The sequence below is a fragment of the Saimiri boliviensis genome, chromosome 11 (genome assembly GCF_048565385.1).
Source record: "Saimiri boliviensis isolate mSaiBol1 chromosome 11, mSaiBol1.pri, whole genome shotgun sequence".
Taxonomy (NCBI): Eukaryota; Metazoa; Chordata; class Mammalia; order Primates; family Cebidae; genus Saimiri; species Saimiri boliviensis.
The window spans coordinates 301,200-370,834 of NC_133459.1; the positions used below are offsets into that span (position 1 = coordinate 301,200).

General features: G+C 59.1%; 1 protein-coding gene across 4 annotated transcripts; it reads right to left on the reverse strand.

The window, feature by feature from the left end:
• Positions 1–1,792: 1,792 nt before the first annotated feature.
• Positions 1,793–36,314, reverse strand: C11H1orf159 (chromosome 11 C1orf159 homolog). Of its 4 annotated transcripts, XM_003939668.4 has the most exons (10): positions 36,260–36,314; positions 11,494–11,606; positions 10,688–10,785; positions 9,600–9,675; positions 7,017–7,112; positions 6,671–6,736; positions 5,249–5,383; positions 3,906–3,931; positions 3,785–3,815; positions 1,793–2,265 (listed from the first exon to the last, which is right to left on the reverse strand). In XM_003939668.4, the coding sequence occupies exons 3-10, from the start codon at positions 10,757–10,759 to the stop codon at positions 2,171–2,173; spliced, it is 597 nt and encodes a 198-aa protein (XP_003939717.2). In that variant the 5' UTR covers positions 10,760–10,785; positions 11,494–11,606; positions 36,260–36,314; the 3' UTR covers positions 1,793–2,170. The 4 variants fall into 4 exon arrangements, 3 of the variants coding, with proteins under 3 accessions (XP_003939717.2, XP_074236017.1, XP_074236016.1); XM_074379916.1 differs by having other exon boundaries at positions 6,671–7,237; XR_012512285.1 differs by lacking the exon at positions 1,793–2,265 and having other exon boundaries at positions 6,941–7,112.
• Positions 36,315–69,635: the final 33,321 nt, after the last annotated feature.

Consider the following 69,635-nt stretch of genomic DNA (forward strand, 5'->3'; position numbering starts at 1 on the left):
GACAGTGCCCGTCTGCCCGGCCCGGCCTCCAGAGCCTGCCTGCTGGACCTGCTGACCGTGCTGTTTCTGATTTGATCCTCCAAACCACACACCTGGCCTGGTGCAAATGCAGGAGTGCAGTTTCTGGGGTCACATGGACCCTCCCTCCGCCCCATCTGGGTCCGTCTCCTTCCCCACGTGAGGAGTCTGGGGGTCCCTGAATCTCAGGCGCGTGGCCCAGGGCCTCAGGTGGGTCCGTCAGTGCTGGGCTCAGTGGCCTTGTGCTGGCCGGTCCCCCTTTCTCCCCAGGACCAGGTGACCCACCCGGGCCCAGGGCAAAGTGGATGTTCCCCGGTGCCACCTGGCTGCAGACCTTGGGCCAGGTGTCCTCAGGGATGGGGACAGGGACACAGGTGTCTAAGGACATGGCTCTGCAGCAGTCACGTTCCTGCCGCAGTGACGGGGGCAGGCACGGCGCTCTGACATCCTAGTGCCAGGCCCTCTGCGCCTCGCCGGCCTGTCCTGCCCCAGCTCGGCCCTCTCTGGCGCGGCCCATCACTGTCAGCAAACGTTCCCACACGGCAGCCCCTCAAAGAGCTGAGGAGCGACTGCTGTGCTGGGCTCGGGGTGGCCGGGGCCCCCACTCCCCAAATGGCCCCAACTGCAGTCCTGGAGCCCCGGCCGGCACATCCACGCTCACCCATGCTCTCCCTAGCCTCAGGGCCGAGCTGGGGGGTCGGGGGCCACAGGTCCCACTGCACAGGCTGCAATTGGGTAATGGATCTGTGGGGGAGAATTGTGCAGGGGTGGGGGGGGTCACTCTGTGCTTGTGGCTCTCAGGGCCCCAACCAGGCAGCAGGTGGGGGCTCTGGACTCCCCTTCACCCCCCTCCTTGTCCCCAGCACATGGTGGCGGAGTGTGTGGGGCCAGCCTGGTGGGGGCTTTGTTCCTCCCCCTGCCCTTAGAGAACAGAGGATCCTTGGGGTGAGGCTGAATGAGAGAGCGGCTCAGAAAACAGCTTGCGTAAGGCTGACTTTATATCAGCACCCCGTGCCCCCACGTTCCTGCTGGCGAGGTCCCAGGGACCATGACGGCACCCACAGTGCACTTCGCAGGAAAAGCCTGGGGCCCTGGCGGCCAGGCCGCCCCTCAGAGGAGGACCCGACGCTAAAGCAGATGTGCTGGTCACTGCAGGGCATCCGAGACCCAGGACCAAGCCCGAGCCTGTTGAGCGCCTCTCTCCCAGGAACCCCGGGGTCACCTGCCACCAGCACAGCCCGAGAAGCAAAGGGGCAGCGCCAGGGCCTGGGAGGACCCCGGGACTCAGTGCCAGAACCTGGGGAGGGACCCCAGGACTCAGTGCCAGAGCCTGGGGAGGGACCCCGGGACTCAGCATATCAGAGGCTGGGGAGGGACCCCGGGACTCAGTGCCGGAGCCTGGGGGGCCAGGGGTTCACCAGCAGCGCCAGGGCAGCCTTGGCAGGTCCACGAGGCAGTGACCTGCGGGGGCCCCTGGGGTTGGATGCACCACTGGGCTTCAGTAGCTGCTGCCACCGGCCAGAGCCTGCCCTGTGTGGGCAGGGATCAGCCAGGCCCAGGGGTCTGAGCGGGGTCACCAAGCTCTGGAGGACTTTTCTGCACCATGAATTTCTGCTTAACTCGGAAATGGGTGACTGTGTGCCTGGGGACTTCGCCATGCAGGAGGGCACCCAAAGGCACCCTGGTCTCAAGCAGCTGGTTCCCAGGCTGCGTCCTCCCCACTGGCTGGGCCAGGGCTGGAACGGCCCGAGGACCAACCTCGCTGCCTCAGAGGGGTCTTGGGCCACCGGCTGCAGTGGTGCTGGAGTCCTGCCCCTCGTGGGCTCTGGAGGGCACAGCAGCAGAGCCAGCAGAGCCCCTGGCTCTCAGGCAGAGCGGCAGCTGCCCCCTGGGCCACCCCAGCTTTGGCTGCCTGAGCCAGGCCTGCATCTTGGCTGCAGGCGCCAGGGCCTCACTGCTTCTCCTGGGGGGACCTGCACCCCTCAAGGCCTCGATCTCAAGCTCTGAGGTCTCATGGATGCAGGCAGCTGTGGTGGGACGGAGGCCTCGGCGTCTGTCGCTGGGAGACGAGGGTTCAGAGCCAGGGCTGTGCCGGCCTCTCCTGGTGCCGGGCTCCTGCCGCCAAGCGCACGGCGTGGTCGCGGGCTCCTGGTCAGACGTTGCTGATACGGGCCTCCACCGAGAAGGCAGCGGGGTCCGTGGCCCTGTCCAGGGGCCGCTCCCGCCTGACGTAGCGCGGCTTCCGTACTGAAACGGGGTCAGAGACAGGCGGGGTCAGAGGGACCTGGACAGCGGGGACAGTGCAGGCCTCAGCCCTCACCGGAGGCTCTCAGGAGTGGCTCTAACCAGGCGGGAACCCCAATGTCCCTGCCCTAAGGTACCCTCAGAGCTCCTGCCTGGCTGCATCCTCTAATTTGCACCTGGGCACCGGGGCCTGGATGAGGGTCGGCCTACCCCTGAAGGCAGAGGTGTGGGCCCCACACCATCACACACTTCAGGGGCTGGGGGTGCCCCCAAAAGACAACCAGGCCCCGAAACCTCGAATGTGGCCTTATGAGCAGGGTCTTTGCAGGCGAGGTCACATCAGGACCTCAGGTGCGATCGCCCAGGGTTGTGGGGCAGGCCCTAAATGCACGGCCAGCGCCCTCCGGAGAGGGAGGCAGAGAGGAGAGGAGACGCCGTGGGACCACGGGGCAAAGACGGGCGACCAGGTCATACCCACAGACGCCTGAGCCGGCAGCGCTGGGGAGGCAGCAGGGTCCTCCCCGGGAGCCCCCGGAGGGGTGTGGCCGGCCGGCCAGTGGCTCTGGCATTCTGAACTCTGCCACCATCAGGTTGAAGGTCTGTTGAAGCTGCAGCCGCAGGATGCTCAGGCACCGTGAGGCCGGCTGGACATTTGCCGATGGGGCTGCTTGAGGGACGGGGCAGGTCCAACCTTGATCAAGGAACTGTCTGTCCCCTAAGGACACTGTCACCTGCCCCCGAGAGGCCTCTGCACACGGGGACGGAGCCGGGTAAGCCCTGTCAGTCTTGGAGCTGTGGGGCTGCGGTCACTCAGCCTCTGTGCCTGTGGCCTCGCCTATAAAATGGGTCTTAACCGGGCTGACCCCTGGGTGCGCCTGACCCAGTGTCGCTGAAGGGTGGCTGCTCTCAGTGGCTCAGGAGGGCCTGGCAGAGGCCGGCTGCACCTGTCCTCGGGGGGAGCTGTGACTTGGAGGAGGGGCAGGCATTGGGGGTCTGCCTGTGGTGGGTCCTCCTTTCCTGCAGACCCCACGTCTCAGAACAGGGAAGGGCATGGAAGTCACAGGGGTTCAAGGGGGGTGGGTGTGGGAAGAAAGAAGGCACAGTCTGTCCTGGCGTAACAGGTAAGTGATCACTTAGTTACGAATAGGTCTACACCGTAAAACTAAAGTTCCCACACTAAAGCGGATTAACAGAGAATAGTGATGTTGTAGGATCATGTAATTGATTATGGGACTGAACCCAGTATCTATTAGGTGTCACTGCGCTAAGTACTGTTATTTATTATGCCGGGACAGACTGTGCCTTCAGTCTCCTGCCTGGCGCCTGGGCACCCTTCTTCCCACAGGCGGGCAGGGGGTGCCGGCCAAATCCGGCCCTGGCCCTGCCTCGTGGGTGGGTCTCCTGGGGACCTGGGCAGGGGCGGCTGAGGTCCAGAGCCGGCGTGTTTGGGGACAGACCCTCAGAGCATCCGGGTTCTGGCCCAGGGACGGGAAGCCCCACAGCGCACGTGTTGCTGCGTTACCTGAGGGCGGTGGCGGGGGGATCATTGCAGCCTTGAAAAGGAGAGAAAGGCAGAGTGAGGACGCGGCCGGCACAGGCACCCGCAGCCGGGGATGCTCAGCCGGGCGGCACAGGTTACTTACGGCTTCGCCAGGCTGCAGGGCCGGGACTGTGGGGGAGAAAGCGGGGGTCACCTGGAGCCCAGGGGCTGCCTCAGCCTGGTCTCACGTCCAGGGGAAGCAGAGGCTCTCAGGGTCAGGCGGGTCCCACCCCCGCTCCCTGCTGCGCCGTCAGCCTGGCTGACCACCCTGCCACATTCTTCCAGGGCACTCAGGGGTGAGGGGCCTCCCTAGCGCCCCAGGTGAGACTCCCCTCCCTGGACCCACCTTCCCGCCTCAGCGAAGGGGACAAGCCACTCTCATGAGAAGTGTTTCTCTAGACTCCAGGCCCCAGGGGAAGTGCTCCCTCCCACCGTCCCAGGAGGAGCCTCAGGCACGAGGTGGCTTTCAGCCCCAGGGCATGGGCGTTTGCCTCTGTGGTCAGGGGGCCCTGGCATCACAGCCAACCTGGCTTCTCATTGTCCTGTGGCCACCAGGGCGCTCCAAGCCCTGAGCCGCCCCTGCTCCAGGGTGCCCATAGGCAGAGATACTGAGCAGGCCAGGACGTTGGGGGGCCTCTTGGTGCATGGCTACGGCCAGCCTCTGACTGGAGGCTGGGCCCTGGGAACCCAAGAGTGGCAGAGGCCCCAGCCTCCAACTCCCAGGACCCAGGAGACACAACAGCCCACGGAGGCAATCAGCGCTGGCTGAGGGGGTGGCCAGGGGTCTCACGGTAGCCAGTGGGGCAGCCTAGGAGCCTGGAGGAGGCCACAGCTCCAGCCATGACAGTATGGCTACGTGCTGACCTCGGGGTCCGACCTGCCGACTGGACCCTCCCTGGCAGGGACAATGAGGGCAGGTGCCAGGGACCCTGCTCAGAGCCCGCCCCCGCCTGAGGGCGCCGCAGTCACAATCCTGCTTCTCTGGTGGGAGGGGTCGTGTCCAGGCCAGGGGTGACCCTGGTAGGCGTGGCATAGACTGGGGTGTGGGCCCTGCACCAGCCTGACCAGCCCTGGCTCCAGGAGAGGGGAGGGAGGGGTCGTGGCTGCCAGAGGAGCCCACACGTCCAAGCTGCCGAGAGCCACCGGGCCCTGCTCCCCTTCCCTCGCGGTGCCGGAAGAGGGCTCCAGCGGAGGCTCCGAGCCCTGAGGAAGGCCCCTAGTGCTCTGTGCAGAGTCCACGCCGTCATGGAGGGACCCCTCAAATCCACACAAGGGTGTTTCTGGGAAGTGACTGCTGTTCTCACAATGGGACCCAAAAGCCCTGTGACAGGCCCTGCGCCCTCCCGGCCTCTCTCAGACCCAGACCCATCCCCACGGCCGGCCCTGCCCACCCTGCACCCTCCCGTGGGACGTGAGACGTGGGACATGTGCCGCTCCGTGAGATACCTTTGTTTCTTCGGTAGAAGACCCTGGGGAGTTTACTGGAGCGCTTGAGGTAGAAGAACCCAGCTACGGAGAGGATGAGGCCAGAGCTGATGAAGAAGGTTCCCAGGAAGAGGGAGGCAGCCACGCGGGGAGCCCCTGCAAACACACGTGGCTGAGCAGGACGCCGCCCCGGCCCTCACTGGCCCCCACAGCCCCAGCACACGGTAGGCTGGTAGGCTCCTGCTCCCCGAACACGCCCGAGCCTCATGGGACCGGCTTTGGGGGGTAGGCTGGTAGGCTCCTGCTCCCCGAACACGCCCGAGCCTCATGGGACCGGCTTTGGGGGCTGAGGGCCCCGCACGCAGACTTGGGTGGTCCCTGAAGGCTCTGCCACGCCTGGACATCTGGCCATGGGGTCTGGGAAAGTTATGACCTCCCTGGCCTCAGCTTCTTGCAGGAGTTTGGACATTGGGCGTGTTACAGGGGCCGGCCCCGGCCAGGCTCTGTGGAAACACCTCTCCGATTCTAGTTGCCCCGAAAGCTGGGGTTCCCAGGCTTGTTCCTTCCTTGGGGCTCAGCACAGCCCTGGGCCCCTGCATGGTGCAGAGCCTTGAGCTGGCAGCAGGTGCCCCTGCTGCCCACTTGTTGCCACTTGCCTGGGCCAGGGCAGGTGGGGCTGCTGGCCCAGGGCTCGGGACAGTTGGTGATGGCTGCTGGGTGTGCGGTGAGGTGCTGGGGAGGGGACTTCCCAACCTGAGACACAGGCATGTTTGCCAGGCTTGGGGGCCTTGTTTCTTCCCGCCCTGGCAGGGAGCCACAGAGGCCAAGAGCCCATCTAGGCCAACCCTACCCAAAAACACTGCCATGCAGGTCAGCAATGGGCCCAGGCCTGCTCCAGGCCCGAGTCCACGTTCTAAAGACGTGAGGGTTTTCTCTCTCAGGACACAGCCCTCTGCCCCGGCCCCAGGTCAGGCATGTCTTCTGCTGAAGGATGAGGGTCTGCAACTGCCTGGGTGGGTACCACGACCCGTGGCCCAGCCACACCCACACCTCAGGAAGAGGCGCTAGGCGTGGTTAGCAGAGACCTCAGAGCACCTGCTCCTCCTGGTTTCTGCGACTGTGGCCGCAGGCCGGAGTGATCTTGGGTGAGGCAGAGGCAGGACCAAGCCGAGTGTGAACCTGAGAGCGTGCGGTGTGGCCGTGAGCCGTGTGAACCGAGAGCCTCCCCTAACTACGGCCCTTTACAGACGTGGACAGCATGCTCCACGTGTGACATCCCCAACACACCCCCACGCCAGCCGACCCCAGCCTCGGGGCTGTCAGACCCCTCTGGTCCGGTTAGGCAGCGCAGGCCGACCCCGCGGTGGCCACGTCAGCAGTCAGGGTCTGTACTGGCGGTGGCTCCGACAGCCCCCAGCCTCCAGGACCCCCGCAGAGACTTACCGGGATGTGGCCGCCCGGGGGGCCCTGAGCTTCTGTTCATGGGGAACGGTGCAGCCCGGCCAGCGGCTATGGGAGAGCAGGGTTGTGGGAAGACTGCGTGCACGGAGCCCACAGGGGACCCCCATGCACACCCTGAAGTGAATCTCAGGCCAGAAAGGTGAAAGCGAGGGGCTGTCCGGGATGGGCCACAGGGCGCGGGAAGGCGGGGCGCCCGGGGCTGTTCCCCCAGCGCACAGCGGCTCTGAGGCAAGGTGGGGACAGGGACAGCACCTCCCCGGGTTTCTCCCCAAGCTGGAGCTGCGGCCCTGCTGCGAGAAGGGACCCGGGAACAGCCGGGCAGACGTACGGCTTCGACACTCGGAGCCGTTGTAGGCCGGGAGGGTTCCGTTCCCGCAGCGGACGCAGCTGGCGCTCCCGTCCGCGTTCCAGCGCCTGTAGCAGCCTGCGCAGGGCAGAGGACCAGGATCTCAGCCAAAGCAGAATCCCGGCGGCTCGTTCTCCTGGGAATAACTCTGTAACTTTCATCTGAAACACTGACGTGCTCTGGAGGTGCGCGGCGGGCTCGGGCTGCAGACAAGGACACCCCCGGCAAGCCTGGCAGGGCCCTGGGACACCGACCCAAAACTGCACTGCACCCTCCCGAGCCTGTGTGGGGGCCTGTGCTCTGCAGGCCTGGAAGACGGAGGCTAGCTTCCACCACCACCCAGTCCCGGCCCCACAGCCTCCCCCAGGACCCCCCACGGCCTCCCCAGGACCCCCACCTACAGCCCCCACCCCATGACCTCCTCCAGGACCCCCACGGCCTCCCCCAGGACCCCCCACAGCCTGCCCCAGGACCCCCACCTGCAGTGGCTGGAGCTGCTGCCTCGTGTGCTGTTCCCTCAGGCAGCCCAGGCGGGACGGGCCCACCCCCCAGCAGCACGGCCTCCTACCCCAAGCTGACCCTGACCCTTGGCCCACCTGCTACCCCCCACCTGCTTGTACCCTCCCCAGGTCTCTCTTGGGGGATCCTGGAGAACCAGGCCTCATTTCTATCCCAGTCCAATGCTGCCCCCCAAAGCCATACCCCTCCCTCCTGCTGGGCTTCACGGATAGCCCGTCCTGCCCACCAGCCAGGGCACCCCTAACCCTAACCCCCTGAGTTTCTAAACATCTCTAACATTCAGCCCTGAGCTGAGCGGACACACGCTGGGTACTGACTGTGGTGTGGCTGCCGGAGGGCCACGGGTGGACCACATGCCTCCACCCTTCAGCATGGATTCTGCTGGTGTTTAAGCCGAACACAAATAGGCCACGGCCACACGGAGACCGCAGTGGAGAGTGGGCCTGGGACCCGTGCTCTCCCTGCACTGGGGACGGCTCCTGGAACAGGCTCGTGCTGACCTCAGGGAGGCTCCCTCTGTCTACTTGAGAGCCTCTGCCCCGGAAGGCCAGGGAATGGGGACCACGGCAGGGAGCCCGACAGCAGCGTGGCCGCGTGGCCGCGTCCCCAGAAGTGCCCAAAGCCTCCCCCAGCAGAGTAGACCAAGCTTCTTTGAGAGCTGCCGCCGGCTGGGCCGCACACAGGAGAAGCGCGTCCAACGCCACAGGCCCGGCCCCTCCCCACACGCACCTGATGGCTCCCGCCCTGTGCCCGTGCGTGGGGCCACTTCGGCCTTGGACCTCACGACCCCTGGCCTGGCCCCTCCACGGGCACCATGATTGCTGCAAAGCTGCCTGCACGCACGCAGTGCCTGGGGTACAGAACCCCCCAGGAGACAGCACGGTCCCAGCACTCTAGCCGCCACAGCTTCCCCGCCAGAGGATGCGGGGCTCTGAGGTGCTCAGGTTCCTCCCAGCCCCTCTGTTCTCCCTTAGAGCAGCGCCCGCTTCCTCCTCCCTGCTCACACCTCAGATGTCACCACTGCCTTCCTGCGGCCTTCCCAGCCCCCACGCCTAGCCTCGGACGCCCACACCCCACCCTGGACCCTCAGGCCCAGCCCCGGAGCCCCACACCCACCCTCGGACCCTCAGGCCCAGCCTCGGACCCCCCACGCCAAGCCTCAGATGCCCACACCCACCCTCGGACCCTCAGGCCCAGCCTCGGACCCCCCACGCCAAGCCTCGGACCCCCACACCCACCCTCGGACCCCCACGCCCAGCCTCGGACCCTCAGGCCCAGCCTCACTGACTACTGCACCCTCCATCTTGGCCACGCTCTCCTTCCGAGGCCCCTGGGTCCCTAGGAGCACTCCTCTGGGTTCTTCCATCCCAGGAGGGCTGGGCCTCAGGATGGTGGTGCCAAGGCCCTTGGAGAGAACAGCCTGGGCATCTCAGCCCCAAGTCCACCACAGCCCCACCAGGAGCTGCCAAGGAGGGGCCCTCGCACTTCTCACTCCATCCTCCCCTCCCCTGGCTGCTTCACTGGCTGCCACCAGTCAGCTCCTTCCACAGCCTCCCAGAACCTCCCACGAATAGGGCCTGCCTGCAGCACACTGACACAGGCCCGGTGTCCTCTGGGGGTGGCGTCCTGTTGATGGGCATCCCCGGCTCCACCCACCAGGTGCCAGCAGCACCTCCGCCCAAGCAGAGACAGCCAAAACTGTCTTGGGCTTTGCCAGAGGCCCCTGGAGCCAGGACTCCCAGTGAGAATGGCTGATGTCACGGGCCGCTGCCCCAGACCCTTCACCCAGCACCTTTCTGAGCTCCGTTCGCCTTCTGCTCCCGCCCTCTGCAGGGTCAGCCTCCTCTCAGGGCTGCTGTTCCAGGCTGTGTGCCCGGGAGACTCAGGTGTCCTTCCCCAAGCTCCACAGCCCTCACCACCCTGTCCACCCCTCTGGCCCTGCAGCGCCTGTGAGCACTGTCCTTGTCCCTAGGGGAGGGACCTGGGCACACACACGACCGTGGCTCAGGGGCCAGTCTGGAATCTGCTAGGGACAAATCGGCTTACCTGGGCCACACAGGCTTGCGCCTGGACAGCTGGTGTTGACGCCCACCACATCCACGCAGCACTCGGGCAGCTGGGCCTGGAGGAGACATGGCAGTGAACTCCAGGACGCCCGCCAGGCAGGCTCATGCTGGAGCAGCACTCGTGATGCCCACAGTTCCAGTCCCTTCCGGAGTCAGCATGAGGTGGCCCTCTGTCCCCTGTGGGCCTGGGAGTGGGGCGGGGACTCACAGCCACACCGAACATCCCTGCGGGACCCAATGTAGGCCATCCCCAGGGAAAACCGGGGCCTGAAACAGAGTAAACCAGACCCAGGAGGTGCGCCATGCCCAGACCAAAGACCTCACACCCACGAGGCAGCACCCCAGGCCACAGCAGCACCCCCGACGTTCGGGTCAGTTCTCTGGACGCCTCTCCATCAGCAGTTTCCAGCTTGGCCCCACAGAGGAAGTGCCCGGGCCTGGCTGGTGTTTCAGGGACGAATTCACGTCCAGGTGTGCTGGGTACTGGCATGTACGGTGTGTTCGAGGCCCATTCCCTGACCACAGGCAGGCCGGACAGGCCTAGGGGGCTCTCAGTTTGTGTGTTGACCATAGCTGGGCTGTTTCTCATGATGTGAATGCAGTGAACGGTGAGGGCGTCCGGGGCGACTGAGAGAATCCACACTGCCAGGGAGGGGCCCAAGTGCAGCCCCTCAATTGCCCCAGCCAGGTCAGCAAGGGGGCGTCACCCCCCACCCACTCTGCCTCGGAGTCTGGAGCCTGTACCCTTGATCCGTGCTCCCTGATAGCAACTAAGGGTGTGCTGTGCCACTGCCACTGGCTGAGCTGCTCCCAGTGGGGCAAGGATGCCTCACCGTGGGGGCCCCACCTGAACCAGCCATTCCTGAGCAGGTGCTCACCCGGAGGCAGCTCAGGGCTCCCCTCTGACCCCAACAGGGGACCCAGTCAGCACCTCTGGGGCTGGGACATCAGCGACTTCTAAACCTCGAAGGGTCAGACCCCTCTAGGGGACGGGCCCACTGCCCTCCCCAGAGGCTCTGGCTTGACTTCCTGGTGTGAGCCACATGGACACGTGACGGGGGCACCTACCATGCTCTCCATGGACTTGCTGGCGACTCCCACCAGAAGGCCAGCCAGGAGGGCGAGGTGTGGCAGTGCCATGCTGAGAGCGGGAGGTGCGCAGTGACCTGCACCAGGGAGGAGGGCGGAGCCAGAATGGGGTGGGGCCGAGGCAGGGAGGGCGGAGCCAAAGGGGACGGCGCTGAGGTAGGGAGGGCGTGGTCAGATATGGGGTGGAGCCAAGGCACGAGGGCGGAGCCAAAGAGATGGGGTGGGGCCGAGGCAGGGAGGGTGGAGCCAAGGACAGTGGGGCTGAGGCAGGGAGGGCGGAGTCAAAGAGATGGGGTGGAGCCGAGGCAGGGAGGGTGGAGTCAAAAGGAATGGTGCTGATGTAGGGAGGGCGTGGCCAGTTATGGGGTGGGGCCAAGGCAGGAGGGTGGAGTCAAAGAGATGGGGTGGGGCCAAGACAGGGAGGGTGGGGCCTAGGCAGAGAGGGTGGAGGCAATGGAGATGGGCGGGGCTGTGGTGGGAGTGGCCTAATGGAGATAGGGTGGGTCTGAGGCAGGGAGGCTGGAGCCAAGTAGAGATTGGCAGGGCTGTGGTGGGGAGGGAGGGCCCAAATAGAAATAGGGTAGGCGGAGCCAAATGGAAGTGGGTAGGGCTGTAGCATGGGCCGGGCCGTGACAGATGGTTGAGGCAAATGCAGATGGGGCAGGGCCACAGCTGAGGTGCAGTCCTTGACAGGGAGGGCGGGGCCAAATGGAGGTGAGGCGAAAGAGTGAGGGGTTGGGGCCTTTGGAGGCACGGGTGGGACGAGGTGTTGGCGGGGGTCTTACCTGCCCCTCCAGGATGGGGGCTACCGACATCAGCCCCTTGCCTGCCGAGGTGGTCAGGGGTTAGCTCTGGGAGGTCATGGGCTCAGCTGAGCCCTGTAGACCTGGGCCCAGTCCTGCAGATGAAGGCGGCAGGTGAGCCAAGGTCAGGGGGAGGGCAACCCCTGTGGGCCATGGCCTACAGTGTGGGTCTGTGTCCAGTCCGGGCCCTCTGTCCACCCCCTTGCTGGACCCTGGCTGTCGAGCAGGGCATCCCGGAGGGGCCGTCACTGGGCTGCAAGGGGTTTCAGCACAGCTGCCTCCAGGACCATTTCCCTCAAGCTGGCTTCTTGCAGGTGACAGTGCCTGGGATCCAGGCCATCAGCCCAGCCTTTGCTCAGAGAGCAGGTCTGGAATGCAGTGGCCCAGGCTCCTCCTGCGCAAACCCCCTTCCCTACAAACCTCCTCTCCCCTACAAACCTCCTCTCCCCTGCAAACCTCCTCTCCCCTGCAAACCTCCTCTCCCCTGCAAACCTCCTTTCCTCTATAAACCCCCTCTCCCTTGCAAACCCTCTCTCCCCTGCATTTGCCAGCCACAGGACCTGGTGCCATGGCCCCGCCTTCCTAAGCAACGGAGGAAACACCACCTCCCAGGCACACAAACCCTCACGTGGTATGACTGCACTGACCCAGGGGCCTCCCTGGCAAGTTAGCCCTAGAGGGGCTGCAGCCAAGTTGGGCCTGGGGATCTTGACAGGTCTAGGCTGTGGTCCTGGGACAAGGGCTGTGAGCAGCAGGGAGATGGGGGCCCTGGAGGACACAGCTCCAGTCCCTACCACAGGGACTATGGGAGGAAAGCTGCCCAGGTGCCACAGCAAGAGACTGAAGGCACAATCTGTCCCAGCATAATAAATGAGTACTTAGTTATAGCAATGATACCAAACAGATTTACTGATTAGTTATAGCAATGATGTATTTACTGATTACTTAGTTACAGCAATGACACCTATTAGATTCAATCACATAATCAATTACATAATCAATCTTATTACATCATTATTCTCTATTAATCTTGTAGGCTTTAGTGTAGGAACATTTTAGTCTTATAGTATAGACATCGGGTGAAATATAACTCGGAACTTAAGGGACGTTGTGAGAGGTGCTCAGGAGGTGAGAGGAAATGCCTCGCGGTAGCGCCAGTGACTGGGAAGGTGCCCGTCAGACGCCCCGTGACTTAGCAGGCCGTGAGGGGGAGTTTCCCTCTCACTGGGGAGTTCAGAGAAAACTCTGCTCTGCCGGCTCTCGAGGAAGGTGTGACACTGGCCAGCCGACCCACAGACATCCGGGGGCTTAAACACCTCTCCAAGGTGCCATGCTCCGACGGTCACCAACCTCATCCACCTTCATGTTCCACTTTCCCACCTGACGCACCCTTGTAAATTCTCAGAAGCTGTGAGAAGTAAGAACAGAGAAATATATTCATCTGGAGAGATCCAAGATGGCTGATCACTAGCAGCTCGGGATTGTAGCTCCCAGTGAAAATGCAAAGAACGAGAGGACGCCACACCTTCACATGAATTCTTGTTGCTCACGCACCAGGAGATTCCCAGCGGAGGAGCCCCACGGGTCGCCAGCGCGACTCTTGTGACCGGCGAGGCGGTTTTGCCGGTGCCTCGGAGCGTCGGTTCTCGGTGCAGAGTCAGAAAAGCACCACCAATCTTAACGCCGCTGATTTGGTCGGTGCAGTGCATTGCTCAGATTTCGGCGCTGAGAATCAGTAAGTTGGACGTCCACTCAGAAACCCAATTACAAAGATGGTAATTATAAAGACCACAGAGGGATAAATCTACAACGAAGGGAAGAAAACAGCCAAAAAAGGCTGAGACTACCCAAGATCAGAACGCCTCTCCCTCAGCAGGGGATCCCAGTTCCTCATCAGCAACGGAACAAGGCTTGATGGAGAACGAGTGTGTTCCAATTACAGAAGCAGGCTTCAAAACGTGGATAATAAGAAACTTCTGTGAATTAAAAGAACTTGTTCTAACACAATCTAAAGAAACTAAGAACTTTGAAAAAAGGTTTGACGAAATGTCAACAAGAATACAAAATTTAGAGAGGAAAATAAGTGAATTGATGGAGCTGAAAAACACAATACGAGAACTACGTGAAGTATGCACAATTTTTAACAGCCGAATTGATCAAGCAGAAGAAAGGATATCAGAGGTCGAAGACCAACTTAATGAAATAAAACAAGAAGACAAGATTAGAGAAAAAAGGATAAAAAGGAATGAGCAAAGTCTCCAGGAAACATGGGACTATGTGAAAAGACCTAATCTACGCTTGATAGGTGTACCTGAATGTGACGAAGAGAATGAATCCAAGCTGGAAAACACCCTTCAGGACATTATTCAGGAAAATCTTCCCAACCTAGTAAGGCAGGATAATATTCAACTCCAGGTAATACAGAGAACACCACAAAGATATTCCTCAAGAAGAGCAACTCCAAGGCACATAATCGTCAGATTCACCAGGGTTGAAATGAAGGAGAAAATACTAAGGGCAGCCAGAGAGAAAGGTCAGGTTACCCACAAAGGGAAGCCTATCAGACTTACAGCAGATCTCTCAGCAGAAACCCTACAAGCCAGAAGAGAGTGGGGACCAATATTCAACATCCTTAAAGAAAAGAACTTTCAACCAAGAATTTCACATCCAGCCAAACTAAGCTTCATAAGTGAAGGAAAAATAAAGTTTTTTGTGAACAAGCAAGCACTCAGAGAATTCATCACCACCAGGCCTGCTTTACAAGAGCTTCTGAAAGAACCACTACACATAGAAAGGAACAAACAGTATCAGCCTTTCTAAAAAATACCAAAAAGTAAACAACATCAATATAATGAAGAATTTACATCAACTAATGGGCAAATGGCAGTATTAAACTCACATATATCATTATTAATTCTAAATTTAAATTGATTAAATTCCCCAATTCAAAGACAGACAGCCAATTTGGACAAAAAACTAAAACTGTATGCTGCATCCAGACCCATCTCACATTCAAGGATACACAAAGACTCAAAACAAAGGATGGAGAGAGACTTACCAACCAACCAGAGAGCAAAAATAAATAAATAAAAAGCAGAAGCTACAATTTTTGCCTCTGATAAAATAGTATTTAAAGCAACAAAGATCAAAAGAAGCAAAGAAGGACATTATATAATGATACCAGAATCAATGCAACAACAAGAAGAGTTAAAGGTCCTAAATGTATACGCACCCAATACAGGAATACCCAGACATACAAGACTTATGAAGAGACTTAGACTCCCACACAATAATAGTGGGAGACTTCAACATTAATATTAGACAGATCAATGAGACAGAAAATTAACAACGATATCCAGGACTTGAACTCAGATCTGGAACAAGTAAACGTAATTAACATTTATAGAACTCTCCACTTTACACAAAATATACACTCTTATCAGTATCACATCATATCAACTTAGAAGTTTAAACGAAATGTTGGTTGGCTCCTTGTTTGTTACTCTCTTCCCTCATTTTCTTTCATGTTTCCATTATTAAGGACAATTATAGGCATACCCATATTTAGACTGCATTCTAGCCCGGGCAACAAAGCAATACCCCCATTCTCTCTCCCTCTTCCTCTTTCTCTTTCTTCCTCTTCTTTATACTTAAAAGAGAAGTAAGAACAGAGGAATCGTAAGAGCCTTTGCTCTCTCTGATAAGTGCATAGAAAGGTACCGATGTAAGTGCCTCCCCTCCTTGCAGCGGCTGCCTGAGAGGGAGGGGCCCTCTGTACGGTACCCACGCGGCCCCCCGTATTGTAAGAATGTGATTTGCTTGGCCCCTACCAATCATGTAGGATGAGCCACTCTCCGGCCCTGCCCCGCTGCCTTGTATACAGTAAGTATCAGCGTTTCCAGGCACTGGGGCCACTGCTGGACTCTGCCCCTTGGTAGCAGTGGTCCCCCACCCAGCTGAATTCTTCTCTTATCTCTGAGTCCTTTTTTTTTTTTTCTACGATCTTTCATCTCCTCACACAAAACAACACCCACGAGACCCTGTAGGGCTGGACCCTGCAGGAAAAGTCCACTCCATCACCCACTCCATGCTGGTCAGGTCACGAGGCTGCCTAGGTGTGAGCCTGTGGGAGGACCCATCTTCCCCGGAAGCCTCCTTAGGCGCCCCGCCTCCTCCCAGTAGGGGCCGTGTGCGTTAAAAGTCTCAGCCACTGACCCCATTAAAAAGGCACTCTGAGCCGGGCGCAGTGGCTCAAGCCTGTAATCCCAGCACTTTTGGAGGCCGAGGCGGGTGGATCACGAGGTCAAGAGATCGAGACTGTCCTGGCCAACATGGTGAAACCCCGTCTCTACTAAAAATACTAAAAATTAGCTGGGCATGGTGGCTCGTGCCTGTAATCCCAGCTACTCAGGAGGCTGAGGCAAGAGAATTGCCTGAGCCCAGGAGGCGGAGGTTGCGGTGAGCCGAGATCGCGCCATTGCACTCCAGCCTGGGTCACAAGAGTGAAAATTCCGTCTCAAAAAAAAAAAAAAAAAGGCACTCTGCAGGCCAGGTGCCCTGGCTCCCGCCTGCAATCCCTGCACTCTGGGAGGTGGGGTGGGTGGAATGCTTGAGCTCAGGAGCTGGACACCAGCCTGGGCAACACAGGCAGACTCTGTCTCTACAAAAAGTTTAAAATTCTTCGGTCCTGGTGGCGTGAGCCTGAGGTCCCAGCTACTCAGGAGGCTGAGGTGGGATGATTGCTTGAGCCCAGAAGGTGGAGGCTGCAGTGAACCGAGACGGCACCACTGCACTCCAGCCTGCACTTCAGAGCAAAGTCCGTTTCTAAAAAAAAACGCATGCTCTCCTGTGATTCGCCCCCTCCCCTCTCTGATGTAAAACCCTTTTAGATCAGCATGTTGAAGGCACAGACACACTGCTCATGCTGCAAGCAATGGAGTCTTATCTTAACATCTGCCTATCAGAGGCCATCTGCCTCCGCTTGGTGGAAAACTCCAGACATCACAGGCCCTTCTCCCTCTCTGGCTAAGCCACAAAACATCACTTTGATTCAGGAATCAGAAGTCCAAGACTTCAATCAACACTTTCATCTGCTATTTAGTCAACTTTATGGAGGTGTAAGTCTCATACGGTAAACCACATCCATGTAAGGTACACGAGCCGGTGAGTCTGACCACCCTCTTGAAGCTGCCGCCACAGCAGGACGGGGCCTGGCCCCACGCAGCTGCTGCCAGCGCTGGCTCCCAGCACCCAGGAGCTGACAGGGCTGCAGCCGTCTGCATTTTCTAGGATTTTATACGAAGGGGTTGCTCACACTGGACCTTAGAGCCTGCCATGTTGTTTATCTGCACCTTCTTTTCCCACCGTGTGGCCACACGTCGCCGCCTCTGCCTGTTCGCCTGTCGGCGGGCGCCTGGGCTGCTGCTGGTCCGCGCTGAGCGGACGCCGCCGCGGCCGAGGCCCCGGCACACGTTCTCATGTGGACGCGTCTCCACTTCTCTTGGGTCAACACCCAGGAGCGGTGTGGCTGGCTCACAGGAAGGTGCGTGTGTGACTTTCTCAGACACCACACCGTCTTCCACGGTGGCCGTGCGTCCACCTTCGCCCTGGAGGTGCAGGAGCAGGCAGGGCATCAGCACGTGCGCTTCCCTGGAGGCGACGCTGGCCAGCATCTTCCCTGTGTTTATCAGCCACTTACATCTCTTCTTTTCTCAAGTGTCTGCTCCTGTCTCCCGACCGTGTTGTGTAACTGGTGGTCTTCTGATTACCGAGTTGTAACGTATGCCTTTTTGGGGGCGGGGACAGGGTCTCACTCTGTCGCCCAGGCTAGAGTGCAGTGATGCCACCGTGGCTCACTGCAGCCCTGACCTCCAGGGCTTACGGGATCCTCCTACCCCCGCCTCCCAAGTAGCTGAGACTACAGGTGCACACTGGCATGCTCGGCTGAAACACATCTTCGTCATCGCATTTATGTACTGCGAATATTTCCTTCCATCTTGTGGTTTAGCGTTTTCTTATGGACATTTTTAGAAGAGCAGATGTTTTTAATTTTGATGAAATTTTTAATAAAATTGAATGCTTCCATTTTTCTTTTTGTGGTTCTTGTGTTTTGTGTCCTAGGAAATCTCTGCCTCGTGGTCACTAAGATTTATACTGTCTTCCAGAAGCGTTACAGTTGTAGCTTGTGTATTCTGAGCTACCTTTGTGTATGGTGAAGTGGAGGTCAGGCGTCATTTCTTTCATTATGTATATTCAGTTGTTAAAAAGACCTCTCTTTCCATGTTGAATTATGTTAACACCTTTGCAGAAAATCAATGGACTACAGACGTGGGGTCTATCTCTGGGCTTTCCACTCTGTTCCACTTACCTGTGGGTCCATCTTCAGGGTACGGGGCTGGCTGGATTACTGACGCCTAATCAGAACGGAAACTTTGCCATCGGCATGTATCAACTCTGCTTTCGTTAATTGCTTTGGCAAGTCTAGGTCACACGCGTCTCCTATTTTAGACTCACTGTGCGCCTTCCTACAAAAAAGCCTGCTGTGTCTGTGCCTGGGAGCACTGCCTTCAACAGGATGGAGTCTTTTCATCGCGAGCATGCCATCTCTTCATCTCTCCAGGTCTTCAACTGATCTCAGCGCTGTTCTACAGTCTCCAGTGAACAGGACTTGTACATCTTCTGTCAAGCTAATTACTAAGTATTTTACTTTTTGTTACTACAAATAGAACGGAATTTCTAATTTAATTTCCTGATAGTTTGCGGCTTCTATATAACAATAAAATTGTGCACACTAACCTTGATTTCTGAAATCCTGCTGAATTCACTTGACAGTTCTAACATTCTCTGTGGCTTTCTCAGGGTCCTCTACATAAATAATCATGTCATCTACAAATAAATACAGCTTGGCTTCTTCCTTCCCTTATCACGGTGGCCGGGACTTAGAGAACAATGCAGACGGAGTGAGAAAAGCAGTCGTCCTTGTTCTTAATTTAGGGACATAGCACTCAGTATTTCGCATTAAAAGTACAACGTGAGGCCAGGCGTGGTGGCTCACGCCTGGAATCCTGCAACTCTGAGAGGCCAAGGCAGGCAGATCATTTGAGGTCAGGAGTTTGAGACCAGCCTACCATGGTGAAACCCATCTCTACTAAAATACAAAAATTAGCCAGGCGTGGTGGTGGCACCTGTAATCCCAGCTATGCGGGAGGCTGAGGCAGGGGAATCACTTGAACCCAGGAGGAGGCAGAGGTTGCAGTGAGCCGAGATCACACCATGGCACCCCAGCCTGGGTGACAGAGCGAGACTATCTCAAGAAAAAAAACAGTACAATGTGTGGTGTAGGTTTTTCAGAGATGTCAGTTTATCAGGCTCAGGGAGTTTCCTGCTATTCCTAGTTAGCTGAGGTTTTTTTTTTTAAATCATAAAACAGGTGTAAACATTTCCAAATGTCTTTTCTGCATCTATTTCAGTGATCATGCTTTTCCTTCTTTATTCTGGTAATATGGTGACCACAAAGATTGATTTAGGAATCGAAGCAACCTTGTACGTGGGGGTGAACCTCGCTTGGCCATGGCGCACTGCCCTCTCAGGCTGTTGCTGGATTTCACCTGCCGATACCTTCTTAAGGAGTTTTGCCTGTGTTCATGAAGGACGGTGGTCTATAATTTGGTTTTTAGATGTCTTCATCAGGTTTTGGTATTGGGTATATTGCCTCATAAAACAAGCTGGGAAATATGACCTCCTTTTTTAAAAAAGAGAAAGGGTCTCACTTTGTTGACAGGCTGGAGTGTAGTAGTGCAATCATGGCTCACTGCAGCCTTGAACTCCTGGGATCAAGGGATGCTCCCACCTCAGCCTCCTGAGTAGCTGGGGCTACAGGTGTTAATTATTATTTTTTTCGTATACAGGGTCTCACTATATTGTCCAGGCTGGTCTCAAACTCCTGGCCTCAGGTGATCCTCCTGCCTTAGACTCCCAAAGAGCTGGGATTACAAGTGGGAGCCCAAGCACCCAATCCCCCTCCTCTTTTATTTTCTGAAAGTCTGCATAAGAGTAGTGCTATTTCTTCTTTGAATGTTTTGACAGAATTCACCAGGAAACCATGTATGTATGCCCAGAGTTTTCCTGGCAGGTAGGTTCCTTGGTAATTAATTCCATTTCTAAACAGAAAGAGGACTGTACAGATTTCCTGTCACTTTTGACAAGCTATATTCTTCAAAGACTTTATCCACTGCATTGAAATTGCTACATTTACTGGCCTAAAATTGTTCATACAGTCTCTTATTACTTTGAGACATGGTCTTGCTCGGTTGCCCAGGCTGGAGCTGTGGGTGTGACCACAGCTCACCATGGCCTCAATCTCCCAGGCTCAAGCAATCTTCCCACCTCAGCCTCCCAAGTAGCTGGTAACACAGGCAAGTGCTGCCACACCTGGCAAATTTTTAAATTTTTTTTGTAGAGAGGGTCACACTATGAGGCAAAATTGAAGCACTATGTTGCCAAGGCTGGTCTTGAAGTCCTGGGCTCAAACAATGCTCCCACCTCAATCTCCCAAAAGTGCTGGGATCACAGGCATGAGCCACCACAGCTGCCAGTAGTCTACTACTGTCTATCGGAGTCTAAGAAATAATGGCTGTTTGTTCTTGATATTGGTGATTTGTGCTGTCTTTCTACTTTTTTCTTTTGAGACCGAGTCTCCCTCTGTTATCCAGGCTGGAGTGCAGTGGCACGATCTCAGCTCACTGCAACCTCCGTCTCCTGGGTTCAAGCAATTCTTGTGCCTCAGCCTCCCGAGTAGCTGGGATCACAGGCAGGTGTGTGCCACCACGGCTGGCTAATTTTTGTATTTTTAGTAGAGTCAGAGTTTCATCATGTTGGCCAGGCTGGCCTCCAACACCGGATCTCAAGTGATCTGCCCACCTTGGCCTCCCAAAGTGCTGGGATCATAGGCATGCACCACTGCACCTAGTCTATCTTTCTATTTGTTTATTTGCTTTTCAGAAGACATCTCTCTCTGTCGCCTGGGCTGGAGTGCAGTGGTGCAATCATAGCTCATTGCAGCTCAACCTCCTGGGCTCAAGTGATCCTCCTACCTCAGCCTCCCAAGTAACTGGCACCGCAGGCTGCTGGAGCCACCACGCCCAATTCATTATATTGTGTGTGTGTGTGTGTGTGTGTGTGTGTGTGTGTGTGTGTGTGTGTGTATAGAGATAAACTCCTGGGTTCAAGCAGTCCTCCCGCCTTGGCCTCCCAAAGTGCTGGGATTACAGGCATGAACTATGTCACCTGGCTCTTTCTTATTTCTTAAAAGTGACCATTCTTGGCAGAGATTTGCCAATCTTTCCAATCTTTTAGGAAAAAAAAAATCAGCTTTTATGTTGTTAAACTTCTCCATTTCTCATGCCTTCTATGCCACTGATTTCTGTATTTTTCTTTCTCTCCCTTTGTTGGCTTTGGGCTGACTTTGCTCTTCCCCCTAGCCTCTGGAAGTGAATCTTAGGTCTCTGCTTACAGTTAGAGTTCTAAGTACGGCTTTAGCTACACTCACAATTTTGATGTTATATTTTCATTATCATTCAGTTGGAAATACATTTTCTTCTGTTTTTTATATTTTTCCCCACTCTTGAGTTTGAAATATTTTCTGATTTCCTATTTGAGTTCTTACTTGGTTCACGGTTTATTCAGAAGTGGATTGTTTAACATTTGAGGTTTCCTAAATATTTTTATTTGTTGTTGATTTGTAAATTCTTTTGTGCTCAGAAAGTGCACTTTGTATAATTCTACCTTTTAACATTCATTGGAACTCGTCTCAGGGCACAGCGGTTGGTCTGTGCTGGAAAACGTATAATGTATACTTAGGAGGTATTTGATAGGTGCTTTTTTTTTCTTTTTTTTTTTTTTGCTTTTTTCAAACGGGATTACAGGCACGCGCCACCATGCCCAGCTAATTTTTTTGGTATTTTTAATAGAGACAGGGTTTCACCATGTTGACCAGGATGGTCTCAATCTCTTGACCTCGTGATCCACCCGCCTTGGCCTCCCAAAGTGCTGGGATTACAGGCTTGAGCCACCGTGCCCGGCCTTTTTTTTTTTTTTTTTTTTTTTTAAAGATGGGGTTTCACCATGATGGCCAGGCCGGTCTTGAACTCCTGACCTCAGGTGATCCACCCACCTCAGCTTCCCAAAGTGCTAGGATTACAGGCATCAGCCACTGCACCCGGACAGCTATCAGTATTTTTAAAGTTAATATGTAGTCTTTAATAGTTTTGAAGTGATGGGTGTGGTTTTACTCACATTTATCCTGTTTGGGATTCTTAAAACTATAAATGTATGTCTTTCACCAAATCTGGGCAGTTTCTGGTTACTGTTTCCGCGAGTATTTGCTCTGCCCCGCCATGCCCCTTGCCTCCCGGGCCTCCGTAATTACAGAGCCTCTGTAACGTGTTAGACACTTTGATATTGTCCTACGGGTCCCTTAGCTCTGTTCCTGGGTTCCCCTCCAATCACTTCCACCTTCCTTTTTTCTCCAGATTGGACGATTTCTATGCCCGTGTTTTTGAGGTCTCTGCCTATTTTCTCTGTTATCGTCCTTCTGTTATGCTCATTCAGTGAAGTTTAAAATTTCAGATCTTGGCTGGGCACGGTGGCTCGCACCTGTAATCCCAGCACTCTGGGAGGCTGAGGCAGGTGGATCACTTGCGGTAAGCAGTTCAAGACCAACCTGCCCAATGTACTGAAACCCTGTGTCTATTTTTTTTAAAATTGCTGGATGTGGTGACACACACATGTAATCCCAGCTACTCAGGAGGCTGAGGCAGGAGAATCACTTGAACCTGGGAGGCAGAAGTCGCAGTGAGCCAAGACTGTGTCACTGCACTCCAGCCTGGGTGACAGAGTGAGACCCTGTCTCAAAAATAATAAATAAAATTTCAGATCTTGTGGGGTTTTGTGTTTCTTTTCTTTTCTGAGGCAGAGTTTTGCTCCTGTCCCCGAGGCTGAAATGCAATCGTGCCATCTGGACTCACTGTAACCTCTGCTTCCCGGGTTCAAAGATTCTCCTGCCTTAACCTCCAGAGCAGCTGGATTACAGGCGCCCACCATGATGCCCGGCTAACTTTTGTATTTTTAGTTGAGATGGGGTTTCACCATGTTGGACAGGCTGGTCTTGAACTCCTGACCTCAGGTGATCCACCGCCTTGGCCTCCCAAAGTGCTGGGACTACAGGTGTGAGCCACCGTGCCCGGCCAGATCATGTATTTTTTTGGTGCTAAAATTCCCATTTGGCTCCTGTGAAAATCTTTTCTCGTCTGCTGAGATTTCAGGCACCCTGCTCATTATGCATTTCCCTGTTTCTTCACTGAGCACAGTTACTAAGCCCTACTCTAAAGGGCTTTTCGGTTATTCCAACAGCTGGGTCAAAACACTGTTGATGTTTGTAGTCTTTTCCTTCCAGAATGGCTCGCATTTTCCTGGCTCTTCATATACTGAGTTATTTTGAACTGTATCCTGCACATTGCAAATGTTACATTGTATTCTGTGATAATCTTCTGAAGAGAATCATTAATGTTTCTACAGAGCAGGCCGTTAATTTCATTAGATTCAAACTGCAAAGGCAGTCACAGCTGCACACCTGGGTGAGCAGTGGCTCAGGGCTGCCTGCCCCAGGTGCATGCCTGGGACGAGGGTTGCCGGAAACGAGCAGCACCCACACACAAAACTTGTCCTCTCCGGCTCTTCCTGGGGCTTCTGCTCTCTTCCCAGCAGCTGTGGTTGCCTGGCTCCTTGCCCTGGCTGCTCCTTGAATGAGGAAGACTGCGTACTTTCTTTTTTGTCTTTTGGAGGCGCATTCTCCCTCAGCCACCCCGGCAGGAGTGCAGTGGCAGGGATCATCTCGCCTCAGCCTCCCCAGTAGTTGGGACTACAGGTGCACACCATTACACCCAGGTAATTCTCTTTTCTTTTGTAGAGACTATGTTGCCCAGGCTGGTCTTGAACTCCTGGCCTCAAGCAATTCTCCTGTCTTAGCATGCCCAAATCCTGGGATTACAGGACTGAGCCGCCCTGCCAGACAGCAGACTTTTTGAGACTGAGTCTTGCTTTGTCACCCAAGCTGGAGCGCAGTGGCGCGATCTTGGTTCACTGCAGCCTCTGCCTTCCGGGCCCAAGTGATTCTCCTGCCTCAGCCTCCCGAGTAGCTGCGGTTACAGGCACCTGCCACCACACCTGGCTAATTTTTGCATTTTTAGTAGACACAGGGTTTCACCATGTTGGCCAGGCTGGTCTCCAACACCTGACCTCAAGTGATCCCCCTGCCTTGACCTCCCAAAGTGTTGAGGTATGAGCCCCCGTGCCTGGCCCAGATAGTGGACTTCCTATGAGTGCTTTAGTTACCCCACACTATTATGTGGGGACTGTGGCTGCCCTCAGGGTGAAGATGCAAAAACGGGAAACTGTGCTGGTTGCTTCCTCCAAGTTTAAACTTCCCTGCAAAATGTGCTACTCTCCAGGGCCCTCGGGAGCCATTTTTCACACTCTGTCCAGGGTTACGGCTGTGCCCATGGCAGGGTCACTTTGTTAGAAGTTTATTCTTTCCCACTGGAAGTGGAATCCCACCATATGGCTTTCTGTATCCAGAAACCAAGGCAATTTTAGTTTCTAGATGGTGGGCACTGGTGTTGCTACTCAGGTGCTGAACTCTGGGCAGTAACAAGCCTGCAGTCTGGGTATGTGGCTCACACCTAAAATAACAGCTACCTGGGAGGCTGCCTGAGCCTAGGAGTTCTAAGCTGAAGTGCCGGTGCATTCAAGCTGTTGGAGCCATGAATGCACCACTGCCCTCCTGCCTGGGCCACAGAGCTAGACCCCGTCCCAGAGCCAGACTGAGCACCAGAGCTGGACCCTGGGTCAAAAAAAAAAAAAAAAAAAAAGCTTTAGCAGCAGAGAACTTGGAGAGCATGGGCTGAAGGGCTAAGTCTCTTTCTGCTACAGATCCTGGATCTCCAAGGGATATAAACTCGTTCTCCGTCCAACAGTGGCAGAAACCAGCCCTTACGCAGCACTCACCGCATGCCAGACACCACACAAAGCGATTTACACACACAAACGGATTCCACTAACTTCAGCAACGCCTCTTATCACCCCACTTTAAAGATGAGAAGAAGACTTGCACGAGATCCCACGGTGAGTCGCGGCAGGGTTCGGCCCGGCCCTCTGGCTCCAGGGTGGACTGGTGTCTGGTGGTTTTCAGTTGGAGCCGACCACACTACATGCTTCGCAACATTCAACAAACGTATTCAGCACGTCTGGCTAACCCCGTAAAATCTGACAGAAATTCTCAATTTAAGCAGCAAAGGCAAAGAGCAGTGGCTCACACCTGTAATCCCAGCACTTTGGAAGGCTGAGGCCAGAGGATCACTTGAGCGCAGGAGTTCGAGACCAGCCTGGGCAACACAGTGAAACCCCTTACAGAAATCAGTCAGGCATGGTGGCACATGCCCGATCCCAGCTACCTAGGAGGCAGGTGGGAGGATCGCTTGATCCAGGAGGTTGAGGCTGCAGTGAGCCGTAATTGTGTCACCACACCCCAGCCTGGATGACAGAGCAAGACGCCATCTCAAAAAAAAAAAAAAAGTAAAGACATTGGATTTAAAAAATAAATATACCTTTAAATATTAGACTATTAAGTAAAAATAGTAAGTGTGCTGTAGAATTTTCTAGCATGCCTAGAAGTAAAATGTATGTGGACAAGAGCACACAGCGTAACTGGAGTTCTCTACGGTTCTGCAAGCATAGGAATAAGCAAGGGCCGCAGTAAGTTAAATGAACATATTTAATCTCCCGAGGAACCACTTAAAAAAAACCCAAGGCCAGACATGGTGGCTCACACCTGTAATCCCAGCACTTTGGGAGGCCAAGGTGGGCAGATCACGAGGTCAGGAGTTCAAGACCAGCCTGACCAACATGGTGAAACCCCATCTCTACTAAAAACAAAAATTAGCCAGGTGTGGTGGCGCGTGCCTGTAGTCCCAGCTACTTGGGAGGCTGAGGCAGGAGAATCACTTGAACCCGGGAGGGAGGCTGCAGTGAGCCTCCTGGGCAACAGAGCAGGACTCTGCCTCAAAAACCAAACCAAAACAAGACAAAAAACAAACACAAAGAAGCAGAGCTAAAAAGCAGAAGAGATAAAACTGAATTTTAAAAAAACCTGATTCACCCACAAGGGAAGGAAGAAAAGGAGGGGCAGGCAAGAGGGAGGTGGGAAAACAGAAATCGAACTAATGGTGGCAGACTTCAACCCACACAGTCTGAAACCTGCAGCAACCACAAATGGCTGAATGCTTAAATTAAGAAGCATCGATTGATCCAAGATGGCTGATCACTAACAGCTCGGGATTGTAGCTCCCACTGAAAGCGCAAAGAATGAGAGGACGCCACACCTTCACATGAATTCTTGTTGCTCACGCACCAGGAGATTCCCAGCGGAGGAGCCCCACGGGTCGCCAGCGCGACTCTTGTGACCGGCGAGGCGGTTTTGCCGGCGCCTTGGAGCGACGGTTCTTGGTGCAGAGTCGGAAAAGCACCATTAATCTTAACGCCGCTGATTTGGTCGGTGCAGTGGGTTGCTCAGATTTCGGCGCTGAGAATCAGTAAGTTGGACGTCCACTCAGAAACCTAATTACAAAGACGGTGAATTCAAAGACCACAGATGGATAAATTTATAACGAAGGGAGGAAAACGGCCAAAAAAGGCTGAGAATGCCCAAGATCAGAACGCCTCTCCCTCAGCAGGGGAATCCCAGTTCCTCATCAGCAACGAAACAAGGCTTGATGGAGAACGAGTGTGTTCCAATTACAGAAGCAGGCTTCAAAATGTGGATAATGAGAAACTTCTGTGAATTAAAAGAACTTGTTTTTTTTTTTTTTTTTTTTTTTTTGAGACGGAGTTCGCTCTTGTTACCCAGGCTGGAGTGCAATGGCGCGATCTCGGCTCACCGCAACCTCCGCCTCCTGGGCTCAGGCAATTCTCCTGCCTCAGCCTCCTAAGTAGCTGGGATTACAGGCACGTGCCACCACGCCCAGCTAATTTTTTGCACCTTTAGTAGAGACGGGGTTTCACCATGTTGACCAGGATAGTCTCGATCTCTCGACCTCGTGATCCACCCGCCTCGGCCTCCCAAAGTGCTGGGATTACAGGCTTGAGCCACCGCGCCCGGCAAGAACTTGTTTTAACCCAATCTAAAGCAACTAAGAACTTTGAAAAAAGATTTGACGAAATGTTAACAAGAATACACAATTTAGAGAGGAATATAAGTGAATTGATGGAGCTGAAAAACACAATAGGAGAACTTCGTGAAGTATGCACAAGTTTTAACAGCCGAATTGATCAAGCAGAAGAAAGGATATCAGAGGTCGAAGACCAACTCAATGAAATAAAACTAGAAGACAAGATTAGAGAAAAAAGGATAAAAAGGAACGAGCAAAGTCTCCAAGAAATATGGGACTATGTGAAAAGACCTAATCTACGCTTGACAGGTGTACCTGAATGTGACGAAGAGAATGAATCCAAGCTGGAAAATACGCTTCAGGATGTTATTCAGGAAAATTTTCCCAACCTAGTAAGGCAGGATAATATTCAACTCCAGGTAATACAGAGAACACCACAGAGATATTCCTCAAGAAGAGCAACTCCAAGGCACATAATCGTCAGATTCACCAGGGTTGAAATGAAGGAGAAAATACTAAGAGCAGCCAGAGAGAAAGGTCAGGTTACCCACAAAGGGAAGCCTATCAGACTTACAGCAGATCTCTCAGCAGAAACCCTACAAGCCAGAAGAGAGTGGGGGCCAATATTCAACATCCTTAAAGAAAAGAACTTTCAACCCAGAATTTCACATCCAGCCAAACTAAGCTTCACATGTGAAGGAAAAATAAAGTTTTTTGTGAATAAGCAAGCACTCAGAGATTTCATCACCACCAGGCCTGCTTTACAAGAGCTTCTGAAAGAACCACTACACATATAAAAGGAACAAACAGTATCAGCCTTTCTAAAAAAAATTATCAAAAAGAGCATCAATATAATGAAGAATTTACATCAACTAATGGACAAAATAGTCAGCTAATGGCAGTATTAAACTCACATATATTATTATTAATTCTAAATTTAAATTGACTAAATCCCCCAATCCAAAGACAGGCAATTTGAATAAAAAACTAAAACCCATCAGTATGCTGCATCCAGATCCATCTCACATTCGAGGATACACAAAGACTCCAAACAAGGGATGGAGAAAGATTTACCAACCAACCAGAGAGCTAAAATAAATAAATAAAAAGCAGAAGTTACAATTAAGCAACAAAGATCAAAAGAAGCAAAGAAGGACATTACATAATGATAAAAGGATCAATGCAACAACAAGAAGAGCTAAAGATCCTAAATATATACGCACCCAATACAGGAATACGCAGACATACAAGACTTATAAAGAGACTTCAACATTAATATTAGACAGATCAATGAGACAGAAAATTAACAACGATATTCAGGACTTGAACTCAGATCTGGAACAAGTAAATGTAATTAACATTTATAGAACTCTGCACTTTAAATATACAAAATATACACTCTTATCAGTACCACATCATATCAACTTAGAAGTTTAAAAGAAATCTTGGTTGGCTCCTTGTTTGCTATTCTCTTCCCTCATTTTCTTTCATGTCTCCATTATTAAGGACAATTATAGGCATACCCATATTTAGACTGCATTCTAGCCCGGGCAATAAAGCAATACCCCTATCCTCTCTCCTTCTTCCTCTTTCTCTTTCTTCCTCTTCTTTATAAAAAAAAAAAAAAAAAAAAAAAAAAGAAGCATCGATTAATGTCACTAATTATTACAGAAATGCAAATCAAAACCAGAATGAAATACTACTCCACATCCATTAGAATGGCTAGTAGCACAAAAACAGAAATAAATGCTAGCAAGCATGTGGAGAAATGAGAACCTTTGTGTACTCTGCTGAGAACAGAAAATGGTATAGCTGGTGTGAAAAACAGGATGTCAGTTTCTCAAAAAATTAAACACGGAATATGACTCTATGACTCAGCAACTTTACTTCTGGGTCTCTACCCCGAAGGACTGGAAACCAGGACTCCGAGACATCTGTGCAACCATGTCCGGAGCAGCACTGTTCACAACCGCCAAATGGTGGAAGCACGTGCCACCCACAGACGAATGCATAAACAAAACGTGGTCTAAACACCCAGTGGAATATTACACAACCCTGAAGAGCAAAAAACTTTTCACACATGCTGCAACAGGGATGAACCCTGAAAACACTATGCTGAGAGAAAGCAGCCCATCACGACAGACAAACACTGTGTGATTCCATTCAAAGGAGGTTCCCAGGGTCGGCAAATTCAGAGACAGAAAAGAGAACGGTGGTTGCCAGGCGCTGGGGCGGGGAGGAATCAATGGGGAGTTCGTATTTAAGGGAGCAGTTTCCTTCCCTTTCTCCTTTCACCTTTCCTTTCCTCCTTTTTAAAATGTCTTTCTTTCTTTGAGAGACAGGGGTTTGCTCTGTAGCCCAGGCTGGAGTGCAGTGGTGCAAGCATAGCTCACTGCCATGTTGAACCCCTGGGCTCCAGCGATTCTCCCACCTCAGCCTCCCGAGTAGCTAGGACTACATTCCTGCCACCACATCTGGCTAATTTTATTTTTGTTTTGTGGTAAAATTGGTGTTTTGCTGTATTTCCCAGGCTGGTCTTGAACTCCTAGGCTCAAGTGATCCTCCCTCCTGAGGGTCTTAACGCAATGTGTGCTAAACAAACATGAGGTCAAGCAGGACCCACGTCCACTGAGGTGAGACTTCACATTTACACGTATGACCATTAGGTCCCGCACGGAAAAAGGTGGAGGGGGGAACTCTCTCCACGAGCACCTGTATACCAGCAGCGCCAGTCCAGTCGCCGGTCTCTTATCAGAAGCTATGGAAAGTGAGGCCGTGGTTTCAGGGCGGTGAGACACGGGTGGGGGTCAGTGCCCGGCAGACAGCGAGAGCCAAGGTTTCCACAGGCTTGTCTCAGGCCAGGGTGTGCTTAGGTGCTAGCGGAAAGGAGCGCGGGCATCCCTTGGGTGTGGGAGTGACTCACTCTCGCCTGCACAGCCTCGGTCCCGATTCTGTCTCGGTGTCGTCACCGTAGAGTCTGTCCATCTCGTGAGTCGCACTTTAACACGAACGCGCTCGGCTGTGTCTAAACTGAAGAAGCGAGGGCGTATAACCAGGGGTCCCACCTCCCATCCTTTTATGGCCAGAAACGAGTTTTAAGGTTCCTCTGGGGTCCCCTCGGCCAAGAGGCGGCTTGTTCAGTCGGCCAGGGACGTGGCTTTTGTTCTTGGTTTACGACGGCATTGAGACAACGAACAGGCAAAGAAAGGGAGGGTCCGCGGTGTGTGGGCCTGACAGAAGGCGCACAGGGAATGCACAAAGGACTTCCACAATTCGGTCATCAGACACGTGGGCAAAGGACGTGCTCAGAGCTCAGAAAACTAGTGCGAATGGCAAGAGGCGGGTGGAAAGTGCCCGACACGGTCAGTGCCACGGAAATGCACACGAATGCCATGATGAAAGCACACGGCCCTCAGCTGTGGGGGCCTGAACAAGCTGGACCTTCACACCTGGGACGCCACCCACAGCCGCACACGTTCCCAGGAGAAACAAACACACGTGCCCACTGAACACCGGCACAGAAAGATGGGTGACGTCTTCAGACACTGGACACCCACCCGCGCTTCCACAGGTGTGGAACACACGGCAGCACACCCCACACCAGCTTGCACGAGAAGCACAAAAACAGCCCCCCCCAAACCGTGGCAGACACAAGGCCACACGCACACGTGACTCCTGACACTCCACGCCCCACACCAGACGCTCACATGGTGCCTCAGAGCAACTCAGAAACAGTCCTCCGGAGCCGGGGCAGACACAGAGCCGCGCATGTGAGACTCCAGACACTTGGGAGTGGTGGGAAAACGCAGCCCTGCTCCTGTCCGGCGTGGCAGGCGGGGGCTGGAAAAGCTGCGGGGTGACCTCCAGGCATCACAGGCAGTCTGCATCCTGACAGGTGTGTGGACGCCGCTGTCAAAATACTGAACTGGACACAAGAGCTGTGCGTTCCATTGCATGTAAATTATGCCTCAGTAACTAAATAAATGCATTTTCTACTTTGAAAACCTTATTGGAGCCAAAAAGCTTAGTAATGGGGTGAAAACGTCTACAAGGCAATGAAAAATGTAGTGAGAAAGTAAACTGTGCGAGACACTTTCACCACGCTTGCCTTCCCTAGTTAGAACTAACTGGTTTCCTGGCAGGTGTGGTGGCTCAGGCCTGTAATCCCAGCATTTTGAGAGGATTGCTTGAGCCCAGGCAAGGCCAGCACCAGCTGGACAACACAGTGAGGTCCCTGGGCTTGGGGGTGCACACCTGTGGCCCCAGCTATTTGGGAGGCTGAGGTGAAAGACCTTTTAAGCTTGGGGGGGTGGAGGCTACAGTGAACCATGATTACATCACCACACTCTACCTGGGCCACAGAGCCAGACCCCGCCCCAACAACAACAAAGAATCGGTTCAATGAAGAAATGATGCCTCAGGTCGCTGTGAGTTTACAGAATTAACATCCTGCAAGATAATCCTGCAAAAACCACCAGCTGGGGCAGTGGGTCAGCGACGCCAAGGCTCCCTGAAACTCCAGCCCCCCAGGCAGCCAGACTAAAAACGGGGGTCAGGGGGCAGCTCATGAGGAGGTTCTCCCACTGAGGAAGCTCGGTACACACCCGCGGGTTTCTCACGCTGCGGAACCTCGGTACACACCCGCGGGTTTCTCACGCTGCGGAACCTCGGTACACACCCGCGGGTTTCTCACGCTGCGGAACCTCGGTACACACCCGCGGGTTTCTCACGCTGCGGAACCTCGGTACACACCCGCGGGTTTCTCACGCTGCGGAACCTCGGTACACACCCGCGGGTTTCTCACGCTGCGGAACCTCGGTACACACCCGCGGGTTTCTCACGCTGCGGAACCTCGGTACACACCCGCGGGTTTCTCACGCTGCGGAACCTCGGTACACACCCGCGGGTTTCTCACGCTGCGGAACCTCGGTACACACCCGCGGGTTTCTCACGCTGCGGAACCTCGGTACACACCCGCGGGTTTCTCACGCTGCGGAACCTCGGTACACACCCGCGGGTTTCTCACGCTGCGGAACCTCGGTACACACCCGCGGGTTTCTCACGCTGCGGAACCTCGGTACACACCCGCGGGTTTCTCACGCTGCGGAACCTCGGTACACACCCGCGGGTTTCTCACGCTGCGGAACCTCGGTACACACCCGCGGGTTTCTCACGCTGCGGAACCTCGGTACACACCCGCGGGTTTCTCAAGCTGCGGAACCTCGGTACACACCCGCGGGTTTCTCACGCTGCGGAACCTCGGTACACACCCGCGGGTTTCTCACGCTGCGGAACCTCGGTACACACCCGCGGGTTTCTCACGCTGCGGAACCTCGGTACACACCCGCGGGTTTCTCACGCTGTGGAACCCTGGTACACACCCGTGGGTTTCTCACGCTGTGGAACCTCGGTACACACCCGCGGGTTTCTCACGCTGTGGAACCTTGGTACACACCCGTGGGTTTCTCACGCTGTGGAACCCTGGTACACACCCGTGGGTTTCTCACGCTGTGGAACCTCGGTACACACCTGCGGGTTTCTCACGCTGTGGAACCTTGGTAAACACAGCACTGAGAGCCAGCTGGCGCCCCCACTGCATCCATGTAACTAACGCTGGTCATCTTCATAGAAAGTGAAGGAAGCCAACGTGAAATGTAGCTTTACAGCCCAGTAAGAAGTGTCTGGGAGCCTGAAACATGAGCCTATCCAAAGATCCCAGCCCATGCTTCCTTAGGAAACAAATACCGCGAGGCCCTTGATGGATGTAAAGGAGACATCCCACCTTGCTGATGTGAAGGGTAGACGCTGCCCACCTACCTGTGGGCTCAGAACATTCGAGTTGGGCTGTTACTGCAGGTAACTCAGCAGACATGAGCAGGGCAGGAGAGGACCCAGCCCCCACCAGGAATGTCAGGCGACCATCAGGTGATGGTCAGGTGGCTGCTCACTGTCTCTAAAAGAACTGGTTGCACCAGCACCAGGGAAAGGCAGTCTCCCAAAAGACAGAAAACCCCTGAAAGCAGTGATTGGCAGCTCCACAATAATATCTCAGGAGTGGGGCAGGCAGGCTCAAGCGTGTGCACCGAGAGGCAAAATGGCGGCATGTAACTGTTCCGTGACTTTCTTGGGACATCTGACAGGTCAGGGAGGAATGCCTCAAGGGAGTGCGCACGCTGCTCCGGTCAGCTGGGGCTGCAGGCTCCCTCCCATGTGCCAGCAGGCCGCTGTGCGGTGGCCAGCCCACCACAAGGGAAGAATCAGGGAGAAGGGACGCAGGACTCCAGAAGCATGCCAGCATCTAAAACCGCACACTTGGTCTCAAGTCGCCCGCCTGGCCCTCTTCCGATGGTGCTTCCTTCTGTGGGTAACCCCCCATATAGGCACCGAGGAATGAGAGCTAAGTAGAGCCCTGACACAGTTAGGGCTTGAGGAATATATCACTTTATAGTGTTACTACTCAGCTATTTCCTGTTACATAATCCTTTACATAATCATATATTACTTTATAGAAATAGGGCTTGAAGAATCCCTTTATATAATCCTCTATATATAATCATTCATAGTTGATGGTAGGAGTGCCTAAAGAGTATTTTCCTACATATATACCTATAACTATATCTTAGTTCATAATCGGAGGAATGCCCAGAGCAGACACGGTGCAGAGCATGATTTAAGGGAAGAACAGTTACACCAGGACAAGAATCCATGGCCCAGGCGGCAGCGTTCAGTATCGTAAAGATACCCGCTGTATGGCAGGCTTGGGGCGAGAGCCACTCCTCCTGATAAAGGAGTCGTAGGGCCTTGCTCCGGTTCTTGTGGAAGGCTGCCCTCAGACCCGCAATCCACCTTGGGGACTGTGAACTTTATCAGCTCTTGCTACTGTGCTGCTTGAAAAGCATCTTCCCATAGAAGCCATTGGAAGCTGCCAGGTGACGGTAACCTTGACAGCTCTGTCACTGCTGTGTGACTTAAAGCATCCTCCGATAAATCTTCTTAGAAGTAGTTTGCCCATAGGTAGAAGTATCGCACACTGCACCCTCTTCACCGCGCACAGCCCACCTTCAAGCCTCGGTGACCTAATGGGGGTGGACCCCTGACTGCACACGGCCCTTGCCTTCGTGGGAACGGGGCCCTTGCTGCGCGCTGTCCATCTCCTGGCCTAGGTGACCTAATGGGGGTGGACCCTATGTTTTATTGCTCACAACCCTATCACTATCCTTAAAGATGACTTCACTCACTGCCCTGCCCCCAACCTATACGCAATAAATACTCACGCTTCTGGACATTAAGGCCTCACCACTCTCACCAGCCTTGCCACGCCAGGAGCCTCGCCAGCCGCTCGCCAGCCAGCCTCGCCTGACTCCGCTTATAGGTGGCGTGGCCCCCTGAGCCCAGCTGCATTTTCTTTATACTTCTGTGTTCTGTCTCTTTATTTCTCGGATCCTGCACCTTATGCTGTGAACAGCATAAGGTTCACCCCACGACCCTGTGGGGCCTTCAGCCTTACTTCTGGCTCCCAACGTGCCCTACCCCCTTCCTCCCACTCCTGCTCTAAAACTTGCCTCCGGCCCTCCTGCCTCGTGCCCCTCAGTCGAATCATTCCTTCTGAGGAGGCAAGACCTGAGGCTGCTGCAGCCCCACCTGGCTTCGCCGCCACGGACACACCGTGGTGTCCCGACTCAGCTACATTCTGCCACAGCAGCCCTAGGGGCCCACCTGAGCTCCACGCTGTACCTTGGGCCTGTGGAACCCTCAGCACTGTGGTGAGAATGGTTGTTCTTTTTTTTTGAAACAGGCTCTCCCTCTTTCACCCAGGCTGGAGTGCCAGGCTGTGATCTCGGCTCACCGCAGTCTCTGCCTCCTGGGCTCCAGCGCTCCTCCTGCCTCAGCCCCTCCAGTAGCTGGGGCTGTTGGTGGCAGAACATACCCCACATCCGACACCAAAGCACGTTAGCAGCAGGGAACCGTCCAGGTCTGCCGCGGCCCCAGTCCTTGCCCCTCGGAAGAAGGAATCTGACTGAACGGCATGAGGCCAAAGAGATCGAGGCAAGTTTTAGAGCAGCCGCAACTGTTAAGAAGCTTGAGAGCAGGAATGAAGGGAAGTGAAGCCCCCTTGAAAGAGGGCCAGTCGGAGACTTGGGAGGTCAGGAGTGTGGACCGACCTTTGACTTAGGATCTTAGACGCTGGCACGCTTCTGGGGTCTCGTGTTACTTCTCCGGACTCTTCCCTTGGGGTGGGCTGTCCACAGGCACAGTGGCTGCCAGCACTCGGGAGCGAGGACGGGCAGAGTGTTTACCGCAGTTGTGCGCACGCTCCCTTGAGGCCTTCTCTGACCAGCCAAATGGCCCTGGGTGGGGCCCTCTCCTGCCCTGCTCACGTCCGACTGGCCACTGACTGTAACAGGCCACAGGTGCTCGCCACCATGCGTGCCTATTGTTTTATTTTTTACAGACGGGTCTCCTTGTGTCGCCCAGGCTGGTCTCAGACTCCCGGGCCTGAGCCACGTCCCACCTCAGCATCCACAGTGCTCGTGATTCTCTAAATGAGTTACCCAGTAAGTCGGAGAGCAGGTGGAGCGCAGCCGCAAGGCAGGGAGGGGCTGGGGGGACCTGCGGGGTTCCCGCCCGGGGTGCTGCCCGTGGGCCCCAGGGCTCCGGCTGCTGGGAGGAGCACTGGGGGCGGGACGTGTGTGTCTGGAAAAGAACGTTTCTGTGTCACCCGCAAACACGTACTTTAAACCAGTGTGGCCGCCAAGGACGCTGGCGGAGCGCCGCTGAGTCTCCGCACACTGCGCTGACACTAAGGACGAAAACCACAAAACGGGCCAAGTCTGACATCTGGAAGTTTAACACGAGGCGGCGGTTAAGAATTCAGCCGTTTCCCGGGGAAGCTGCGTTCGCGGTAAGAAAAGCATCGGACACCCGGGCTGCCAGGCACCCCCGTCACAAGGCGCCTCGCCGCCACGGCAACACGCGCCCCCAAACCCCGCACCCCAACCACGCCGCGGCTACTCCAGGCGGCAAACGGACCGAAACAAACCCCAGAGCCGCGCGGGAAAAAGAACCGAAACGTGGCCGACTTCTAGGACACCGGGGGCCACGCCGGGACCCCCACGGCCGGCTGCGGGGAGGCCCAGGAGAGCGCGCCCCCTTTCCGCCCCCGGGCTCCGCTCCCGTCCCCTCCCCGGGGACCCCCTCCCCGCCCCGGGCGCCTCCTCCCCTTCCTTCCCCAGGTAAACCCTCCCCTCCCCGGGGTCCCCCTCCCCTCCTCTTCCATCCCCGCCCCGGGAACCCCCTCCCTTGTCGTCCCCAGCGCGCTGGGAGGCGGCGACGAGCACGCGGGCCCAGGCGCGGGCGGCTCCTCCGCGCGCCGCACGAAGGGGGACGCGCAGGGGGCGTCTCTCGGACCGGGCCGGAGGCGCAGACCTTTGTCCGCCTCTCGCGCGCCCCGCGCCGCCCGGGCCGCCGAGATGGACCCCGGCGCTCCCACCCGCCGCCCTCACGCCCGCCCCCAGCCCCTCACTCACCCCGGCGCCCTCCGAGCTTCTCGTTCATACACCCCGCCCTCAGGCGGTGGCGCCGCGCCCCCTGGGACTTGTAGTTTTTCCTCCGCCCCCGCCGCAGGGCCAGGCTCCGCGGCTCCCAAAGAAAACTACAGCTCCCGGCGGGCCGCGCGAGAGCCGTCCTCGCCCAGTGGCTCCGTCGAGCAAGGCCGTTGGAAAGGGGTGGTCGCGGAGTGCCCTGGGAAATGTAGTCCCGGGAGACGCGGCTAATGCCTCGGCCCCGGACAGGGACAGACTGCATTTCCCAGGATTCCTCGCGCTCCGGCGGCTTGGCGTTGCCGGGAGACGGGGCGGGGCGTCGTCCGAGTCTCCCGGATGCTCCTCGAGCTGGACCCGGGGCTGCGCGGGCGCTGGCGTCCGTCGCGTTCCGCTGGTTTAGGCGGCGGAGGAGCGGTTGGGGCGACCGGGGCGGCTCCGGCTTCGTCCGAGGCGGCGGCGCGGCTGCGCCGCGTTCGACCGCGGGCGCGCGGAGCCAGCGCCCTCCAGCCCCACAGAGCGCTCGGCCAAACGCGCCCGAAGTCCGCAGCCGCCGCCTCTGCCGAGTCCGAGGCGGGACGGACCCCGGCTCGGACCCGGGTGGCGCCGCCTCCCGGACGGATCCGGGCCCTGCGGCCTCCGGACGCACGACGGGATCGCAGGTCCCCCCTGTGGTCCGGCGGCGTCGCTGCCCCACAGGACGGGCGCGTGGCCTCTCCGGGGCTCTGCCTCGGAGCCACCCCGGAGAAAACGGACCCGTGCGCGTCCCGCGGCGCCCGCAGCTTTCGGCGAACGCGTTTCAAGGCGCTCCCCGAAGGAACTGGGGGCGTCCGCCCGCTGAGCAACGGCTTGGGGCCTGCGTGCGTCCCAGGGCCCTCTCCGGGCCCGGCCAGCGCCCAGGGTGGGGGTCGGCGGCTGCAGGTGGCGCGGCCCCCCGGGGCCCCCTCCAGCCTCCTCGACTCCTGGCAGCGCCCGGGGCCCCCGGCCCCTCCTGCGTGCGCCCTGGGGTTGGCCCCGTTTGGTGCTTCCGTCCCAGGTTTAAATGCCGGAGTTCAATGGAAATAAAGCTCCGGTCTGAACAGCATGAGGATGTTTTCTAAACGAGGTTGGGGACAGGCGGGGAAGCCACGTGTGTGTCTGGTCCTCAGAGGGACGGGGCTCGCCCGAGGGTCCATCCGGGTGCCCGCGGGGCCTCTGGGCCGGAGCTGGTGCCACCAGCGCCCCGGGCTGTGCGCCCCGGCACTGAGGGTTCCCCGGCAGCCGCGGGGTCTCCGGCCACGCGCCCGCGGGCGGGCAGCTGGTGTGTCGGCCCCGTGCGGAGGCACCCGCCTGGGCGACCTTGAGGACAGCGTCACCGTCCCCCTCGGAGTCCAGTCTGTCGGCGGCAGCTCATCGTGGAGCTGAGCCTGAGTTTCCACTTTTTGCTTGTTTTTTGTGTTTGAGACGGGATCTCATGCTGTCGCCCAGCCTGCGCTGGTGTGATCGCGGCTCACTGCAGCCTCGACCTCCTGGGCGCAAGGAGCCTCCGTCGGCCTCCGGGGTAGCTGGGACCCCGGGTGTGCGCCACCACGCCTGCCACATTTGTGTGTGTGTGTGGAGACGGTTGGGGGGTCCTCACTATTTTGTCCAGGGTGGTCTCAGCCTCCTGGGCTCAAGCAGCCCTCCTGCCTAGCCCTCCCAAAGTGCTGGGATTACAGGCGTGAGCCACCGCGCCTGGCGTCCATTTTCTTGACTTCCCTGAAAGCCAGCATTCGCCGGCGTTTCCAGGGGCGTTAGGTGCGGGAGTTGCCTTTTCCACAAAGTCCTTGGCCCGAGGCTGTGTTCCTGGGAGACCTGTCCTGGTGCTGGAGCCCGGTGTGTGAGCGTCCCCGCCCTTGCCGGGTCACGGGGGTCTGCCTCTCTCTACATGTGGGCCCCTGTCGGGGTGAGAGGGCGGAGCCCTGGGGCTGCCGGAATCCGATCAGTGCATGTGCATGGGCCTCGGGCTCGGGCTGCAGGCCCAACCAGCACCCCTGAACTGTGCTCTGAGACCAGCACCCACCTGCTCTGTGGGAGCAGAGCCCCTGCCGGCCTGTGCCAAACTGGCACCCGCTGCCTGAGCACCAGACACTCCCTCTTCTGTAAGGTGGGCAGTGGGATAGCTGGTCCTCCCTGTGGGGGAGGGGGAGGCGGCCACTGGAGACGCCCCTGGAGGCTGTGCGTTTGCTGAGAACATGAAAGGGTGGGAGATTCCACTAGGTCACGTGGGGAAAAAGGACACCTGTTATATGTAGACTAACACGGAAACTACATTTACCACCGTACGGGCCACACAGGCTGGGTCCCACACTCGGGTTATATGGGGGAGGCTAGGTCTGAAGTCCACAGGAGAGGCCAGCGCCCGCAGATGGCACCAGGGACCCCACCTCTGCTGACTGGGGTGTTGGAGATTCTGAAAGGGAGCCCTTTCCTCGTGGAGATTTCAAATCCAGCATGGGAAGGGTTGGGGAACTCAAGTTGCACACTCATGTTTTTTGTATTGAAATAGAACCTGTTTTATGTTTGCAGTGTGCGGGGATTTTGTGGGGGCGTTTTTTTTTTTTTTTTTTTTTTTTTGTGAGATGAGGAGACTCTCTGTCGCCCAGGCAGGAATGCAGTGGTGCTGTCTTAGCTCCCAGGCTCAAGGACCTTCCCGCCTCCCCTCCCACGTCACTGGGACCACGGGCGTGAGCTGCTGTGCCCAGCTCAGCGTTTGTAATGGGAGAAGTTGTCCTACGAGAGGCCTGGCTTTGCCACAGAACCGTCACCGTTCCAATGAGGAAAGCATTTATGCTTGGCAGTTAACCTTATGTAGAGTCTTGGAAAACTTCAGAGAATTTCAGGAATAAACTATAGGTTTAACCAGTTTGGATGTCTGTCAGTGACAGTGGGGAAGAGTTTGTTGATTGAAAGTGTCTGCAAAGGAGTCAGAACACATGCCTTCGTAAATACAGTGTCGAGTGTTTGCTGGTTGGCTGCGAGTTAAGAGCGCGAGGAGATGCCACACACCTGTCTGGAATTTAAATGGCGACAGCTGGTCCCTCACGCACGCTACGCTGTGTGGGACACGCCGTGTCGGGCAGCAGTGGCGTTCTGGGCCATCCACCTCAGAGAAATAAAAACCTTCACACGTGCGCCGGTAGCTTCATTTGCAATAGGTCCAAACTCCACAGGACGCTGTCCCCACCGGTGGGTGGGAGCCCACCCCGTGCAGTCACCCTGAGGAGCGGGCACCCTCAAGAAGCCAGCATCCTGCTGGGCGCGGTGGCTCGAACCTGGAATCCCAGCACTGTGAGAGGTCGAGGCGGGCGGAAGACTTGAAGCCAGGAGTTTGAGACTGGGCTGGCCAACATGGTGAAACCACGTCTCCACACTAGCCAGGCACGGTGGCACGCATCTGTAATCACGGCCACGAGGGAGGCTGGGGCAGGAGAATCACTGGAACCCGGGAGGCGGAGGTTGGGGTGAGCTAGACTGTGCCGCCGCCCTCCAGCCTGGGTCTCAGAGCAAGACTCCATCTTCAAAAGCAAATATCCAAAGGAGACCCCGTCCGTCGTGGGTGACGGGGATGCCTCTGCTGATGAGAAAATCCCACCTCAAAAGGGCACCTGCTCTGATTCCATGGTGCACTATTCCCTCTTCAAAAAACTGTTTTGAGCAGGGATGATGTTGCTGTGTGGCACAGGCTGGTCTGGAACTCCTGGGCTTATGCCGCCCTGCTGCCTCCCGACGTGCCGGGTTCTATAGCTCTTGAAGGACAAAATGGTGGCTGTGGGTCACAGACCACAGCGGGCAGCGGGGCGGGGCCGGTGCTGGGGCTGCGGGGGTTGGCGAGCCACACACGTGCGCCCGGGTGCCTCCTGGTTGTGGCCTTCCTGTTCTAGCCGTGCGGGGTGGGGGGCTGGGGTCCCTGAGCTCCTCTGCCCTGACTGGGCTTGATGGTCTTTGACTTTGTCCTTTTTTCTAGAACATGGCTGTTTACACAGAGTTCAAAACCCCTGGAAGATGCCGGGCACGGTGGCTCGCGCCTGTAATCCCAGCGCTTTGGGAGGCCACGGCCGGCTGATCACTTGAGATCAGGAGGGCGAGACCAGCCTGGCCACCATGGTGAACCCCGTCTCTACTACGCATACAAAAATCGGCCAGGCGTGGTGGTGGGCGCCTGTGATCCCTGCTACTCGGGAGGCTGAGGCACACGGAGGCTGCACTGAGCCGAGATCACACCATTGCACTCCAGCCTGGGCAAAACAACAAGATTCTGTCTCAAAAGAAAAAACAACCCCTGGAAGATGACTTTCGAAAGAAGGAAAGCCAAGGGGGAGCTCCCAGCGGTTCTAAACAGCAGCCTCTTCCGAGGGCTTCCGGGGACCGCAGCGGGCCATGGTGCGGGGACCTCAGCGGGCTCGGTTTCTGTTTCGTCCCTGGAGCTGGCGTGCCAAGGCTTGCTGGCTTCCCACTGCACTGGGACCCCAATTATCCACAGGCCACTCCCAGAAGAGCTGCTCTTCCCAGCAGGCCCGGCCTTGCCTCCCCAATGCGGGGCTGCCCTTCAGCTCACGGGGAAGGGGCTCAGCCCGCACACCGCTGCACCGGGACGTGCGTGTCACGAGGCGGGCTCAGAACCGCAGCTGGTGCCCCGTCCCCCTGACAGTGCCGAATCCGCCCCCAACCTGCAGGGCTCAGAGACCTCCCGGCCCCGAGGGAGGAATAGGTGCAGCTGTTAGTGCTTCCCAAACAGGCAGGTGCTGGGGGAGGCTCAATTATCAGCACACGGTTAAGCCTCTAATTAAAGGGGGCAAGTGTCGTTCACAGCCCTCCTCTTCCCCAGCCAGGCCGCCCTGTGCCGAGGCCAGGTCTCCTGGTCTGTGCGGCTGTGGGCCCTGTGTTCTCTGCGCAGGACAGGGCTGTGGCGACCCCAGCCCCTCCAGGTGCGCATGCCGCGCCCATCCCGTTGCCCCCTGGGATTCCCCCCTCTGGTTCACAGCAGCCAGGGGGTGAGGCCAGCCCATGGTGGCGCCCGCTCTGTGGGTGGGGTGGGTCCTTCCTCGCTCTGGGCAGAGGTGCCGGCCGGCCCTGAGGTGCTGGTGCCTCCCAGGCTGAGCCGCCAGCCCCGATGCCTGCTGGCCAGTCGTGTTGGGTGGCGTCTCCACCCCAGAAACCGTCCTGCGCTCGCTAAGGAGCCTCCGACGGCTGTGGGACAGGCTCGCTCTCACCACAGTCACAGCTGTCCCACCATGGCCCCACAGGACCCCGCTCTCCGCCCTCCCTCAGTGAGGCTGGCACCGGGCACTGGGAGCACAGACTGGGGCGTCCACAGACCCATGTCTTCCAGCGCCAGGTCCCCAGCCCGCCTGCAGGCGGCGCTCCTCCCCCGCGGGCGCCGGGCCTGGACCAGGGCCCTGCACACCGTCCAGCCGCTTACCTCCTGCCTGGGACGGCGGGCGGGCGGGTGGCCGGGACCTTCCTTGGGGGGCCCTGACCGGGGGTTCTCGGGGCCTGGGTGAGTCCCCGGAGCTGATGCGAGGCAGCACCCCCCACCTGCTGGGCCGGTGGGTGGCAGAGAGCCCTCCCCTTGGCCCCTGAGGCCAACTCCCAGGAAGTGAAGCTGCGGAACCTCAGGACCCCCGCCCCCCGCGCTCCTCACACCCCGACTGCACCCCACGCTCGCGCGCCCCCTTCCTACCTGCTGGTGTTCTCTTGTGCCCACGATTCTACCTCCTCATTCAAGGGAGAGGCAACTGCACGGGGCAGACATCCCGGCTTTGAACCCCAGAGGCCCGCTCGGGGGCCCGTCTGCCAGCCCCTCCGCCCCATGGGGGTCTCTATGCACCAAAGTCCCACACCCACTCAGGAAACTGCTGTGCCGTGGAGACGTCCGTCACTCAGACCTGGTTGTGCAAGGACGCAGTTTAAATATGACACAGACGGTGAAATAAGCGAGAAACAGGAGGTGTGTCTGTGAAAACGAGGAACGCTTTCAGGAGAGGGCGTGAGGACGCCTCCTGCACTTCCGCCGCTGCTGTTGGCCTCGGCTCTGCGGCCTCAGAGCACACAGCCTTCTCCGAGACGGCTCCTGGGCCCTCGTGTGCCCGCAGGAAGCTAAAGCAAAATGCAGATCTTCTCAAAATGGCTCCGCTTCACACCATTGACCAGCCAGGCGCGAGTCCAGCAAACCCACAGACGGCGGGGAGCGGCTTCCAGGAAAACAGCAGCACCGAACCCGCGGCCATCTCCATCCAGGGACCCGACCTATGCAAGCCCCTCCCCTGTGGACAAAGGTGGAAGTGAGGGTGCTGCTCTCCAGATGGGGTTATAAAGGCTTCGTCCTGTGTGCTGTGCCTGGGATGGCTCGCCCTGGGACACCGCCCCAGCCAGGGGGAAGTCCAGGAGCAAGTATGGAAGGTCACGCTCTCATGCTGCGCACACGCGCCCACACTCCTGCACATGCGCCCACACACTCCTGCACACGTGCCTGCACACATGCCCGCACACTCCTGCACACGCACACGCACACTCCTGTACACGTGCCTGCACACTCCTGCACACGTGCCCGCACACTCCTGCACACGTGCCTGGACACACCTGCACACTCCTGCACACGTGCCTGCACACTCCTGCACATGTGCCTGCACACACACCTGTACACACACCTGCACACTCCTGCACACGTGCCTGCACACACCTGCACACTACTGCACACGTGCCCGCACACTCCTGCACACGCGCCTGCACACACCTGCACACGTGCCTGCACACTCCTGCACACACACACCTGCACACTCCTGCACACATGCCTGCACACACTCCTGCACACGTGCCTGCACACACCTGCACACTCCTGCACACGCACGTACACTCCTGCACACACCTGCATGCACACACACCTGTACATGCACGCACCTGTGCACACCTGCACACATGCACCCCTGCCTGGACACACCTATGCACACATCTACACACACCTGTGCACAATCCTGCACTCCTGCACCCTCCTGCATATGACTGCACAGCCCTGTACACACCTGCATACACATCTGTGCACACTCCCCACACACACGCCTGTGCACACTCCCGCACACACACACCCTGCGGTTGAGTTCTGACAACTGCCCCTGTCCAGTCCACAGTGTAGTCGCACCTCCTGCTGTGTGCACAGCTCTGGGTTCCTGAGCCCCAGAAGCAGATGTGATAAACGTCCATGTTTCAGCCACGGTGTGTGGGGTTGTTTGTTACATGGTAGCAGCTAACTCCTGCAGGAAGCCACATGACTTCTGGGTGTTGTCGGGGTTCCCACACCCAGTCCGTGCTGCTTGGGGCTGCCACGTGCGTGGGTTGCTGCCTCTGAGACCTCACAGTCCCTGGGTCCCCCGGCCTCTGTTCTCCTGTTGGGAACTGCAGCCCCGTGGGACCACGCTGTCCCCAGAGCCCGTGCAGGCAGGGCAGGCACTGTAGCTCCTCTTTGGAAGGAGCTGGCCTCACAGGCTGAGTGGGACCCTTCCCGCCCCACCCAGAGCGCGTCAGCTCTGGGGTCTCCACGCTCTCCAGAGCCCGGGAACCCGGCCTCGCAGTGTCTCTGAGAGTCAGGAGTTGGTGGGGCAAGCGTCTGGCAGAGACCCCGGGTCCAGCCTCCCCGTCGCTTGCTGTCAGCCACGGCACCGCCACAGGCTCTGCGGACTTTAGGCTCATTTCACGCCTAACTCTGAGCAGCAAGCCCCACCCTGGGCAAATATTTATTTGACAAATAAGGGCTCACCGGGACGAAGGCCACGGTGGCTGTCCCTAGGCCAGGCCCTGAGTGGCCATGGCGGCCAAGGGCTCTGTCAGCCTGGGGGAGGCAGGAGGGATGTCGGGAGGGGGCTCTGGCCGTGAGTCCCCAGCTCAGTTCAGGGCCCGTGGGAGCCCCGGCTGCTGGCGCGCAGCCTGTGGGTGCAGGACAGCCTCTGATGTCCCCGCCCCCGCCCGCTCCCTGTTCTGATGGGACCATAGTGAAGGCTCTCTGGCCCGGAAAGACGCCCCAGGGCGGCGCTCAGATGGGGAGGCGGCGTTTGACCCCGCAGGGAAGGACTCGGTCTCAGGGCCCAGCGCAGCTGCCCGCCCCCGCCACAGGAGTGGGCCCGCAGAGCTCAGAGGACCGTGGCGAGGACAGGGAGGGGCGTGTGTCTGCCCTGAGGCCTTTCCTCCCCCAGGCCTTCCTCTGCTTCAGGGGCACTGCAGCGGCCGAGGTGTGTCGTGCAGGGTGGCCTCTGAGGCCAGCAGGGGCCCGCACCGCACCTCAGCTGAGCTCCGCTCCTTCCCGACGCCCTTGGGGTCAGCCTCGGGGTGAACCCGCAGCCCCGGCTCAGGCCAGGATTCCAGCAAGGAAGCTTCCTCTCCAGGCACTCTAGTTGCCCCAGGGCAGCAGCGGGCGGCCCAGGACCTGTGCAGGGACAGTCCTGGGTCCTCCTCCAACCCCCGGGAGTCCAGGCAAGCGCGTTTCCCAGGCCAGGCACCCCCTCCACACCTTTGCCCTCTGCACCCTGGCGTGGAGAGCCCTTGGAGGGGACCCGTCCCAAGCCGTCTTCTTCAGGAGACTCAAGCCCTCCAGGAAGCCAGGGACCTGCTCCCGCCCTGGCCCCCTCACTCACTCCTAGGAAAAAGACCCCAAGAGTTTTCTGATAAACCTAAGAAAGTCACAGCAGAGGCCGGGCACGGTGGCTCACGCCTGTAATCCCAGCACTTTGGGAGGCTGAGGTGGGTGGATCCTGAGGTCAGGAGATTGAGACCAGCCTGACCAACATGGTGAAACCCTGTCTCTACTCAAAATACAAAAATTAGCTGGGCGTGGTGGCGTACGCTACTTGGGAGGCTGAGGCAGGGGAATTGCTGGAACCCAGGAGGCGGAGGTTGCAGTGAGCCAAGACCACGCCATTGCACTCCAGCCTGACAAGAGTGAGACTCCATCTCAAAAAAACAAAAACCAAAAAAGTCACAGTCGCCTTCAAATAAGCAGAAGACACGGCCGGACCACAGCACTGCCCCGTGGCACAGGCCGCAGCAAACACACGCCATGCCATCCGCCACAGTCAGGGACCCTCTGGGAGGGCGGAAGACGGGGAGGGCAGAGGCTGCAGGGTGGGGGTCCTCCCCGTCGCTGGCAGCAGCGGACCCCAGCAGCCCTGGAGTGCTGGGCTGCCAGCCAGTCTGGCTCTCCCCACGCCACAGCCTCCCTGTAAGGTCCGTGAAGTCGGCGTGAGCTGCTCTCAGGGCAGCACGGGTGTGGTGGCCTCGTCCCTGCAATTCTTGTTTTTTTCTCTTTTTTTGAGCCAGAGTCTCACTCTGTCGTCGAGGCTGGAGTGCAGGGGCCTGATCTTCACTCACTGCAGCCTCCGCCTCCTGGGTTCAAGCGATTCTCCTGCCTCAGCCTCCCGAGTAGCTGGGACTATAGGCGTGTACCACCACACTCATCTAATTTCTGTATTTTTAGTAGAGAAGGGGTTCTACCATGTTGGCCAGGATGTCTCGAACTCTTGACCTTGTGATCCACCCGCCTCGGCCTCCCAAAGTGCCGGGATGACAGGCGGGAGCCCCTGCACCCGCCTCCTCCCTGAATTCTGAATGAGCAATGGGACAGTGCGCCTCCTTCTCCCTTGAAGCCAACCCTGCTACGGCAAATGGCCCGGCACCAGCTGAATCACATCTGGTCCGTCTGTAGTGACAACAGCTGGCAAAGCACGACACCGTCTGGAATGAAAGAGAATCACTGATCTTCTAACCCTGCATTTATTTCAATCAATGCATAGGAGAAATTTCTAAGGAGACTCACCAAAGTGCGACACGTCTATCCCAAAGAGAAGACGGTGGCTTGGCTGGGAGCCCTGAGGCCTCCGCAAGTCACATAACCTGGGACACCCCTGGCGGTCCTCGGGGAGGGCCCTGAGCCTCCAGGGCTGATGCCTGGGAAGGCCCACTGCTCAGAGTCGGGGGACCGTGCGGCTGGTGACACGCTGGCTGAGTCCAACCTCCCTGAACTTAACCTAGATCCTGGGCAGCTATCCCCTGGCCACCCTCTCAGGGCTAGACTCTCCTCTGCAGCCAAAGGACGGCAACTGGACCAGGTCCTCTGTCACCTGTCTCCAGCGGTCACGTCTCAGGGGCAGGATGGTGGCATGTGTGAGAGAGGCACAGCCAGGAACATTCGCATCCACACACACACCTGCACACACACCTGCACACAGACACAGCTGCACACACCCCTGCACACCCACCTGCACGCACACACCTGCACATGCCCCCACACACAGACACACCTGCACACACACCTGCACACAGACACAGCTGCACACACACCTGCACAGACACACCTGCACACACACACCTGCACATGCCCCCACACACAGACACACCTGCACACACCTGCACACACTCCTACACACACCTGCACATGCCCCTACACACAGACACAACTGCCCACACACCTGCACATGCCCCTACACACAGACACACCTGCACACACACCTGCACATGCCCATACACAGACACACCTGCACACACTCCACACCTGCTCATGACCCTACACACACACCTGCATGCACACCTGCACACACACCTGCACACAGACACACCTGCATACACACATACACACACACCTGCACACACACACACCCCCTACACACACACACCTGCACACCTGCACACCTGCACACACACACACCCCTGTACATATACCTGCACACGCCCCTACACACAGACACATCTACACACCTGCACACACCCTACACAGACACATCTGCACACACACATGCACACATTCCTGCATGCACTAACACACACACGTCTACACACCTGCACACACCCTACACAGACACATCTGCACACACACATGCACACATTCCTGCATGCACTAACACACACACGTGTGCATGCAGCACCTGCCAGGGCAGACCTACTCCAGACCCGTCCCTGGCTGCTCACCTGTGTCCCTGCTGCCATGCATGCTGGGGGACGTTGGCACGTCCATCCCCAGATGGCCTGAACGGCTCCATGAGCTGGAAGAGGCCACCAGGGGATGCTGGCCTTTCCACCTGCCCGGACAACTGAAGACACGGCCGTGGGAGAGGGGCGGCCCCAGCCCTGTGGGTCACAGAGCTCCATGATGCTGGTGCGTCACCAGGCACAGACACCTGGCCTGGCAGGGGGTCCCCAGCCCCTGTTTTGACCTCTGTCCCGGCCCCTGTCCCGGCCCCTGTCCCAACCCCTGTCCTGGCCCTCATCTCCTGCTTGTCCAGGCACAGCCACCCCTCTGGCCAGCATGGTGGGGCAGCCCTGTCTGAGACCGTGGTTGTGATTTCACCACGTGGCCTCCGTCATCCAGGACCCCTCCGGGCCCCGGTGCCGCCCCCACTGCCGGCTTCTCCCGGGGCTGGGGCGTCTCATCCTCCCCACACGTGTCCTCGGCCTGGCAGGGCCACTCCCCATGGCACCCACCCCAGCTGTTCCCTCGCTGTGCCCACTCCGTCCTCCTCCCTCCGGGCCGCTGTCCCCACACCCGGGCTTCGTTCTTTGCCATTGAGCCTCGGAGCCTGGCGCCAACCTGCTCCTTCTCGGCCCCTCTGCCCCGTCTCGCTCCCCTCGCTGTGGCTTCGGCAGCCTCCCCCGCAGGGCTGTGAGGTCTGCTCTTCGTGCCGGAGGTCCGGCCGCGGCACCGCGTCATTGGCACTTGGCCTGGTTGCTCGGCGGTGCGTGCGCCGGGCCCTCGCTGCGGGTTTATTTATTTTTGAGATGGAGACTTGCTCTGTTGCCCAGGCTGGAGGGCAGTGGTGCCATCTTGGCTCGCACCAACCCCTGCCTCCTGGGTTCAAGCGATTCTCCTGCTTCAGCTTCCTGAGTAGCTGGGACGACAGGCAAGCACCACCACACCCAGCTAATTTTTTGTATTTTTCATAGAGACGGGGTTTCACCATGTGAGCCAGGATGGTCTCGAACTCCTGACCTAGTGGTCCGCCCGCCTGTAAGGTGCTGGGTTGACAGCCGCCACACCCGGCCGCTGCAGCTTCATTCATCGGAATACGTTTTTCCTCGCAGAGCTTCATGGCTGCGCCTCGTTGGTGCGTGGTGGGTGTTTCCCCAAGTGCAGCTCCCTGGAGGTGCTTCCCTTGTGAGGAGCTGGTGTGTGAGTCTCCGCAGAATTCGGCATGTCCTCCTCACCTTCCTGCGTCCACCATCCCCTGGAAAAGGGGAACTGTGTCCTGCCCTGCATGTGATGCCTGGTTTTCTGAAATGTCACCCCTGGGTCTCTGGGCAACAGCCCTCCCCATCCCGGCCCCTCCAGCACGCGGGGTGCCCTCTGTAGCCACTCCCAGGGGGCCGGACAGAACGGGGCTGACCAGTGGCCACCAAAAGCCACCGGCCACCCTAACCCCCGTCTTCCCCAGGCGCTTCCCTGGGCCAAGGTGGCCGAGTGTGTGGGGCCGACGTCACGGCAACGCCCAGCCCCGCTGGCTCCCGTGTGGCATTGGGGGCTCTGGCACCCAGCAGGCCAGCGCTCTCATGTGAGGTGGGTCCCCAAGCCGGCTCTGAGCCGGGGGAGACTCAGTTAAAGGTCAAGTTGACTTTCAGTCCTTGCATTTCTCAACTCCTTGGGCACAGCCCCCCACCCCCCGACTGTGGCTGGAGGTGCGGCGGCCCCGGGTCTCTGCGCAGCCACAGGGCCCAGGTGTCATCGCCACGGCCCCCGTGGGCACAGGTGGGGGACTTTGTGGCCCCTGCTGTGGGGTAGGGGCAGCCTGCAGCCAGGGTCGCAGGCCTGAGCCTCAGACAAGCACAGAACGAACCCCCAGGTCTGGCGCTTGTGCCGGCTGCCAAAGGCAGCGACTGCAAGGCCGGGTGCAGGTTCCAGGGTGGCGCAGCCTCTGGCAGTTTCTGGCATTCAAAGAGGCTGTGCAGGAGCAGGCCTGGGGTGACAGGAGGGGCGGGCGCGCAGAAGAGGGGGTGGTTCCGGAGCTACTCCACACCCAGAGAGGTGTTGGGTGCAGCGTTTCCCCCACCCCGCCACAAAACGCAAACCCTGCTTTGGTCCCCAGGGAGCTGGTACCCCCAGATGCCCGTGCCTTCCCCCGTGGAGAGGTGTCCACCTGCGAGGTCAGGCCTGGCCTGTGGGCTTGGCCGCTGCTGAGCACCAGGGAGGTCTGCCAGCCGCTGTGACGTCCTGCTCTTTTCTCTCTGCGTTTCCGAGGCAGCTTTCCGAGCGTCACTGACGTGAAAATGCCTCCCCGCCACTCCTGTGTGTGCAGACACTGAACACAAGGCCGGGTCCTCTCTCAGAGCAGAAGTTAAAAATTATTCAGTGCAAAATTCCTGGGCTGTGGAGCGGCCGTGGTTGTACCAGGCAAAGGTTTCCACCACATTCCACCGGCCAGGCCAAGATAAGACCATGAGGGCGCCCGCGGGAGTCTGCTCCCGGCACACGCCACCCTCCACGTCCTGGGACCAGGTAGGACTGAGGTCTGTGGGTCTGACCCGCAGCATCTGAGAGGTTTTGTCTGGAGGGCTGGTGGCTTCCAGGGGCTTCTGATGAGCCGAAAGCCCCCGACCCCACAAAGCTTTTCTTCCGGGACCAGCCCCTCCCCGGTTGCCTGGCTGGTGCGCAGCCCTCAGGCCTCCGTGCTGTGCTGGGGGGACCTGGGGTCCTGCTGGGGAGCCCAGGGCACAGTCTTGGCAGGCACAGCCACGAAGCGAGCACGGCCTCTGAAGAGGAGGATTTCAGCCAGAGGCCCTTCCCCAGGGCTGGTGGCTTCTGCTATTGGCTGGAGGTGGTGAGGGTCTGCTGGGGCCTGCGGGGCTGTGCTGGCCAGGTGGGCCGGTCCTGGGGTCCCACAGCCTGACTGTGGCTACACGGAGGGGCCACGGGGTGGCCACGTGCCCCGGGGAGAAGCTGGGGTCTGGAGTCCCTGTGATGATTATGGGTGTTTTGGGAACAGATGGCTGTGAAGGCCCTGGAGTCCCCGGGGGCCTGTGAATGACCAGCCAGGGGGCCCTGGGATGGGGAGAGAGACTGAGAAGCCACGATTTTCAGTTCCTTGCATAGACCCCTTGCAGGGAACCAAATTTATTCCATCCGACAGGGCGCATGGGCACGTGAACAACGTGGGAGGGGGCCTGGGTGGGCGGAGCAGAGGCCACCAGCAGTCTGCTCTGTCCCGGCTGAAATCCAGTCCAGCAGGGACTTGCAGCTCAGAGCGTCAGGGCAGCCCGCGAGGCACAGAGGGAATGAGACACCGCCTGCCCTTGGCCTCAGACGGGGAGCATCCCCCACAGCACCGGGCCACACGTGGTCACTCAACAAAGGGACGGACCCCCCGTGGATGTGCTGGGGGAGCTGCCCTCCACGTGGCCCTGGGAGGGCAGAATCCGGGGAAGCAGACGCTGTTCTGGCTGAGCACCAGCATCAGAACCGGCAGAAGTGGAAGACAGGAACAGGTTGATTATTGTAGAAGAATTAGGAAAATCTATCGACGATGTCTCCTTGAGAACAGATAAAGTCACAGCTCTGCATTTTGGAAACCTTTAATGACTGGTCATTCCAATACTTTAAAACGATTCCCAGGCTCCCGAGAACAGAATGCGCACCAACTTAATTTTTTATTATCTTTTCTATCAAAGTTATGTGGTGGCTCACGCCTCTAATCCCAGCACTCGGGAGGCCGAGGCAGGTGGATCACCTGAGGCCAGGAGTCTGAGACCAGCCCGCCCAACGTGGTGAAGCCGCATCTCAACTAAAAATACAAAAAATAAAGAAGACAGCTGGGCATGGTGGCGGGCAATGTGATCCCAGCTGCTCAGGGGACTAAGGCAGGAGAATCACTCGCACCTGGGAGGCGGGGGTGGCGTGGGCTGAGATCGCGCCACTGCACTCCAGCCCGCACGGCAGAGCGAGACTCTTCGTAAAAAGAAAACAATTTTTTAAAAGTTATGCTTGTAGGTTGCTTGAGAGTCAAACACTGCTGCAGGCTTGCACCCACGTGGCCTTCTGGCCACGCCGAGGCCGCAAACTCCGTGGAACCCCCGGTGTTTACTTCCAATGGCGCCATCAAACGGCGGCTTCTCGGCACTCCAGTTTCAGGTTAGCTCTGAACCCGCCGTACAGAAGGGGCTGCTTGCCGCCCTCCCGCCTCCCGTTCCACCATGCCACGCCATCCGTCTCTGCCACGGGTCCAAGGCGTCACTTCTGCTGGGCGGGGAAGGGCTGCCGGTTCTCAGCCGATGCTGCGCGGTGCTCCCTGGAGTTAGCAGGCGCCCCTGCTTTTCCTCGTGCCTGGTTTTCTCTGAATTTCTCACTAGTTCAGTCTCAGACTCTCCGCAGTGACTTACATCCCGGCACGCCGGGTGAGTCCAGGGACCTCCGGGAGCCTCCTGCCCTGCCTGGTGCTGGTCGGGTCCTCGGGCTGGGGCAGGACTGGCATCTTGCGAGTGTCGTGGTCCCGTCCTGAAGATCCCGTGGCTTCTTCCCAGGGTGGGTTTCCCGGGTCCCAGGCCTCCCCTTTCTGGTCTACTCGGGGGAGGGAATGAGGGGCACAGGACAGGCCACCGCCATGCTCACGGCTGGCCCGGAATCGCGCAGGCTCTTTGAAAACCTCGCCCCAGGGTCCCCAGCTCCTGAGGCTGCTGTGGGTCCCTGACGGTCTCAGCCCCCATCCCTGGCGTGGAGCCCGTGTCTATAGGGTTTTTGCTGAAGGTTTTTTGGCCTGCCTTTTGCCTCTGTTCTCCGGCATCCCGAGAATCTGGACCTCGCGTGGCCCCGTCTCACCCCGTTCCCGGGCTCTTTCCGTCTGGAAATGCCTGCCCTTCGGCCCCGGGAAGTTTTCTCGAATTCGGTTTTTAAGTTATTTGTTCTCATTCATTTTTGTTGTTCACCCTTTCTCTGGCGAACGTCACCACGATTTGGGGCAGCTCCTCGATGTTCCTTTTCTACTCGTTTCTTCGTCCGCTCACTTCACCGTCGGGAACGTCCTGTCTCCATCTCCTGAGCTCCTTCCACTGCTGCCGTTAATTTCCGAGAGTGAGTTCTGTCCTCGGAATAATTATCTCCGGAGCATTCTCATCCTTTTCCGTGGCCACGTATTTCTCTCCTCTCTTCGAGGATGCTCCTGATCGCTCCTGCTTTCTTTTCACGGCGTCTTCTCTTGCACAGACTGTCTGGAGAGAAGCCCGCGTTTCCTTCCGTCACACGGACCACAAGCAAAGTCAGGGGAATGAGAGAGACACAAGGTTGGAATCGACGCTGTGCCCTGAGCCCTCAGAAACTGTCAGGGGAAACTCCACGAAAGGTGGGGGGCAGCCACAGAGAAGGTGTCCGGGAGGAACCCCCACATCATCAGACACAAGACCAGACCCCTCGCCGCCAGGGAGGTGGAGTCACAGGCACGCAGACCGCACCAGGGCTGGGGCCTGGGGGGTGGAGCCTGAGACAGGGGTCCCTGAGCAGACGGTGCACGGCGTGGGGTGTGGGGCCTCTCCGGGGCAAGGTGCAGGGCTGGGCAGTGAAGAGAGCCCACCCCTGCCTGAGCCCCGCCACCATCGCTGTGCTGAGCCCTGGGCACTGGGAGGGCCTCATCTGAGTGAGGTGTCACCTGGGACGTGTCAACTGGCAAATGAAAGACCAGAGCGGCTGCCAGGGGTTGGTGTGGGGGATCGGTGTGGGGGAGCTGCCGGCAGAAGTTGATGTGGGGGGACTGAGGGGGGTGTTGATGTGGGGGGGCTGTGGGGGTCAATGTCAGGGAGCCCGTGCCCCTGAGCCTGTGTCTGGAGAAAGCACTTTGTCCTGGGAGGCTCACGGCCACCTGGGCTAGCAGATGCTTGCAGGGAATCCACACGGGGCTGGCGGATACAAGGAGCCCAGGGACACATCAACATGCCCACAGCCCCTCACATCAACACCCCCCCACATCTCCCCAACATCAACATCTCATCCTTATGAGTCCCCAGGAAGAGCACAGCATTGCCGCATGTGCGTGCAAGGTGTTCCACATGAGAGCTGGATGTGTTCCGGGCTGCGTGTGCTCGCGTGTTCCGTGTGAGAACAGGGCGTGTTCCGGGCTGCGTGTGCTCGCGTGTTCCATGTGAGAACAGGGCGTGTTCCGGGCTGCGTGTGCTCGTGTGTTCCATGTGAGAACAGGGTGTGTTCCGGGCTGCGTGTGCTCGCGTGTTCCGTGTGAGAACAGGGCGTGTTCCGGGCTGCGTGTGCTCGTGTGTTCCATGTGAGAACAGGGCGTGTTCCGGGCTGCGTGTGCTCGCGTGTTCCATATGGAAGTTGAGTTTTAGGAGAAAGCAGGCAGCGCAAAGGAGATGGACAGGCACCCTGGGAAGCCCGGGGAGCTACAGTGGGGGAGAAAGCGTCGCTGAGCGTGGTGGGGAAGGCGGGTCACAGCCACCCCTGGGGAAGGTCGCCCGGGTTTATGTGCAGATGTTGACAGTGAGAAGCAGCAGGCCGCGTTGTTCCGGGCGGGGCTGGGTGTCTGGCGTGACTGGCCCGTGCCTCCCGGTGGGTTCATGCTGAGGATGATGTTCTGGCTGAGCAGGAAACGCAGCCTCGATGCTGGAGTCCGGCGTGGGGGGCTCTGGCGGCCACACCCCTCACCCCGCGCCCTGCCCGCAGCCCGCCTGCCCGGCCTCCCCGGCCTCCTCAGCCTCCCCAGCAGCTCTGGGCTCCGACCTGCAGTGTCAAGCAGGGGCTGGGCCAGCGGCCAGGCAGCACCTCCTGGCGTTTAGCGTTTCACTTCCTCCCTGCTGACTGACCCCACGTGGCCCTGGCCCTGCTCTAAGGCCCCCCCAGCCTCCCTCCCACGGCCAGGGGCTCTGGGGTCTCGGCCGGTCCGATCCGCGTCCCGGATCTGGAGTCTGGCCAGCGGGGTGTGGATGGGGGAGGGAAGGCCTCCCAGAGCAGGTCTGGTTTTCTTTTCCTAGAAAAGGGCAGCTGCTTGGGTTTCTTTTCCTTTCCTTGTGCAAGAACACGTGCTTTTCTCTCTCTCTCTCGGAAGAAACACAGGCCGCAGGAACTACGCTGTCAAAACACCGTTCAGGGTGGAATCCCGGACCCTTCGAGTCCTCACCCCGCATGCCCGTGCCTGCTTCCTGCCCTGCCCCAAACCATTCACACCCGACTCCACTCCCAAAAATCAGAACAGACCGCCAGCGCCTCCCTGCCTAAACCATTCAGTGCCATCGGGGAGCACTGGTAACATCCGGTTCCCCCAGGGGCCTGAGGGCTGCCTCGAGGGGGTGTCTCCTGCCGGCTCAGGCAGGCTGTCCTGCACCAGACCCCACACACGGCGCTGGGCATCTCCTGGGCTCCACTGTCCTGTCCCTGAGCCCACAGGCATCTCAGTGGGATGGGACCAGCTCTTTTCGGAGTTCTGCTGAACGGGCCCAGAGTGCCCCAGGCAGGCACCCATGTCTTCGAATTTGGAGGTCGGTGGGGTCTGGACGGGCGCAGAGCTCCACAGAAGCAATGGTCCCATGGGAAGGCTTTGGGGACAGTGGATGGGTGCAGTTGAGGAGGGGTCAGCGACCTCTGAAGCCTGTGGCCGTCTTGACCTTGGTTGTGACCTTGAGGGTGGAGCTCCCAGCTGATGGCTGCTGAGGGCGGGGCCCATTCTCCGGCCTGGTGTCCCGGCCCTGAGGTCTCAGGCAGGAATGGACGATCTCCTCACATGCCACCCCTGCCTTTTCTGCTTCTCCACCCTCAGGCCCTGCCAGCCTAGGTCCCATCCCCGTCACCCAGGAGCCCCTGGCCTGAAGGCCACCATCTTCTGCAAATGCACCGGCCAGCTCCTCTGTCCAGCAGTACGTCTCACACCCGCTGTGCGTGGCCCCGGGGCCCTCTGTCCAGCAGTGCGCCAACACACCCAGCTAATTTTTGAATGGTCAGGAGGGACCTGGATTCACCAAATTGACCAGGCCCGTTGTTCACGGCCCTCTCTGTGCCTGAAGCCCGCCGTTCAGGATTCTCTGTGGACCTGGGGGCGGGGCTGGGGACTGCTGCCACCCTTGGCCTGTGGTGTAAGTGGTGGGGGCAGGGGGAGGGCTCCAGCTTTGAGAGGCGCTGCAGGGGGGTGTGAAGTGGGGGCTGAGTAGGGTGGGCCTGGAGGTGGCAGCCCTGTGAGCCAGACCAGACGACGTACTTTTGTGGAGTGGGGTGGGGCTCTGGCTTCCGTGCCCTGGGCAGGGGGCTGTTGCATTCACACCAGCGAGGCAGGCTGGCTAGTTGGCAGGTGGGGAGCGGTGGCCACCTTCTAGCCGGACAGTAGAGGCCAGAGGCCGTGCCAGGTCAGGGGGTTCTTCCAGAGGGCAGCGTGGTTGAGGGCTTGAGCGGACAGCAGGGGTGAGGCTGGGCCTGCTGGTCCACCCCTGAGCCTCGGAGGAAAGGGCTCTGTGGCAAAGCCCTCAGGGGTTCGTCCCACCTGTGAAGGTGCTGAGTTGGGGCTCAAGTCACCCCTCAGACAGCAAAGGGGCAGAGGGCACCCCCGGGGCCTGCATGGCTGCCTCAAGGGCATTGGGTAGGGCCTGCCAGGTCCTGGCTGAGTGGGGGGGTTGGAGGGAGGGGGGCGGTGGTTCCCACTCAGGGATGAGCCCAGTGCTCCAAGTGACCACCCTAAAACCTGCTGAGGACGCGGAATCCCGCACCGGGAGCTTCAGATGTCTCTGATGGGAGCAGGAGGGGCTGGGGTGGGAGCTGCAGGCGTTTGGAGCCTGGCCCACTCCTGGGTCCCTGCCGGGCAAGGCCTCCTGGGCACATGGGTGGGCGGCTCCTTTTCTGGTTGGGCCCCATCTCCCTTCAATTGTCCGCATTAATTGGGGCGCAGGTGCAGCTCTTGGGTAAATAAAGGCGTGGCTGCCAAGCAGACTTAACCCTTTCCCGGGCACTGGCCGGGCCTGGGGGGCAGCAGGAGCGAGGCCGGTGGTTAGTTTGAGGACTTGGGGGGAGACCCTACGCCCCTGCTGGCAGGGCTGAAACAGTGGGTCGGGCGGGCCCTGGGCGGGACAAGGGCTGCACTGGGGCCTCTAGGCCACCTGCCTGACTCGGCCGCGCCCCTTCTTGGGTTTCCAGCTGGACGGGTGCCCACCCAGAGCTGAGTCCGACCGTAGGGTGGGGAGGGCGCAGCCGGAGCGCACGCTGCCTGGAAACCCGAGCACTGCCTGGTGCCAGGTGCACAAGGACAAAGGCAGTGCTGCCAGGCGGACGGACGGGTGGCTCCTGGGGCTCCCCTGTCCTCTCCACAGTCTGTGCTTTGGGGGCTCCTGTCCTCCTGCCTCCTGCTCGAGCTCAGGGCAACCCTCGGAAAACAGCAGAGGAGCCCTGTGGGTCAGGGGTTGGGGGGGAGGGGAGGAGGAGGGCGGGGAGGGGGGCGGGCAGGGCCCAGAGCCCAGGAGGCGGGAGGAGGGGCCCCATGAGAGGTGCTGGACGGCCCACCCCAAGGACCGTCAGCCCTGACGGACCCTCAGCCCCGCCCCCCACAGGCTCTCTGTGGCCCCAGGTTTGGGAGGACTGTGGCTGGGACCCCCCACCGGACCCTCCCCAGATCAGCAGGCCGTGCACCCTCCGGGCTGAGGTCACCCAGTCAGTCCTGGCTGCAGGGGGCTCCCGGGAACGGGGCAGACGCTCTAAGGCGGGGTGTCCAGTCTTTTGGCTTCTCTGGACCACGTTGGAAGAACTGTCTTGGGCTACACATAAAACACACAAATGATAGCTGACGAGCGAAAAACAAAAATGCCTAGAAAATCGCATCGTGTGTCTGTCGTCTGTGTTGACGGAGTCTCGCTCTGTCGCCAGGCTGGAGGGCGGCGGCGCGACCCGCTCGCTGCAACTCCTGTTTTCCGGTTTCAAGCCGTTTTCCTACATTAGCCTCCCGAGCAGCTGGGACTACAGGCACGCACCAGCAGAGATGGGGTTTCACCATGTTGGCCAGGATGGTCTCAAACTCCTGACCTCGCGTCTGCCCGCCTCAGCCTCCCAAGGTGCTTGGACTGCAGGTACGAGCCACCGCGCCCGGCCCACACCATGTGTTAAGAACATTGCAAGTGTGTGTCAGGCCCCTTCACAGCAGCTGCAGCTGGACAAGCTTTAAAGCCTGGAGCGGGCTCCCCGCCTCCCGCCCCTCCCCAGCCCTTTGCTGGGTCCTGGAGCCCCACACTCATGGGGCCTGGGTCCCCCAGCCAAGAGTGGGGTGGGCCCTGCAGGCAGTCTTGGCCAGTGCAGTGGAGACCCCTGAGCCTGCCAGCAGCAGTGGGGATTTTCGAGGGACGGGCTCCCTGGAGGGTTCACGCCCTTCCCTCACCAGGCACAGGCTCAGGCTGGCATTCTGCATGGCCCAAGGGAGTTCACACCCCAGGGGCGTCTTCCCATCACGGGAGACCACAGAGGCCTTCGGGACAGGGCTGGGCAAGTTCCTGCCCAGTGGGAACAGGGGGCGAGTCTCAGATGATGGCACCTCTCAGCATTCAGGCTCCAGGCCTCACAACTACAGAGGATTGGAGCTGGGTCCTCCACTCCCTCTCCTGGGGTTTCTTCCTCCAGCCCCCCCATCCCCCACCCTGTGCAGCTGTGCCTGGCACCCTCCTCTGGGCTTTTCACACAGGTGCACACGCAGGCACACTCGGCCACATGTGCAGTCAGCCACAGGTGTGCTGATCACACACACCTCCTCCTCACACACGCACACAGGCGTAGTCAGCCACACACGTGCTCAACCACATGCATGAGCGAACACTACGTGCTTAATCACACACATGTTCTTCACACACATGCTCAGCCACACACGATTAACTGCACACATGCTCAGCTGCACACATGATCAACCACACACATGCTCAGCTGCACACATGATTAACCCCACACATGCTCAGCCGCACACATGATCAACCACACACATGCTCAGCCACACACATGATCAACCACACACATGCTCAGCCACACACATGATCAACCACACACATGCTCAGCCACACACATGATCAACTGCACACATGATCAACCGCACACATGCTCAGCCGCACACATGATCAACCATACACATACTCAGCCACACACATGATCAACCACACACATGCTCAGCCGCACACATGATCAACCACACACATGCTCAGCCGCACACATGATCAACCACACATGCTCAGCCACACACATGATCAACCACACACATGCTCAGCCGCACACATGATCAACCACACATATGCTCAGCCGCACACATGATCAACCAAACACATGCTCAGCCACACACATGATTAACCACACACATGCTCACACACACACCCCACACATCCACATCCCCCGTACAGAGGTGCCACCCTGCAGAGCTCTCTGCCCATCCCGGGGCCTCCGCTTCCTCCTCTCATTCCATTCCCAGCACCCATGTCCAGCTGCACCCACCGCGGTGGCTTCCTACCCCACGCTTGCCTGGGACAAGGTCCATGGGCCCCAAGACGGGCAAGGCCGCCCCACAGACAAGACTCGGACGGTGTGACTGTGTTCCTCAGTCTCAGCAGGGCACCTGACCTCTCCCACCACACAGGCCCCTCCTTCTCCAGCAGGGGATCCCCTGGCCCTCCCGCACCCTCTGCTCCTCCAGGAAGCCCTCCCTGACTGCCTCCTGAGCCCCCAGCGCACCCTAACTCAGCAGTCTTGCCCACTCCTGCGGGCAGTGGGAAGGCACCTGGACTTGCGCCCGGCTCTCTGTGCAGGGGTAGGGTGGTCGCCGCCTGTGGAGTAGGGTGGGATTTCCAGAAGCAAAGTGCCAGCTTAGGCAGGCCAAGGAGCGGAAGCACCCTCTGCCTGGAGGGTGTGGCCTCCGGTGGTTTGCCCTGTAAAACTCGGGTGTGAGTAGATGGCGGCAAACAACCCCGGCTGGTCCGCCCCCAAGTCCAGGGCGTGGGTCTCCGCCAGGTCCTCGCGTGGCTGAGATGGTGCCTCGGGCACGTGGCGGCCGCTAGATACCTGGAGGGGGGCAGCCCTGCCTGGGCTGCTGGTGGGAAAAGGCTCGAGGCTGCCCACTGGCTTCACAGGCGTCTCTGGCCTCACGGCTGTCTGGGCTGTGGCCGCCGTTGGGAGCGTGGTCGCGAGGTGGGGAGTGTGGTCCTGGGCAGGCCAAGAGCGGTGCTCGGAGGATGTGTCCGTTGTCCCCAGCACTACGGGGACCGGAGTCACCGTTTCGCAATGAAAGCCGGGCGTGGGCGGCGTGGGGGTTGTGCAGACATTCGAAGCGGCTGCTTCCCCACTTTGCCGTCACCTGTGGCTGCACAGCTGGGTGTGGAGGCTCACGCCTGTCAACCCAGCACCGTGGGAGGCCGAGGCAGGTGGATCATCTGAGGTCAGGAGTTCGAGACCAGCCTGGCCAACATGGTGAAACCCCATCTCTAGTAAAAGTACAGAAATTAGCCGGGTGTGGTGGCGGGCGCCTGTAGTCCCAGCTACTCAGGAGGCTGAGGCGGGAGAATCACTAGAACCCGGGAGGCGGAGGCTGCAGTGAGCCGAGATCTCATCACCACACTCCAGCCTGGGCGACAGAGCAAGACTCCATCTCAGTAATAATAATAATAAGAAGAAGAAACTCTGACTCAAAAAAAAAAAAAGAAAAAAGACAAAAGGCCAAGGAGAGGAGCAGGGGCGGGGAGGCCTGAGAGGCTGTGGGTGCATGCGGGGAAACTGAGGCCAGGCCAGGAGGGTCCGGGGGAGAGGCAGGGGCCGGGGCCCCTGCAGGTCTGGGATCGGAAGGTAAACGCCCCTTTGCCCTCTGGGTTCAGGGAGGGGCAGGCGCCCTTGATGGGTGAGGGGAGGGCCAGGACAGACACCTGCTCCGGACGCCAACCCTGAGCCTGTGAGGCGGTGACCACGTTTTTCTACCAATCTGTGATTTTAATGCTGCTTCTGGCACCCACTCAGCCCTTGCCCAGGTGGCCTCCTGGCCCGATCCCCCAGGGCCCAGCCTACTCTGGCCCCAAAGACCCTCCTGTGGGCCTCCTGGCACACCCTCCCCCAGGAAGCCCCCCACATCCACACCACCTGGGCTGGCCAGGCCTCCTCCGAGTGCCGAGGCTCCTCACTACACACCCAAAGATCCCAAAGCCCCCGAAGACCCCACCCAAGCTCTGGGTCTGAGCTGGGTCTCCCTGGGACCCTCTGAGAAAAGAGCAAAGTGTCACTTTGCAAAAGTAACAGCCTGGAGGCTTGTGTGGGAGACCCGCCTCTGCCCTGCACAGTCTCCTGGCTGTTCCTTAGGATGCCAGGAGGAGGGGTGCTGGCGGGGTGCACTGCGTGCTTGTGCTTTGCTGACTGGTGCTTACACACACGCGCGGCCTCCGCGGAGAGGCCCAAGGTGGCCTCAGAGACACGCGTGCCACAGGCCCTGTGTGAGCCCTGTGGGGGCACACCTGCACTCCCACCTGCCACAGCGTGGACCTGAGCAGGACACGGGGTCTGCGGACACGGGGAAGAGCAGCCGGGGTAGCCGCAAGGATGAGTGCCCGGGACCCTGGCTGGGACGGGGATGGGCTAGGAGCCACGTGAGGGGGACGCTGGACAGTGGGAAGGAGCTTAGGGCGCAGCCTCCTCCCTCCCATGGGTGCCAGAGCATCCCGAGAGCCAAGCCACCATCTGACCAAGTCCAGGCCCAGCCCCTCCTCTGGGCAGTCAGATGGCCACAGCTGGTCCCATCTGGCAGCCTGAAGTGACCCACAGTGCCTGGCCACTCAGACAGCACTGCTGGTGCCTGGGGCTGTGGTCACCGGAGCAGAGAGGGCTGGGGTGCCACAGGCTGCGCTTGTGGGGGGTCAGCAGGGGGTCCACTGTGTGAGAACCTAGGGAGAAGCTCCCCGAAGATGGGCCACCCAGGCGGGGGGGCGGCCATGCTGCAGACAGGTGAGGGCGCCTGGGGCCTGTTCACCTGTGTTGCAGGTGAACTCTAGGGCCCATCTCCGCAGTGGGGCAGCCTCCAGGCCCACCTCCCAGGTCATGAGCGGGCCCAGCCTGTGGGTCCTGGAGCCCCGGGGGCCACACTGGGCAGGGTCCATTCACAAGAAGACTGAACGCTGCCCCAGGACCACGTGCAGAGGCAGCAGGGCTGGGCTGCATCTGAGGGAAGCAGGACTCTGTCCCGGGTGCCCGGGGCCTGGGGAGCTTCCTGGATCAGAAGGTGGGGGTGTCAGCGCGTAAAGCAGCAAAATGGGCCCCAGAGTCCACATGTGGCATCCAGAATGGCCCCACCAGGCAGCCAGGGAACGGTGTGGGGTGCTCCCCGACACCTCATCACTGCTCCAAAGGCCCGGGAGAAGCCGGGTCCACTCCAGGGCCGGTCCGCGAGGCCACACCCGGCTTTGTCCTTGGCGGTGCTGAGGCGGTTAGTTTAGCGACGACCCACCCGACGAAAGCCCCGGAATCGGGACCCACCCGTTCAGGTGGGCACGCAGGGTTCCTTCCACCGCCTCCCCGAACCCGTCCCCACCCTGTCCCCCTTCCCCACCCCGACCACATCCCCACCCGCACCCCCGTTCCGTCCCCATCGTGGTGATCCACCCGCCTTGGCCTCTCAAAGTGCTGGGATCACAGGCGTGAGCCACGGCGCCCGGCCCTGTCCCCTTCTTTCAATCAAGACCGTCCTCCCCACATGCCCCCTGCCTGACACCTTCTCGGCCTCCCCCCGCCCTGGCCCCAGCCTCCCTGAGGCCTCTGAAGGCAGCCAGGACCCCCTGCTCCCCTCCCACCTCCCGCCTGTGCCCTCTCCTCCTCTAAAGGGATCTTCCTTCTCCAGGCACAAGGTCACCCTGCATGTCAGGGGCCCGCTCACCCTGATACTAGCAACCCCAAGCATTTTGGCACAGGGAGGCCCCCCGTTAGCCGCATCCCCAGGCCGCTCCAGGCAATGCCGGTGTCCACCAGGGAGCAGGGGCAGCAGGGTCCTTCTCCCTAGACAGCCCCGTATTGTCAGGAAACTCCAGGTCCATCCCCTGCCCATGTTCTTGTCTCTAGCGGACCCAGCTGGAGCCACACGCCTGCTGGGGGCTGGGCCGGGGAGGGCGGTACCTGCCTCTTCTCACACCATAGCTCTGGCTCCAAGAGCTTCTGGAGCCCAGCTGGGCTGAGCCACCCTGGGTGGGACACCCCAGGTTCCAGCCTCACGGGCCCAGCCTCCTGTTCCAACAGCCGCCAAAGTGTCCTGCTCTCACAAAGAACTCAGGTCCCAAACTGTGGTCTCTGTGTCCAAACCCGCCTCCCGGCACTGTGTACCTCAGGCCTGGGGCTCCCCCACTCACTGTCCAGCACCCCCAGCCCCGAGCTGCCTCTCGGGAGCAGCTCCAGGCCGACCTCTACTCTCCACGGCTGGGAGGTGACCCCAGGTGGACAGTCCCGGCTCCCAGTCAGGATGCCTGGCCTCTCCCATCCTTCCTGGGCGTCCCTGAGGGTGAGGGCGTATTGCTGGGGCGCCTCCCGCCCCCTTGCCTGCCAGCTCCCGGGACCCCAACCGAGGGCAGGGCACTGCTCTGAACAAACCAGACGGAGGAACAGACTCCGCAGGGGCACCGCCTGCCTCTGTCCGACCAGATGGGAAGGAGGAGGCCGAGGCTGTGGGAAGAGTGGGGTGCTCGGGGTCCCCGCGGGCAGACGTGAAAGGCCCAAATTGCGCATGCTGTGTGGCCCTGTCACTGGGAAACGCTGGGACGGGCTAGTCGGTGGAGGCAGAGCGGGGGGCGGCGGCTGCAGCCTGGAGCCCTCGGGAGGCAGAATGTCCTGGGCCTCAGCGCCATGAGGGCAGCAAACGCCACCAAACTCCATTTCCAGATCACTTTACGCCATGTGAATTTTGCCCCGATTAAAACACGCACTTTCTTGCAGAATGCACTCTGGTCTCCGCCCCTCCTCCCATCACGCCGGCCCTGAAACGCCCAGCACCTGCCGCCCAGGTCCGGGAAAGCAGGGTCCCCGCCCTCCGGCCCAGCCAGCCCGTCACCCCCGTCACCCCCGTCACCCCCGTCACCCCCGTCACCCTCGGCAGCTGCCCAGGCCCAGGCCTGTTTCTGGCCCTCTGAGCACCTGGAAAGGAGGAAGCGCTTCTCCCCTCCCCACCTCTGGAAAACATGCCTGCTCCTCTGGGCTGGGTGGCCCAGGGCACAATTAGACCCCAGAGTGGAAAAGCAGGGGCGGTTTTCTCAGTCTCGTCCCAGCGGTGTCTTGGGTGACACTTTCCTGCCTTTGGAGACCAATTACCCGGCAGAGGCCCCGGAGGAGCCTGGCTACACCTGGCCCAGCTGGCTCAGGCCTCTGCCAACAGGAGCCAGGCCCCCAGGGCTCCCCTCCCTGCAGGGAAACAGCTCGTAACGACGGCCTTTCCTGGGGCCTGCGTTGCATCAGCAAAGCCGCCAGCCGAGGGCTCCAGCCGCCGCACCGGGCCGGGGGCATGGCCTCCTGGGCACACCCGGCTCTGTGCACAGGCCAGGGCTCCGCAGCCTCTGGGGCCACCTGCCTCTCGGAGCTCCCAGGCGAGCCCTCCTCCTCGGCGGTGCAGGCTCTGCAGAGGGGGACGGGCCAGAGCAGCTTCCCAGACAGGCCACCTGCCCCTCCGAGGCCTCTCGCTGCCTCCTCCCCGCCCCCCGGGAGCCCAGTGGACTGAGGCGCTGGTCACTCCCTGCCCCCCCGGCTCTTGCTGTGAGGCCTGCACTTGCCCAGGATGGAGTCACCAAGAGGCAGAAACCCTGGGGAGTGGCTAGCAGTGCCCACAGCACCCGGCTCCCCCTCCCTGGAGGTGACCCCACACCCAACCCCAGGCCTGCCTGGCTGGCACCTCGGCCCCCTCATGGTTTCCTGGGGACCTGGGTCACACTGTCACTTGAACCTGGCCCCGTCCATCCAGCCCCTGCACCGAGAGCCCTCCTCGCGTCTCCAGAGGACAGGCCCTGCCAGGACGGGGGGAGCAGCCAACGGCCACCAGGGGAGGAAGACAGGGACAGCGTGCAACCTCGTGACCCCACAGCCAGCCCCTTGTGACCTTATGACCCCACCACCTCATGGCCGACCTGACCTCATGGCTGACCCCAGTGACCCCATGGCCGACCCCCCCAACCTCATGGCCAACCACACTTGACCTCATGGCTGATCCCCAAGACCTCACTGACCCCCCCAACCTCAACTGATCCCCATGATCTCACTGTCACCCGGCTTCACAGCTAACCCCCAGGAGGCCAAGGGCTGGGGCCCAGGGCAGAGCCCCGGTGAGTCCAGGAGGCTGGAGGGGCTGCAGGTCCAGCAGAGCCAGGGGGAGCGGCCGCCAGCATCGGCAGAGGTGGTGCTGGGCAGAGGCCTGCCAGGGCATCCGAGGCTCAGGGGTGGCTCTTCCCGACCAGCTGACCCAGGAGGGTCAGGGGTCAGAGGCCACAAAGCCGCCTGGAGTGCAGGGGCCGGGAGGTCACCGGGGACCTGCAGACCACGCTCTGCTCCTTCCTGGGGGGCATCTGCTGACCCAGGATCCCTATTTGGAGCGTGGGGCGGAGGGCAGGGCGGGGCATTGGCTCCCCCGGGTGGGGAGCAGCCCTGCCACCTGCCACCCTCCTGGCACCCTCGGGGGTCTGGGAGCCGATGGGCAGCCCTAGGAGGGCCCATTCTCAGTCCTGCCTGGCGCTGCCTGGGGTTCCCGAGCCCCGCTCCCCTGAATCTGAGAATTCTCACTCAAATTAGACGCTGATGCTGCCAGTACAGCTGTTTTGGGAAGCAAATCCGTCCCCTGTGCAAACGTGGCTGCGTCAGAGCCAGGGACGGGGGGCCCTGGGCCGGGCTGGTGCCAGGACAGGCTCTGTGCCAAGCCGAGGCCTCCCAGGAGCAAAGCTGCCCCCCAGTCTGGCAGTGCCGTCGGTCTATGGCTCCAGCAGGGGACACGGTGTCCACTGTCTCCAAGGTGCACAGAGCCGCCATCCTGTGGCTGCCTCTGGCCAGAATCTCCCACAGGGGTCTCAGAAGGGGCTCAGCTCCTCCTCCTGCTGGGCCAGCCCTGCCCCTCGAGGGAGGAGGGTGGTCAGAGGCTGCTGTTAGGTAGAAGCAGAGCCAGTTACAAGCTGACCTTGAATGGGTTTTGGGGTTTTTTAACTCATTTCATCTCTGCTTGGGGGAACATCCAAGCGACGCTGCTGGGATCTGCTGGGCTGGTCAGGAGGGGCCTGAAGCCTGGCGCTTGGACCCGACCCGGGAGTGCACAGATGCTGGGGGCTGCTCTGGAGGGGACCTGCCCGGTGAGGGTGGGATGAGGAGTGCAGGGAGTGGGGACCCCTGGCTCTTAGGGACTTGGGTCTGCTCTGAGTGGTGGTCTGGCTCGGCTCCCATGTCCTCACTGGCTGAAGTGGTGCAGGGTGGCCATAGGGCCAGTGGGCGTTGAAGTGCCGGCCAGGGGAAGGGCAGTGGCAGTTCAGGGACAGTACTGTGGCTGCGAGGACCCCCAGGGTCCAGGCACACTTCGAAGGCAGAGCCTGCTCTTCTGTGGATAGGGTGTGGGAGGCTGGTGGGGGGTGGGGTCCAGGGTTCCACATCTGAGCTCAGACATGCAGGTTTGCATGGACCTGGGTGGCCGTGGGTCACTTGCACTTGAGGAGGGTATCATGGTCTGGGAACCAGGTGACAACAAGGACAGCCCTGAGGCTGTGGGTTCGGAGATCAGAACAGGAGGTGCCAGAAAAGGAGCCACCGGAGGCAGAGAGATGCAGACACCAAGTGCCCGGGGCCTGGGCAGGGAGGTGGGGACCCCCAGTGCCTGGAGCCCGGGCAGGGAGGTGGGGACCCCTGGTGCCTGGAGCCCAGTGGGAAAAGTGCTCAAGGCTCAAGGCAGGGGGTCTAGCCAGAGGTGCCAGCCTTCTGAGGGGCCAAGTGATGTGGGGATTTGGGGGATTGCAGTCGGTGAGTTTGGACCTGTCTTGCAGGCCCTACGGAGGCCCCAGCCTGCTCCCCACAGGTGAATGATGGAACTCAGGCTGCAATTTGCAAGGGGTCTGATAAAAAGAGGGAGGAAGTAGGGGGTCTGAGGGCGCTCCTGCCTGGGATTTGGGTAAGTTGGTGAAGAGTGAGGACAGTGCTGGTCTTGGGTGGAGTGGGGCGTTGAGGGTGCTCCTGCCTGGGACTCAGGGTCAGTTGGTGAGGAGCGAGGACAGCACCCATCTTGGTTGTTGAGGCTCAAGCCTCATATTGTTTGGGCCTCTCCTTAATAAAAGAAAGTACAAACACGGTGACCCACACCTGCCATCCGGCACTTTGGGAGGCCAAGGTAGAAGAATTGCCCGAGCCCAGGAGTTTGAGACCAGCCTGGGCAACACAGAAAGATTCCCATCTCTACAAAAAATGAAACAGCTTAGCCAGGTGTGGTGGCGCCTGTGGTCCAGGCTCCACCAGGCTCCTGCCACGGAGGCTCAGCAGGTGGGAGGATCACTGGGGCCCAGGAGGTCGAGGTTGCCATAAGCAGAGATCACGCCTGGGAGACATGGTAGACCCTGCCTCAAAAAAGAGAGCAAGAGGACAGAATAAAGCATGAAAAGTTGGAAATAAGTGAAATATTTATTTAGCATCTGAAACAAAGTCACAACAATTTTAGAAGTTGGTAAATGCCACGAACATCATAGAATCCCAAGGCTGGGCGGGTGGACACAGTGGGAGCCTGGGGGGGTCTCGTCACAGCGGGTGGGGGTGGAGGGCAGAGGCTCAGGCGTGTCTGTGGACTGCCGCACACACATCCCTGAGCTCTGTCCACCCAGCGACACCCCAGGAACCCTGAGCTCACCTGCACCCAGATCTTGGCTTCTAAATCCCATTCTCCACCAGGAGGAGCCGGGCAGATTCCTGGACTGTGCAGAAAAGATACTGGAGGAGCCGGGAGCACTTTTGGGTGCTCTGAAGCTCAAGGAAGAACTCAGGGGATAACGGGGACGTGTCCCAGGGGCAGGAGCCCAGCCTGGGATCCGAGCATCAGAGCAAACAGGACAGCCCCAGACCTGCGCCACGAAACAGGAGTGCCCAGGCTGCATTGAGGGCTGTGGGTAAGTAAGTGGGGAGCGGAGAAGCTTCTCCTCATGGTGGAACGCCCAGACGGTGTGGAAGGAATGAGTTCCCGGGAAACCGCTCTGGAGCCTGTGGGGAGCAGGACTCGGCGCCGCTCCGTGGCTTCCTGGAGCCGCAAGGACATCAGACAGACCCACGTCTGACGTCCTGCTGAGGCCTGGCCTGGAACCCGCGAGGGAGGCAGGGAACGGCCCAGGTGTGCCCCAGGCTCATGGAGACTGTGGATCAGCCTTGAGACCCTGGTCGAGTCCTGTCTATGGAGGACGTCCTGGGGACAACAGGGACAGGTGTGGGAAGGTCGGCAGCCTGCCCTCGGGGCTGCGGGTTTTGGGGCTCCCCGTTCACAGGAAGGACACCCAAGTGTCAGGACGACAGCGTCAGGCCCCGGAAGAAGAAGACCTACCATTGTTCTGTAGGCCATTTCTGCAGAAATTATTTCACAACGAAAGAGAAACTCTCCCACCAAGGGAAGTCTCTAACGCAAACAAATGGGGCACCAAGGCCCCAGCCAGGACCCCGAGGGAGGAGAAGGGGGCGGATCAGGGTCCGAGATCAGAGGTCAGGGGTGCAGTTTCCACGGGGGCACTGTGTGTGGTGTGAGCAGCCGTGGGGGACCCGGGACCCTGGTGAGGGGTGCAAGGGGGAGGGGCTGGGAGTGTCGCCCAGCACAGGAGGCCTGGCAGAGAGCAGCAGGCATCCTGGGCCGGACACCCCGGAAATTCAGGGTGGTGGTCACGGAGGCAGGGACACGAGGTGGGGAGCCTGGAAGCCGAAGGTGGGGACAACCGCCGGCCCCCCCAGACCTAGGGGAGGAGGGGCTGAGCGGCCGGGGTGGGTTTGCTGGAGGGCTGAGGCTGCGAGGCGCCCCCCATGGTGGGGGAGGGGTGGAGGAGGGTGGGTCCTGTGGGTGGAACCCTGGTGCCCTGGGAGTCTGTGGGTTCCTGCAGGTGACACAGATGTGGGGTTGAGGGTGTCAGGAGGTTGGTTTGGGGTTTCAGCAGCGGGAGGCTGTGAGGATGGGGAGTGTCTTCAGCCCTCCCCCGGAGGAGGCGGAGGCCTGGGGGCTGTTGGGGACCCCACAGGGCGGGGCGGATAGTGTGACTGCATGGCTGGCAAGGGAGGGGGGCCGCCCCAGCCCCCTTCCGGCTACTCTAGGCCCTGCCGAGCCATGGGGGCATCACTGCAGGGCTGCCGGGCGGGGGAGGGGGCGGCCAGCGGAGGCCCGAGCTCAGGCGGGTTCCTTTCTACCCCGCCTCCCTAGCCAGGCCGTTCCAGGTCTGGGGCACCGGGTGCCCTGGAAAGGTGGGGGGTGGCAGGTGGGGCACCCAGGGGCCTGGTGGGGCTGCTTCCCGTCCCACCGCCACCGGCAGGTGCAGGTGCGTGACCTCAGGCCCAAGCTGCACGCCTGTTTGCAGGGCACACGCAGACACACAGGCCCGCCCAGATGGGTCCCAGCACCTGCAGGAAGGCCCTGCCTGGCCTGTGTTTCTTCCTGGAGGCCAGTGAGTCATCAGCCACCCCCGCCCCAGAGCCTCTCCAGCACGGCTGGCCCTACCCAGCGAGGGGTAGGAGGGTTCACCCTGGCGGCCTGGGCCCCAAAGCAGAAGAGCAGGAGCCCCAGGCCCAGAACTGCTCAGTCTGGCAGGGGCAGGCCAGGACCACTGAGGGCCCGGCCCCTCCCGACCTCTTCCAGGGCATCTACCCCAAGGCCTGAGCGGGCCGTCCCGTCAGCCCTCAGGGTTGCTCCCCCCAAAGACAGAGTGGCTGCCCTGGACCCACTCCAACCCCAGGCATCCTCCGTCACCCACGTGCCTGAGGGCAGCCACGGACTCCCTGGGGCCCCAGGGTGGCCATCCTCATCCCTCTTTCAGGCCCCAGATCCCCAGATTCCCTCTGGGCCTCTAGGAGGCAGGGAGCAGGTGCCGGGGAGAGGAGGTGAGGGCCGAGGTGGCTGAGGTGAGCAGCGGCTGCGTCCAGGGCCGGCGTGGCCGGTGAGCTGCGCCCGGGTGATTTGCTTGAGACATTTCCATAGCTGCTTTGCTTCCGCGGCTGAGATTTCCATGCCCGCTCCTTTCCAGCCTCGTGGAGCCCGCCGCCCTAGGCTCTGTTTCCGCCAGGTGTCCCCACGTTCCGGGACCTGGCCAAGCCCCAGGGAACACTGGCAGTGGTCATCCAGGGACCACGGTGCTGAGGCCACGGCAGTCATCCAGGGCCCACGGTGCTGAGGCCACAGTGGTCATCCAGGGCCCATGGTACTAAGGCCACGGCGGTCATCCAGGGCCCACGATGCTGGGGCCA

What these genes read in the sequence shown, in the direction of transcription:
- C11H1orf159 (XM_074379915.1), bottom strand. Translation starts at nt 10,759, where the DNA reads ATGGCACTGCCACACCTCGCCCTCCTGGCTGGCCTTCTGGTGGGAGTC. An exon ending in CTTCTACCGAAGAAACAAAG is followed by an intron (nt 3,932 to 5,248) that starts GTATCTCACGGA and finishes TCTCCCCCACAG; the next exon opens with TCCCGGCCCTGCAGCCTGGC. An exon ending in CCCTGCAGCCTGGCGAAGCC is followed by an intron (nt 3,816 to 3,905) that starts GTAAGTAACCTG and finishes CTCCTTTTCAAG; the next exon opens with GCTGCAATGATCCCCCCGCC.